The following is a 72,089-nucleotide window of genomic DNA, read 5'->3' as shown; positions in this document are numbered from 1 at the left end:
CAGAGCTGAGCTTTGAGGAGGGGGCGTGCTGTGAAAGCCTCCAGCCAGCAAGCATTCGTGGGGCCAGCGCCCACTTTCCACTCAGCAGAGCTATGCCCAAATAAACAGCTCACTTCCAACACTCCCCCCGCCCCCGCCAAGCTCACCAAAAAAAATCTGGGGTTTGAGACACAGTGGGCCAGCTTAGGAGTAAATACTCCAGAGTGCACTTTACCTGTGATCACTCTCTAACCAAGTCCGGTTAGGCCTCTAGGGTGAGCAGCCATCCGGTTTGCCCAGCACTGAGGGATTTCCCAGGTCATGTAATGTTAAAATTGAGAAAGTCCCAGACACATCAGAAAGAGAGGGTCACCCCACCTCTTTACCTCAATGCCCTCCAGCTGTGACGCCAAAACAAAGACCAGCTGCACTCTTTTCCCAAGTTGCCCTAACTCCTAGGAGTCACCAATTTATACCCAGTTGTCTTAGATACAAGTCCTTTCCCCTAGATTTCCCTGTAATATCATTAGCTACCATTTATTGAGTGCTTACCACCAGGCGCTGTGAAAAACACTCTCCAATTATTATTTCTATTAATCCTCTTATTAATCCTAAGAGAAGAGCAACTTTATTCTTATTTTGTAGATAATGAAACTTGGGTTTCAAGGGCTTCAGTAATTGCTTGAGATCACATTAGAAGCATGTGGCAGGCTGGGCATGGTGGCTCATGCCTGTAATCCCAGCACTTTGGGAGGCCGAGGCAGGCGGATCACTTGAGGTCAGGGGTTTGACACCAGCCTGGCCAATAAGGTGGAGCCCTATCTCTACTAAAAATACAAAAATTAGCTGAGCATGGTGGCCCATGCCTGTAATCCTAGCTACTCAGGAACCTGAGGTATGAGAATCGCTTGAACCCGGGAGGCGGAGGTTGCAGTGAGCCAAGATCACGCCACTGCACTCCAGCCTGGGTGACAGAGTGAGACCCTGTCTGAAAAAAATAAATAAATAAAAATAAAAATAGGCCGGGCGCAGTGGCTCAAGCCTGTAATCCCAGCACTTTGGGAGGCCGAGACGGGCGGATTACGAGGTCAGGAGATCAAGACTATCCTGGCTAACCCGGTGAAACGCCGTCTCGACTAAAAAATACAAAAAACTAGCCGGGCGAGGTGGCGGGCGCCTGTAGTCCCAGCTACTCGGGAGGCTGAGGCAGGAGAATGGCGTGAACCAGGGAGGCGGAGCTTGCAGTGAGCCGAGATCGCGCCACTGCACTCCAGCCTCGGCGACAGAGTGAGACTCCGTCTTAAATAAATAAATAAATAAATAAAAGCACGTGATAGAGCCAGGTCTCGAGTCTTTTTGACCTCAGAGTGGGCATGTGTAACTATAATGCCATTCTGCCTTCAAAATGGACTGACTCATTGGATGGATGGGAGCTTGTGTCTTGCTGCAACCACAGTTATACGTATATAAGATGGATGCCCTTTTTATGGGATTTGTGTTCCTCTGCTGCCCAACCTATTTTTCTGAGAGGAGTCTTCTTCCCTAGCCAGAAGCAAAGTTTCTGGGGATTGGAATAAATCAGAGCCAGCTCACTGAGCCCACTTCAGACCTCACGGTGCTGCAGTGCGATAATGCACAATGGGATTGGGGCTTTGCTTTTGTGATCCCGTGTCATGTGGTTTTAGGTTTGAGGCTACCCATGTCAGGCGACTGCAGATCCACAGCTGCTACAGCCCTCCTCCTCCTCAAAATCCCCCGCTAGCAGCCCCTGTGGCAGCTCGGGCACCTCTGCTTGCAGTAAACATGACCTTTGCCTTCCGCCGCCAACATGACATTGGCATGTCGCTGCTGATCTGTAAACACAATTGTGCTTTCGGTCTTCTGCCTGAATTTTGTTAGCAGGATCCTAACAGGCGGCAGGTCTCTGTTTATCTGTAAACAGCAGCCCCACTCCCCGGCAGAGAGGTTAGGATGCTGTTTGTTTTTATTACTTTACAGTAAGAGGAAAAGGTGATTTGTGACAGGTGTCCACACTTCCCCTCCCTCTCCTGTGCATCTGCAAAGATAATCTCTCCTTCTTTCCCAGTGCACACACAGACTCATACCCTAGATCAGAAGAAGGACTGGAACAGGTCTCGTACCTTTTAGCATCTCTTGGAATGACAAGAGCCTGGTGGAAATACTTCAGAGAATAAGTGTCTGGTGCCGTGTGGAATGCCAGCACAATTCCCTGCATGGAGGGAGGGACTACTGTGAACAGCTTCCCAGGAAACTCAGCCTAAGACCCCAGAAGCGCCGGGTTTTGCTCCTGATGGTCACTCATCCTGGGAAGCCCTGGACATAAGTGTGCCTTGGGAGATTTGCATATTTATGTCAGTGTGTCTGGAACCACTTAAAGTCTTTCTACAAAACTTGAGTTTTCTGTTTAAGTGGGTGGATTTCTCTTTCTCCAAAGTTTGTGCTCTAACTAAAAGTCTTTTCACAGAAAGCAGAAATAATCTGGTGAAATGAAGTTCTCTAAAAAAGTTTCCAGAGTAATGGTTAGCTTATAAAATTTACAGTTGTTATATATAAACTTCAGCTTTTATTTGTTCTGGCTATGGAAAGCAAAAAGTTAAATTGATGTCTCCTCTTCAGCAAAGCTAAGTAATCGGGGACATTGTGATTTAGGAAAATTTATAGTTTTATATGTATAATAGTGTACAGAACGTGATGGTAATTTCCCTTATCTCCTCCATCTTTGGGAAACTGGAAAAGGAACTTAAAGCATTTATTTTGATTAGATGACAAGAGCAAAAAAGAAAAACTACTAATAATTTAAAAAGTAAAATGCTGGAAGATTAGGAAAAATATATGACTAACTGAATTGCAAAGAAATATTTAAAATCAAGTCTATTCATAGGAATAATTATTCTAGTTAGCAAAATGGGAACTTGAATGGTTATTTTTCTTCCACTGTTTGTCCTAACGGAAACATCTTTTTAACATAATGTGATTAAAATAATCTGATAGGGTTATCAAAATATATTTTGCTGAGGTAGACAAATAGAATAGTTTTTTTTGTTTTTCTTTTTTTTTTTTGAGACGAAGTGTCACTCCGTTGCCCAGGCTGAAGTGATGTGATCTCGGCTAACTGCAACCTCCCCCTCCCAGGCTCAAGCAATTCTCCTGCCTCTGCTGGGATTATAGGTGTGCGCTACCACAACCAACTAATTTTTTTATTTTTAGTAGAGACTGGGTTTCACCATATTGGCCAGTCTGCTCTCGAACTCCTGACCTCAAGTGACCCACCAGCCTCAGTCCCCAAAGTGCTGCGATTACAGGCATGAGCCACTGTGCCTGGCCAAGAATAGATAATTTAAGAGTAAATTCAGTTGGAATTTACAAATCTAAACTTAGAAAGTGATAAAATATCTAGTTCAACATGACTGAGCATATGTGCTTAAGTGAAATAATGAAATGCATAATTTTAAAATAAATGTATAACAGCTTTGAAAACAAGACATGGTGCCATCAACAGTCCTGAAATTTTAAGAGATTTGGTGGAAATTAGAGAACAAGTGATTAGATTCACAGAGAAAACAGACATCTGATGATGCTGGTTTGCTGACTTTGTGTAGCAAGAATTACAGACAATGTCCTTCAACCACAACTTCAGATTTAGTCAGAGTTCCCATACAAATAGACCCTAAGTCAAAGGTTCAAGAACCAGTGGTTTACCCTCTGGGTGACGGAAACACCAGTTAGAAAGTGTGGCAGTGGGCCGGGTGCCGTGACTCACACCTATAATCCCAGCAGTTTGGGAGGCCGAGGCGGGCAGACCACTTGGGCTGAGGAGTTCAAGACCAGACTGGGCAACATGACGAAACCCATCTCTACTAAAAATGCGAAAATTAGCCAGGCATGATGGTGCATGCCTGTAATTCCAGCTATTCAGGAGGCTGAGGCATGAGAATCACTTGAACCCAGCAGGTGGAGGTTGCAGTGAGCAAGATCAAGCTGCTGCACTCCAGCCCGGGTAACAGAGCGAAATCCTGTCTCAAAAAAAAAAAAAAAAAAAAAAAAAAAAGGGAGGGGGGAAGAAAGTGAGGCAGTGAAACAGAGGCAACAAGGCAGCCAATAAAGGTGTATTATCAAGTCAGTTACCAACTGTGGCCAACTGGAACTCAAGGACCCTAGAGGAAACTCTGAGAACCAGTGCTAAGTGTGTGCCTCACAGTCATCCCTCTTAGGAGGCAAGGGTATGGGAGTACCATGCACCCAATTCCAACATTAATCTGTTAAATGTTGTTTCCTATAGAAAGGTATTAAGAATCTTAAAGCAGCTACTGTTGCTATCCCTAATGAAGTAAGGTAAATTATGCTCACAACAAATGAAAAGAACAGAGAAAAATATAACATAAAAGAACAAAATGGAAATTCTAGAACTGAAATATATAATATCTAAAATTTACATGTTCAAAATGATTAACAGCCAAGTTGAGGTAATAGAGGAAACAGTAAGTGAACTTGAAGATAGATCAAGAGACATTAGGGAGAAAACAAAAAAACAACAAAAAATTAGACGTTAAACATTATCCAATATAAGAAACACAGAGGAAAAAAAATTGCAAAAAACTGAATAGAGCCTTAGGTAACTGTTAGATAATATCAAATGGTTTCATATATATGTAATTGTAGTACCACAAGGAAACGAAGACAAAAGGACGCATAAAAAATATTTTTAAAATAATGGCTAAAAATCTCTCAAATTTTATGAAGAATGTAAATTTACAGATTCAAAATGCTCAATGAACACTAAGCAGAATAAACATGAAAAAGGCCACACCAAGGCACATCATTGTCAAACTTTTGAAAACCTCAGATAAAGAGCAAATCTGGAAAGCAGCAAGAAATGACAAATTATATACAGTGGAACAATGATGACAGTGGACTTATCATCAGGAACTATACAGGCCAGGAAAGACTAAGAAAAGCATCTTTAAAGTACTTAAAGAAAAAACTGGCAGACCAGAATTTTATGTCTGGCAAAAAATATCCTTCACAAATAAAGGTAAAAGGAAGACTTCTTCACCAGTAATTCTCAACATAAAAAAAAAAAAAAGGAATTATTTATGCTAAATGAAAATATTACCAGATGTAAACAAACATTATTAGAAAAAAGTAGAAAGCATTGGAAATGGTAAATATCTGTGCAAATAAAAATACTAAATTTTTTTGCTTCTTAATTTCTTTATAATACATATGGCTATTAAAAGCAAAAATTGAAGCATTTTCTCGTGGGATTTATAACCTATACAGATATACAACATATAACAAGCCTGGGCAACATAGCGAGACCTCATTTCTATTAAAAATAAGATTTAAAAATAAATAAATAAATAAAATAGCCGGGCACGGTGGCTCAAGCCTGTAATCCCAGCACTTTGGGAGGCCGAGACGGGCGGATCACGAGGTCAGGAGATCGAGACCATCCTGGCTAACGTGGTGAAACCTCCTCTCTACTAAAAAATACAAAAAAATAGCCGGACGAGGTGGTGGGCGCCTGTAGTCCCAGCTACTCAGGAGGCTGAGGCAGGAGAATGGCATAAACCCGGGAGGTGGAGCTTGCAGTGAGCTGAGATCCAGCCACTGCACTCCAGCCCGGGCGACAGAGCAAGACTCCGTCTCAAAAAAAAAATAAATAAAATAAAATTAAATTAAATTAAATTAAATTAAATTAAATTAAATTAAAAACTAGATGTGTTGGTGCCTGCCTATAGTCCCAGCTAATCGGGATGCTGAGGCGGGAGGATCCCTTGAGCCCAGGAGATTGAAGCTACAGTGAGCTATCATCACACCACTGCACTCCAGTCTGGGCAACAGAGCAAGACACTGTCTCAAAACAAAACAAGTCAAAAACAAAAACAAAAAAACAAGTTGGGCGAGGTGGCTCACGTCCGTAATCTCAGTATTCTGAGAGGCTGAGGCAGGCAAATTGTTTGAACTCAGGAGTTTGAGACCAGCCTAGGCAACATGGAGAAACCCTGTCTCTACAAAAAAATACAAAAACTAGCCGGGTGTGGCGGTTCATGCCTGTAAAGCCCCAGCATCTCAGGAGGCTGAGATGGGAGGACTGCTTGAGCCCGGGAGGTAGAGGGTGTAGTGTGCACTCCAGCCTGGGTGATGGAGTGAGATCCCCGTCTCAGAAAAACCAAACAAAACAAACAAAAAAACGTGACAGTCATAACATAAAGGAGATGATGGCGATAGGAACCTATATAGTTACAAGGTTTCTGTATTTTTTCATGAAGTAGAACAAGAGTAACTGTAAAAGATGAAAATGTATATTGTAATCCCCAGGCCAACCACTAAGGGCAAAAATTGTAAAAATGAATTAAAAAGCCAGACTCACTGCTATGGACTGACCTGTGTCACCCCAAATTAATATATTGAAACCCTAACTCCCAGTGTGGCTGTATTTGGAGTCAGGAAATAGGATGAAGTGAGGTCATTAGAGTGGAACCCTGATCCAATAGCACTGGTGTCCTTCAAGAGGAGACCCCAGAGAGTTTACTCTTTCTCTCCACCATGTGAGGACACAGGGACAGGCAGCCACCTGCAAGCCAGAAGGGAACCCTCACAAGAAACTGAATTGCCCAGCGCTTTGACCCTGGGCTTCCTGGCCTCCAGAACTGTGAGAATACAAATTTTCAACATTTAAGCCATCCAATTTATAGTATTTTGTTATGGCAGCCCCGGAGCTAACTAAGACAACAATTATCTTCTTTCTTTAGAAGACACATGGAGGTTCAAAGTCAATAGACAAGAAAGTGCACACTATTCAAACAGTGAGCAGAGAATAAAGCTGAAGTGACTATAGTAATATCAGACAAAATATATTTCAAGACAAAAAGCACTACTAGAGATATAGAGGAATGTTTGATAATAGTAGTCATAAATATGTATGCACCAAATAACAGAGCTTCAAAATACATGAAGTAAAACTTCCCAGAATTAAAGAAAGAAAGACACAAGTTTGCAATCATATTTTAAAATGTTAACACTTCTCTCCCTATCAGCAAGTATATAAAAATCAGACCAAAACAAAAAAACCATCAGCAAACACATAAAACGAGTAACACCATCAACCACCTTGAACAGTCCACCCATCAACTGCATTCTTTTCAAGTGCAGGAAATACGTTCACCAGAATAGAACACACACTGTGCCATACAACAAGTCTCAATAATTTTTTTTTTTTTTTTTTTTTTTGAGACGGAGTCTCGCTGTGTCTCCCAGGCTGGAGTGCAGTGGCGTGATCTCGGCTCACTGCAAGCTCCGCCTCCCAGGTTCACGCCATTCTCCCGCCTCAGCCTCCCAAGTAGCTGAGACTACAGGCGCCCGCCACCACGCCCGGCTAGTTTTTTTTTTTTTTTTTTGTATTTTTAGTAGAGATGGGGTTTCACCATGTTAGCCAGGATAGTCTCGATCTCCTGACCTCGTGATCCACCCGCCTCGGCCTCCCAAAGTGCTGGGATTACAGGCTTGAGCCACCGCGCCCGGCCTAATAATTTTTAAAAGATTAGAATAGACTGGGTGTGGTGGCTCACACCTGTAATTGCAGCACTTTGGGAGGCTGAAGGGGGAGGATTGCTTGAGGCCAGGAGTCCAAGACCAGCCTGACAACATAGCAAGACCCCGTCTCTATAAAAGAAAGAGTCTGGGCGCAGTGGCTCACGCCTGTAATCCCAACACTTTGGGAGGCTGAGGCGGGCGGATCACGAGGTCAGGAGATCGAGTCCATCCTGGTTAACACGGTGAAACCCCGTCTCTACTAAAAATACAAAAAAATTAGCCGGGCGTGGTGGTGGGCGCCTGTAGTCCCAGCTACTCGGGAGGCTGAGGTGGGAGAATGGCATGAACCCGGGAGGCGGAGCTTGCAGTGAGCCGAGATTGTGCCACTGCACTCCAGCCTGAGCAACAGAGCAAGACTCCATCTCAAAAAAAAAAGAAAGAAAAAAGATTAAAATCATATCAACTATACTCTCTGGCCACAGTGGAATTAATTAGAAATCAATGACCATACAAATAACTAGGAAAAAAACATGTATCTGGAAATTAAGCAACATAGTTTTACACAGTGTTTACCACCCTGGGCTGGATGATTTCTTGTTGTGGGGAGCTATCCTACACACTTAGGAAAGCTCAGTAGCATCCTTGTCTATTCCTGCTAGATGCCAGTTGTACCCTTCTAATTGTGACAACCAAAAATGTCTCTAGACATTGCCAAATATTCCCCGAGGGACAAATCACCGCAGGTGAGAACGATTGTTCTAAGTAATTTATAGATTGAAAAAGTAATCACATTAGAAATTAGAAAATATTTTGACTCGACATTTGTGGAATGTAGCTAAAGCTATGTTTAAAGAGAAATATATAGCATTAAACTAAATGATTATTTTAGAAAAGAAGAAAGACCTAAAATGAATGATTTAAGTTCCCATCCTAAGAGATTAGAGAAAGAAGAGCAAATTAAACCCAAAATAAATAAAAGGAAGAAACAGTAAAAATAAGATCAGAAATCAATGAAAAGCAAAACTTACAAAGAATATAGAAAAAAAAAAGCCAAAAGCTCATTCTTTGAAAGGATCAATAAAACTGGAAAAACTTTAGCAAGGCCAGTCAAGAAAAATAGAGAGAAGACACAAATTACCAAAACAAGAAATGAAAGCAGACACCACTGGCTATTTTTAAAATAATAAAAATAATTTTAAAATATTTTAGGCCAGGTACAGTGGCTCACACCTGTGATTCCAGCCCTTTGGGAGGTGAGGCAGGAGGATTGTTTGAGTCCAAGAGTTCGAGACCAGCCTGGGCAGTATGGTAAAACCTCATCTCTACAATTATTTTTTTTAATTAGATGGGTATGGTGATTCACACCTGTAGTCCCAGCTACTCAGGAGGCTGAGGTGGGAGGATTGTTTGAGCCCAGGAGGTCAAGGTTGCAGTGAGCCATGTTCATGCCTCTGCACTCCAGCCTGGGTGACAGAGCGAGATCCTAGTTCAAAAAAACAAAACAAAACAAAAACTTCTAGAACTTTATGCCAATATGATTGAAAACTTAGATAAATAGACCAACTTCTTGAAAGACACAAATTTATAAAACTTCCTCAAGAAGAAATAGAAAATTTGAATAGCCTAATATCGTATAAACATTTTGACTTCATAATTGAGAACCTTCTCACAGAAAAAATCCTAGGCCCAAATTGTTTTAGAGTAGTCCTCCCTTATCTTTGGGGGATACATTCCAAGACCCCCAGAGGTACCTAAAACCATAGATAGTACTGAACCCTATATATAGTATGTTTTCTCTATCCGATAATCAAGATGGCTTCTAAGTGACTAACAGGTAATGTATAAAGGGTGGATATGCTGAACAAAGAGCTAATGCACATCCCAGGTGGGATGGAGCAGGATGACCAGAGATTTCATCATGCTTCTTAAAATAGCATACAATTTAAAACTTATGAATTATTTACCTCTGGAATTTTCCATTTAATATTTTCAGATCACAGTTGGCCATGGGTAACTGAAACCACATAAAGTAAAACCATGGATAAGGGGAGACTACTGTGCTTATGAGTTCTGTCAACCATCAGAAGAGAATGGATATCCATTCATCCCCTTCCATATGTAATATAAAAAATATGGGCACCACAAGGGATTTGTGAACGTGATGTACAAAAAGATGTGGGCTTGAAAAAAATCCCCAAAATAAAAAGGGGCTCTGTGTATTAACCTGCGTCTTGGGTAGTTGGGTAGCATCATCCTGGATGTGGTACCCATATCTTTACGTTGGCCTCATGCCTTTAACCAATAACCTAATACTTGACCATGTCATGGACCTGAATCTTCAACCCAAGAATCTCAGCCTAAATGCTAAATGCAGTCCTCTTTATTGGTAAGAAATGTTGCAAATCTAGGGAAATATATTTATATGCACATATGTACATATTCATGCACATACATACACATATACATATGTGTGTATTGTATATGTATATATGTGTATGCAAATATATACATTTTTATTTTATGTTAATTACCTTTATAACCTTCTATTGCTTGATTTGGGTAGAATTCTGCCCTTCCCCTTCCCTGCCTGCTTCCCTCCCTGTACGCATAGCTGAGGATCTCCATGCTGCATGATTGGGGTTAATTGCACACGCTCATGCATGCACACACAGCATCCAGGTGATAACACTCCCTTCATAATTTGCTTCATTACCTGGCTTACTGGTTACTGTCTTATAGCCAATATACTGATCCATTTCATTTTTGTTTATCTCTACCTGCCAATGTTGGCCAGTCTAACAACACTCTATGTTCCTTATTTTACAGATGAGGTTCCTAGGTTAAGAGAAGCAGTGGCCTTTGCCCAAATCTACCATTCACTAGTAGGCACCCCACCTAGGCCCCTGTGGACTGCATGCTGTATCTCTCTTCCAACATTCAACCAAGGCTTGTCCTCCTCAGCTATAGTCCAAAACCATTTTCCTTCATCAAAATGTATCTGTCCTAGCTAATTCTGTCAAACACTTTTGTGCTATGAAGCAGAATTAAAACTAAGAGTATAACGAGTAATGTGCATTTTCACATGAGGAGGTAATACTAACCCCCAGAGGGAGAGACAGAAGATGATTTGCTGACCACATTACAGGTGTAGGTGTTGGGGACTGTAGTGGGAGGACAGAAGAGATCCAGTCACTCGGGGACAAGCCACTCTGCTGCATCTGAAGATCATGCCTTTAGGCTCCTGGGAGTAACTGATGTTGAAAAGTCCCAGGCTTAGCAGGTCCTCCCCACCTCCTCTCTTCCAGGAAACTCAGTCCCATAGCCAGACAGCTCTGTTACCCAACACCCAGCCTGGGAGCGGCCAGCCACCCAGTTTATGCTGTCGGTGAGCTCATTAGAATGAATGAGATGAGTCAACATTCACACAAAGACCTTCTGGCCTGCAATCTGAGAAGAGGTTTAGGAAGAACAAAGCAAGGGGGAGAAATGTAACCAAGAACTATCTCTTTATTGCTTTTGAGTTGTTTAAGGGGATTTTAAGGGATTAAGGCTAAAGAAATGTTGACTGTAGGGAGAGGAGCAGGGTATCAGTTGAACAGAATAGAAGCCTTTGTGCTGACTAAGAGGAGAAGCACATGAAAAGAATATCTCAGCAGCCTGGCTGCTCACAGTGGGAGGGGACTAGAAGTCAAAGGTGAATAAGAATGCCAGGTTTTCAGCCTATACGGAGAAGTCAAGGCATAGGGACCTGTAGGGTCCCTGTTGGTTAGGAGTAGTCGGCTGAGGACTACCAGAGTTCCCCCGGCCCCTGCCTCCAATCTCCTCCCAAGTTTTTTTTCTTAGATGGAGTCCCACTCTGTCACCCAGAATGGAGTGCAATGGCGCAATCTCAGCTCACTTCAACTTCTGCCTCCTGGGTTCAAGCAATTCTCCTGCCTCAGCCTCCTGAGTATCTGGGATTACAGATGCCTGCCACCAAGCCCAGATGATTTTTGTATTTTTAGTAGAGATAGGGTTTCACCATTTTGGCCAGGCTGGTCTCGAACTTCTGACCTCAAGTGATCCACCTGCCTTGGCCTCCCAAAGTGCTGGGATTACAGACATGAGCTACTGCGTCTGGCCTTCCTCCCAAATTCTTGACTGAAACCCTAGGAGGAAACTCACCACAAGCACTGAACACAAAGAAAGGCTAAGCCCTGGGAGACATGGAGGCAATGTGCCAGGAGACCCAGGGATCCAAAGGGTCACAAACAACTTCAGTGAGGCATATAAGATAAATCTTAGAGTATAATAGGCTCCATCCTGTTCCTTTCTTCTCTTTTCTCATTTCCTACTTCTCCGTGGGACTTTCTGTTTCTATCATTGTATCCCCCATGTCTGCCCGTCTTTATCCTCTCCCTCTTTCTCATTCACGTCTGTTGCTGTGTTATCCTCTGGATATGCTCCCCTGCCATGGACACTATGGCTGCAACCCCCACAACTCCCTCAAATGGATGCATGACCAAGAGGGGATTTCCACTGATGAGAAATTTCCTCACCAGCCCCTTCTCTCTCCCCACCTGCTGCACACCCACAGTCAAAGGCATAAAGAACAGACAAGGGCTCTGGGCAAAGGAATGATTTATGCTCTTCTTTCAAGTAAGCAGCTCAGAAAACCCAATAATACTTTCTATTTTTATCCTTCACCAGATGTTACCCTCCCATTCTTCCAGCAATCCTGCCAGGTAGAGTTTACCTTCATTGGAGAAATTTATCATAGTTGTGGAGGCGGCACACTGGGGGAGGGGATGCCTTTCTTTTTCCCTCCGTATAGACCTGACTGCCTTGGAACTATCCATATCCTTTTTTAAAGCCTGTTCAGGACTTCTCTTATTGCTGGAAGTTCTCTCTCTCTGATTGGTCCCGCCATGATCAACTCCGCCTTCTCTCTGTACCATTCATTCAAAGACATGGATTGAGGCTTTGGCCCTGCCTCTGGGAAGCTGTGTGGGCTGGGGATGAGGGCTGCTTACCTCCCTTGACTCTTTTTCTCAACTTTCCGATGATGAACTGTGAGGGAATTGTTAAGACTATAACTCTAGTTGGAGTTTCATGTGACTCCTTGGAGGGCAGGGACATTCAAATCACCTGGGAAGCTTAGTAAAGTATCATCCATTCTTATCCAGGATGTGCGTCAGAATAACTCATGAAGTTTTTTAAACTTAATTTCACATAAACATTGCTCCATTCCAGAAAATTCTGATGCCATGATTTTGAGGCAGGGCTCAGAGATTTTTCTTTCTAAACTTAGAAAGATTATTCCTAATTGATTGACAGACCAAATGACATAGATCTCCTTGCTTGTGTCTCCAATACCAAGTGAAACGGATGTATCTAGTTATTATCCACTATTAAGTTCACCTGAACAACCACAAGTACCAAAGAGGATAAATCTTGACAGAAAAAAGAAACCCACAGGCTCCCTCTTCTAGCCCCAGATCTTTTACTGGAAACTTGGGTAATGTTTCAAATTGCAACAGCCAGAGCCAAAGACAATCTCTACTCAAGCTCAGAGAGTTTAGTTTCTCCACTCTGACAAAAGCTTTAATAGCAGAAGTCAGGGAGAGCAACAGCCGGATGCATGACATAGGACGTAAGAAAGCAGCTTCTCCGTTTCCTCTGTGTTGTAATTTCTTGAGAATGGGTTGGAAGGAACTTGTCAGGTATTGAGGGTCTATAGTGAGGTGGATGGAGGTGGGTTGGAGTGAGGCTGATCTCCAGGAGTGAAATTTATCTTAAAGAATAGGCTGCAAGTCAGGGTGGGAATGGGTAGGTAGTACATACTCAGTTCATTGTGGCTGAGACTAACATTTCCCGGGCCGTGAGATGTCGATCCTTAGAGGGTTTTTTTGTTTGTTTGTTTTTGGTTTTGGTTTTGGTTTGTTTGTTTGTTTGTTGGAGACAGAGTCTCACTGTCACCAGGCTGGAGCGCAGTGGCGCTATCTTGGCTCACTGCAACCTCCGCCTCCCGGGTGCAAGGGATTCCCCTGCCTCAGCCTCACGAGTAGCTGGCATTACAGGCACGTACCACCACGCCCAGCTAATTTTTGTATTTTTAATAGAGATGGGGTTTCACTGTGCTGGCTAGGCTGGTCTCGAACTCCTGACCTCGTGATCCACCCACCTTGCCCTCCCAAAGTGCTGGGATTACAGGCGTGAGCCAACGCGCCAGGACTGATCCCTAGAATTTTGTCCATGCATCTCCGCCTATATAGGTTCATGCTCCTTTCTATGAAACTCTAGGACTTTCACAAATGCATCAGCCTCAAGAGGAAAGCTAAGGAGAGAGTGGCAGGGGGTGATTCACAGGCATGAACAGGGACCTCATTTGATAAGGCCTTTAGACTAGGATAAAGCATGTTCACCTTAAAATATTTATGTTAGTAAAGTTTCGGTAGGATTTAATGTGCTCTGATTTATGTTACTAAAAGAATATTTTGACTGCTGCATACAGGATAGAGTATAGTGGAATGGCAAGAGCAGGAGAAGGGATACCTTTTAGAAGGCATGGGCCGGGCACGGTGGCTCATGCTGGTAATCCCAGCACTTTGGGAAACCGAGGAGGGTGGATTACCTGAGGTCAGGAGTTTGAGACCAGCCTGGCAAACATGGCGAAACCCTGTCTCCACTAAAAAAACAAAAAAATTAGCTGAGTATGGTGGCTCACACCTGTAATCCCAGCTACTAGGGAGGCTGAAGCAGGAAAATAACTTGAACCCGGGAGGCAGAGGTTGCAACGAGCCAAGATCACAACACTGCACTCCAGCCTGGGCGACAGAGCAAGACCGTCTCAAAAAAATAAATGAAAGAAGGCTTTGCAGATGTCCAGGCTGGAGAGTCTGGAGTCTTCGACCAGAATGGTGAGATGTGGAAATATTTTTGAGATATTTTTATCAGACTTGCTGATGGATCGGATATGAAGAGTGAGGAAGAAAGAAATCAAGGGTGATTTCTATGTTATACTTGAGGAACTGGTGGCAGGTATAATTTACCGTAATGAAGAAAACCTAGGGAGGATAGACTTGGATGGGTGATAGGAACATAGAGAATGATGAGTCCTATTTTGACCATATTAAATTTGAGATATACTTAACTAGTCAAGGGGAGATATCAAGTAGATAGTACAATATATGTCTGTAATTCTCATGATAGGCCAGAGCAAGAGGCATGAATTTCAGGATCATTAGCATATAAATAAGGTTTAAAGGTATAAAGTACATTATCTGTAGTGAGAGTACAAGCAGCGAAGAGATGTAAACTTGGGCTGCAGCTCTGGTTCATGCCACAATTTCAAACAGACCAAAGGGTCCATATTGGCCAGGGTCCAGTTGAGAGAGCAAAACCACATGCATTATTTAAATAGATAGAATATAATATCTTTATATTGTTAATATCGTAACTGTTACCTAGACACAGTGTTGTCAATTAGCTTACAAAAAGGGTACAAACACCAACATTAAGTTATCATAGACATAGCAACTGCAGTAAGCAGCTATCATCTCTAAGACTTAGGGAACCAAAAGAAGACATTGGAGTATTGAAAACTTAGAAGCTTAGATAAGGGGCTCCACGGAGCTATAACTCAGGCCTCTGAGCTGATGTTCCTGCCCTACTAGGGCTGGTATCTCTGAGGCGGGTACAATGAGGCTTGTTCTTCAAATATTGGACAAAGTGCAAACTAGCGTCAGCTTCTGCCAACAGAAGGAATTGCTGCTGCAGGGATAAAGAAGGCTTCCTGGGATGATGCTCACAGGCATCAGAAGAAAACCAGCTCTAGTGCTTTATATTGGTAGAGGCTAAGAAGGGAGCCAGCAGGCAAAGAAAAAATGTAGTCTACAGAGTCCCAATCCTAGTATCATAAAGCTGAGTACTGAAGGAGCTGACAATAACTTACTCACGGACACTCTTCTGCATATATGTGAATATTCATACAACAAAACAATTCTGTTTCCTTACTCACAGCAACTATTCAGATACAGATCTTCTTACTACTCCAAAGAAAGAGAGGCCAAGCCCAATGTCATGATAGTCTTCTCTGACATATGTTAATTACTTCTCAAATGTATTCAAAATCTTATTTGAATATTCTGTTATCTAAGTACTAAATTGTGAAGTTATCATCTAACAAAATTTGTATATAATAGTAAGGGAGGCCGGGCATGGTGGTTCATGCTTGTAATCCCAGCACTTTGGGAGACTGAGGTAAAAGGATTGCTTGAGCCTAGGAGTTTGAGACCAGCCTGGATAGCATAATGGGATCCCATCTCGAATGAATGAATGAATGAATGAATGAATGAATGAATGAATGAATGAATGAATGAATGAATGAAAATAATAAAGGAAAGGATGAGAAAGAAGAAGAAAATAATATGTACACACACACACAAATGAGAAAGCAAATATGCACAGCTGTTACAGTCTGAATTCTGCAAACGGTTATAAGGCTGTAGCTGACATTCATGAACTTCCTTCTTCTACTACTCATCCTGTTTTCTTTGTCTTCAGCCAGAACCTCAGCTGATCAGGGTCCCTTACCTGGTAGAATAGCACAGATCTTCATTCTTGAAAGGTCTGAATCTTCAGTGTGTTTGACATTTTTGGTTGCTGAAGTTTTCTATTACCTTTTACTAATGAACATGAAAGTAAAGTCACATGCCACATAATAACATTTTGGTCAGCAATGGATTGCATATATGACAGAGGTTCCATAAAATTATAATAATGAATTTCTACTGTACCTTCTTCTATGGTTAGATAGGTCTAGACATACAAATACCCTTGTGTTACAATTGCCTATGGTATTGAGTTCAGTAACATTCTTTTTTTTTTTTTGAGACAGAGTCTCATTCTGTCGCCAGGCTGGAGTGCAGTGGCACAATCTCGGCTCATTGCAACCTCTGACTCCCTTGTCCAAGTGATTCTCCTGCCTCAGCCCCTTGAGTAGCTAGGCTTAAGGCACATGCCATCATGCCCGGCTAATTTTTGTATTTTTAGTAGAGACGGGGTTTCACCATGTTGGCCAGGATGGTCTCGATCTCCTGACCTCGTGATCCGCCCGCCTCAGCTTCCCAAAGTGCTGGGATTACAGGCGTGAGCCACTGCAGCTGGCCGAATACAGTAACATTCTTATAGGTTTGTAGCCCAGGAGCAATAGGCTATACCATATAGCCTAGGTACATAGGTGTATTAGGCTATAACATCTAGGTTGATGTAAGCACACTCTGTTACGTTCACACAAAGATGAAATTGCCTGACAAATTTCTCAGAATGTATCCCCATCTTAAGCAACACAAACCTGTACTTAGAGATACCTCAATGAATCTTTTATGTTCCAAACATTGACCTTCATGTTTCCGTTGTGTAGCCAAATTCAATTCCTTCTTGGTAACCAAGGTCAATTACTCTATCTCCACAAAGAAGAGTAATACCCTTCCTTGTCTCTTGGGTCTTTGGCATGAGAAGCTCAAAGTGGCCAAACGGTTTCATCTAGGAAGCCAATGGAACTATAAATGTGTCTCCTGTGGGAAGCATTCTTTTAGGGGGAATAAAAATTTCAAAGTCAACAGATCTCAGGCCGGGCATGGTGGCTCACGCCTGTAACCCTAGCACTTCGGGAGGTTGAGGTGGGCAGATCACCTGAGGTCAGCAGTTCGAGACCAGACTGGCAGATATGGTGAAACTCTGTCTCTACTAAAAATATAAAAATGAGCCAGGCGTGGTGGTGTGTGCCTGTAATCCCAGCTACTTGGGAGGCTGAGGCAGGAGAATTGCTTGAACCCAGGAGGCGGAGGTTGCAGTGAGCTGAAATTGTGCCACTGCACTCCAGCCTGGGAGACAAGAACAAAACTCCATCTCAAAAACAAACAAACAAACAAACAAAAAAAAAAAAAAAAACCAGATCTGAAAATTTTGGAAATGAGAAACAAATTCTACAAGTGGGCTATTAGATATAATAGTAAGAGAGGACTCACTCCCATTTCTACCTCTTGATTTTCAGACCCATGTATTCTGGCAATGGGAGAGATAGAAACATAAATTGATCTCCAATTCAAAGCATATAACTCATTCTATAATATATAATCCTAACCGTTTTATGTATTTATGTGCAGAAGATTTTTTTTTTTCTCTCCTTGGTCAACTGGTTATAAGGAGCGCATGAAACCACTGGAGTATACTGATAGAGAGAAGGCAATGCAGCAGCAACTGATGTTGGAAAGAGTCTGGGGATCAAAAGCCTCAAAAGGAAAAGCAATTTGTATAGCTGACTGGACTTCCTGCAGAGCCTTTGCTTGCTTTGATCATCATTCAAAATTTGTAGCCTTCCATATTACTTGGTAAATGTGTCTAAATAGCACATTCAAATGTGGTAGATGTTATTTGTAACACTCAGAAAAGCCCACAAAGCATTGTGTCTCTCTTTATTGTGGTAGGTGGTACACAGTATGGCAACTCATCTTTCACCTCGGGGATAGCCTGATGTGCTCCAGACCGTTAGATACCCAGAACCTTCACTGGGGTGACAATTCCTGAATTTCCGTGAGGTTTATTTCTTACTCTCTGATTTGCGTAAGTCTTATTAAGGCATCTAAATTACTGCTAATTCGAGTTCGCCAGATCAACATTATGTTAACAAGATTGCAGACCAGTGTGATATCAAGATGATCGAGATGTCTCCAGCAAGTAATATGGCGCAGAGCAGAACTGGTGAAGCCCTGAGGCAAATTTGTGAAGGTATGCTGTTGGCCCTGTGGGGTAGAAGCAAGCTGCTTCTGATGGTCCTTACAAATTGATATGGGGAGAAAAGTATTCGCTAGGTCAGTAGCTACATGCCAGGTAATAGGAGCTATATTGATTTTGTTTTTTTCTGGTAAAGTTTCTATATATAGAACCACAACTTGGAATAACTACCTGATAAAGTTTATGATAATGTACAGTCATTCTCCAATATCTATTTGCCTTCTGCATGGGCAAACAGGAAAGGTAGATGTGGCTTCATCACCTCAGCATCTTTTTTTTTTTTTTTTTTGAGTCGGAGTCTCGCTCTGTCGCCCAGGCCGGAGTGCAGTGGCCGGATCTCAGCTCACCGCAAGCTCCGCCTCCTGGGTCTACGCCATTCTCCTGCCTCAGCCTCCCGAGTAGCTGGGACTACAGGCGCCCGCCACCTTGCCCAGCTAGTTTTTTGTATTTTTTTGGTAGAGACCGGGTTTCACCGTGTTAGCCAGGCTGGTCTCGATCTCCTGACCTCGTGATCCGCCATTCTCCTGCCTCAGCCTCCCGAGTAGCTGGGACTACAGGTGCCCGCCACCTTGCCCGGCTAGTTTTTTGTATTTTTTTGGTAGAGACGGGGTTTCACCGTGTTAGCCAGGCTGGTCTCGATCTCCTGACCTCGTGATCCGCCCGTCTCGGCCTCCCAAAGTGCTGGGATTACAGGCTTGAGCCACCGCGCCCGGCCACCTCAGCATCTTTTAAGTCTTTGATAGTGGTGCTAATCTCTGTAATTCTCTCAGAAATATGGTATTGTTTTTCTGTTTACTATCTTGATAGAGTAAGTTCCAGTGGCTTCCATTTGATTCTCCCAACCATCATGGTCCTTACTCCATGGGTCAGACAACCAAGACTGGTACTCTTCTAGTTACTAAATATGTCTATCCAATTTACATTAATTAACTGGAAAAATTGGGCCATCTGTGATTTGAAATTGATTTAAGAGTCCATATGTCACCTGGCCATAATAGCCCTTATTTTATTGGTGGCACTGTGGAATTTTGAATCTCCAGGAATCAGCATCAATTTAGAGATAGTACTTAGTAATTCCTGAAAGCTCTGGGTAATTCCCTTTTCTCAGCAAGTGAGAAATTCTATTAAATGATTCTTACAATCATTCTAGGAAATGGCAGAAAGTTTTTTGGGAGAAGTCTCCAGTAAGTACTTCAGCGTAATCCAACACACATGATGCCACTGTGTGCCTGGACACTAGCATCCCATTTTCCATTGGCAAGAAATGCAAGGCTGTGACTGAACCAATCCCAAAATACCATCTTTGAGAGTCTGTTTCCTGAGGTCACTTTTGCTGCCAATTTCTGTATGTCAGTGGCCATCCAGATGACACAATCTGCACCGTTACATAAATAGAAAAAAGATAATGTTAAAAATGCTACCTAGGTGTACATTTGTTAACCAGGTAACTAGAAGGGTAAATCCTAACCTTATAGGCATCAAAAATGTAAGAATTACAGAAAGCTCCTATCATTCTCAGGGCTGAAGGAACGTGAAAAAGAGGCTGGAAGTATTAATGCTTAAAAACTTAGAAGAAGGGCACCAAAGAGCCGAAACTCAAAGCTCTAAAGAGGTACTACCTAGCTGGTGTTGATATCTCTGAGCTCAGAGGAGGGTCCCTGTGAGCATAGGAACTAGACATTTAAGGAGGGGACACCAGGTAGCTGGTGCTGGTGTTTCTGAATGAGACATTATAAAGCTGGTTCTGCAAGTATTAGAAAAACTACAAACTAGATTTAGCTGCTGCTATTGTAATAATCCCAACCTCTTCCTTTCATTATTCCTGACTTGGAGTTTTCCCTATTGCATCGATTAAGTAATTTTTGTTTTGTTTTGTTTTGTTTTGCTTTGAGACAGGGTCTAGCTCTGCCACCCAGGCTGGAGTGCTGCAGTGCAGTGGCATGACCATGGCTCACTGCAGTCTTAACCTCCCAGGCTCAAGCAATCCTTTCACCTCAGCTTCCTGAGTAGCTGGGACTACAGGTGCATGCCACCACACCCAACTATTTTTGTATTTTTTGTAGATACGGGGTTTTGCCATGTTCCCCAGGCTGGTCTCAAACCCTGGGCTCAAGTGATGCATCCACCTCTGCCTCCCAAAGTGCTAGGATTACAGGCATGAAGCACCACACCCAGCCAGATTAAGTAATTTTCTAGTAGGCTCTTTGTTTGTTTCATTCCTGGGGATACTGTGATCAATTAGCCACTACCAAAATAGGGTCAGAATACCTTGATGCTTACTCTACTACTGTTTCCCATTACTATAAATGTGCACACCTTGTCTCTGGTAGTTAAAGTCTGCCACTTGATATCTACTATACCCAAATCTCATCATCTTACTGAAATCTCAACTGTGCAAGTTCTATTGTCATACATACCACTAAGTTTTAAACACTGGTGCTCTCCTCATGCATATCTTTCTCAATTTCTTAGTGAAAATTGTGTCCCCTGACTTTCTAGGGTGATGTAGTAAAAGAGAGAGATATTCAGGTGATAAAACTATCCCAACACTCTCGTCCTCTTTGTATTCCTTTTTTTCGCATATGTCACGGATGTTGTAGCATCTCAAACTCATAAAATTATTGTTGAGTCCAAAATTCAATGAACTAAGTAAACTGTTAAAGCCACTTTCAGCTACTTAAGTAAACATATAAAATACAGAACCTCGGGTAAGGGCACTCATATCAAATTTAGCCTGATATAAATTTGCAATCTATTCCTTGGAATCATTCCCACATATATTCTTCACGTTACTGTCAATTTATATTTGCAAAATATTGCAGTTTTTTGGAATTACAAGTTTATAAATCAAACTTCATGTTTGTCCCCTAGAGCATTAAGAGATAAGACCCTTATTATAGGTAGAGGAAACAAAGGATAGTTGGGATGTGTCATGATATTGTTACAGGGTCTTCAAGCAATGAAAAGCTATTCTCCTCAGATGTTAGAGTGCAGGTTATATCAACTGGAAAACAGAAGATCAGAATGGCTTAGAGGTTCAAGATTCTCAGGTTCATCTGACTCTACCCAGATATCCCCCTTCCAAGTCTCAGGGTCCTACTACTTTCCAATCAATGCCCCGATATTCACGCAAGAGATTTGATAAGGCTGTAGTTTATAGTTACATAATTCTTCAAACTGCACTCTTCAATTTTGCATCAGTTTTCAGGGAAGTCAGTCCTGTGACTATAAGAAATGAGATTTCTTTTTAAAACTTGTTATTATTCACATGATTGTCAGTGTGCAAGAAACGAGATTCCTTAAGGCTGCCATATAAACTTTCTGGTTCTCTGACAATAACTTGATCCGGGAGTTCATAGCCCAAAACTTGTTATTTTCTTTCTATAAGCATTCCAATATACTCTGAAGCAACCATCCTACTCCATAGTCTTTGTAGCCATTATTACCATCATAAATGTCAAGTACTATAATTGTTAGTAAGCACTGACAACAAACACAGATGATAGTTGGATTATTTGCATTACCACTACATGCTGTGAATTACTATCTTCCCATTTGTCACTGGCAAGGACCTCAGCACTGCATTCAAGTTCAAGAACAGAACTCAAACAATATTGTAGCTTTGAAAGTTTGCTTCCTGGGACCATTCCTGGAAACAGAAACCATACCAGTTATTGTGGCAGGGAGAATTTAATAAAAAGAATTGCTAACCAAGTATTGGAGAACTGAAAAGGCAAAAAGGACATGCTGAGATATCATGAAAGTAATAGCTCTAGAGAACTACAAACCACTGCTCAATGAAATAAAAGAGGACACAAACAAATGGAAGAACATTCCATGCTCATGGATAGGAAGAATCAATATCGTGAAAATGGCCATACTGCCCAAGGTAATGTATAGATTCAGTGCCATCCCCATCAAGCTACCAATGACTTTCTTCACAGAATTGGAAAAAACTACTTTAAAGTTCATATGGAACCAAAAAAGAGCTCTCATTGCCAAGACAATCCTAAGCAAAAAGAACAAAGCTGGAGGCATCACGCTACCTGACTTCAAACTATACTACAAGGCTACAGTAACCAAAACAGCATGGTACTGGTACCAAAACAGAGATATAGACCAATGGAACAGAACAGAGCCCTCAGAAATAATACCATACATCTACAACCATCTGATTTTTGACAAACCTGACAAAAACAAGAAATGGGGAAAGGATTTCCTATTTAATAAATGGTGCTGGGAAAACTGGCTAGCCATATGTAGACAGCTGAAACTGGATCCCTTCCTTATACCTTATACAAAAATTAATTCAAGGTGGACTAAAGTCTTAAATGTTAGACCTAAACCATAAAAACCCTAGAAGAGGGCCGGGCGCAATGGCTCAAGCCTGTAATCCCAGCACTTTGGGAGGCCAAGATGGGCGGATCACGAGGTCAGGAGATTGAGACCATCCTGGCTAACACGGTGAAACCCCGTCTCTACTAAAAAATACAAAAAACTAGCCAGGTGAGGTGGTGGGCGCCTGTAGTCCCAGCTACTCGGGAGGCTGAGGCAGGAGAATGGCGTAAACCCGGGAGGTGGAGCTTGCAGTGAACTGAGATCCAGCCACTGCACTCCAGCCCGGCGACAGAGCAAGACTCTGTCTTAAAAAAAAAAAAAAAAACCTAGAAGAAAGCCTAGGCAATACCATTCAGGCCATAGGCATGGGCAAGGTCTTCATGACTAAAACACCAAAAGCAATGGCAACAAAAGCCAAAATTGACAAATGGGATCTAATTAAACTAAAGAACTTCTGCACAGCAAAAGAAACTACCATCAGAGTGAACAGGCAACCTATAGAATGGTAGAATATGTTTTACAATCTATCCATCTGACAAAGGGCTAATATCCAGAATCTACAAAGAACTTAAACAAATTTACAAGAAAAAATCAAACAACCCCACCAAAAAGTGGGCAAAGGATATGAACAGACACTTCTCAAAAGAAGACATTTATGCAGCCAAAAGACACATGAAAAAATGCTCATCATCACTGGCCATCAGAGAAATGCAAATCAAAACCACAATGAGATACCATCTCACACCAGTTAGAATGGCGATCATTAAAAAGTCAGGAAACAACAGGTGCTGGAGAGGATGTGGAGAAATTGGAATACTTTTACACTGTTGGCGGGACTGTAAACTAGTTCAACCATTGTGGAAGACAGTGTGGTGATTCCTCAAGCATCTAAAACTTGAAATACCATTTGATCCAGCCATCCCATTACTGGGTATATACCCGAAGGATTATAAATCATGCTGCTATAAAGACACATGCACACATATGTTTATTGTGGCACTATTCACAATAACAAAGACTTGGAACCAACCCAAATGTCCATCAATGATAGACTGGATTAAGAAAATGTGGCACATATACACCACGGAATACTATGCAGCCATAAAAAGGGATGGGTTCATGTCCTTTGTGGGGACATGGATGAAGCTGGAAACCATCATTCTGAGCAAACTATCACAAGGACAGAAAACCAAACACTGCATGTTTTCACTCATAGGTGGGAACTGAACAATGAGAACACTTGGACACAGGGTGGGGAACATCACACACTGGGGTCTGTCGTGGGGTAGGGGGAGGGGGGACGGGATAGCATTAGGAGATAAACCTATTGTAAATGACGAGTTAATGGGTGCAGCACACCAACATGGCACATGTATACATATGTAACAAACCTGCACGTTGTGCGCATATACCCTAGAACTTAAAGTATAATAATTTAAAAAATTAAAAAAGAAAGTAATAGCTCCAGAAAGCAGCAACCACCTAGGATGGGATAATTAAAGGAAGAGTATTAGTATTGGGATGTGCAAATTTGAAGAAGAGTTCTACAGAGCTGGCACCAGGATGTCTGAGAAAGAGGCATTGCTGTTTTGGTGCTGTGCCTCAAGACCTCAGAGAAGGAACCACAAGGCGCTGAGAATCAGATTTCTGAAGAGGATGCATCTGTCACCTGGGATTTGCTGGTGTCACTTCATGGGCACAATGAAGCTGATTCTGAGAATGTGGGGGAAAATGCACCCGAAAACCAGCCACTGCCACTGGAACCAACTGTGGCTTCCAGGGTGAGAAAATGCTGTCGTGATGACACTGACAGGAAAAAGGAGCAAACAGGAAGGAGCAGATCCCTTTCCTTCCCTCAACCTCCCAGCCTCCCACTGGCACCCCTCTGGGCAAAGTCTAACGGAGAGCAAGCTGGCAAAGCAGACGTGTGGTGTGCAGGGTCTCAGGCCCAGCTCTCAGAGCAGAGTATATACAGGTACACTGAAAATGAGCAACAGCAGCTAAATAAAATGGAACACGGGAGACCCAATATAGAAGACCTGGGAAGGCACTTCTGAAATGACAGTGAAAGGAAGCTCTGAGGTAACAGTGCAGTCTCTGTTTACCCATTCTTCTGATTTTGAACCCCTGAAGTTTAAGAACATAGTTTACAGGCCGGGCGCGGTGGCTCACGCCTGTAATCCCAGCACTTTGGGAGGCCGAGATGGGCGGATCACAAGGTCAGGAGATGGAGACCATCCTGACTAACACGGTGAAACCCCGTCTCTACTAAAAAAAAATACAAAAATTAGCCGGGCGCGGTGGCGGGCGCCTGTAGTCCCAGCTACTCGGGAGGCTGAGGCAGGAGAATGGCGTGAACCGGGGAGGCGGAGCTTGCAGTGAGTGGAGATCGTGCCACTGCACTCCAGCCTGGGAGACAGAGCGAGACTCCGTCTCAAAAAAAAAAAAATTAAAAAAAAAAAAAAAAAAAAGGACATAGTTTACAAAGATGAAATACCCTTTGAACAGCACGGAAGTGGGAGAAGACAAGTGGGCAAAGGCAAAAGTTTCTTCAGCTGCTGGAGGGAGATAAAAAGAGACTGTTAACACGTAAGTAGTTTTCATTCTTATGACACATGCAAAGCACTCCTTACAATGCTTGGCATGTAGCAAGCACTCAACAAACATAAAATACTGTTTATTACTATGAGTAGTAATAGAAGTTATAGAAAATACCTGGTGCCAGATGGGCTCCCAGTAAATGATGATTATTCCTACTGTTCATATTTGTATATGACAGAGCATAAAACTTTAGAAAAAAGAGCCCATCAAAAGGATTTATACAGTCATAAAAAGGATTGAAATCATGTCCTTTACAGCAACGTGGATGCAGTTGGAGGTCGTTATCCTAAGCGAACTAATGCAGAAACAGAAAACCAAATATCGACGGGTACAGTGGCTCATGGCTGTAATCTCAGCACTTTGAGAAGCTGCAGCAGGAGGATTGCTTGAGCCCAGGAGTTCAAGACCAGACTGGGCAACATAGTGAGTGAGACTTTGTATCTAAAAATAAATAAATAAAATCTAAAAAAGGAAAAACAAACAAAAAAGCCAAGTATTGCGTGTGCTCACTTAAAAGTGGGAGCTAAATCTTGGGTTCACATGGACAAAAAGATGGGAACAATAGATACTAGGGACTCCAAAGGGAGGGGGGAAAGGGCTGAAAAACTTCCTATTAGATACTGTGCTCACTATCTGGCTGATGAGATTGACAGGAGCCCAAACTTCAGCACCACAAAATATATCTTTCTTTTTTCTTTGAAACAGGGTTTCACTCTGTCACCCAAGCTGGAGTGCAGTGGCAATGAACACAGCTCACTGCAACCTCAACCTCCTAGGCTCAAACAATCCTCCCACCTCAGCCTCCCAAGTAGCTGGGATCACAGGCATGCACCATCACACCTGGCTAATTGTTTAATTTTTTGTAAAGATGGGGGGGTGTCTCACTTCATTGCCCAGGCTGGTCTTGAACTCCTGGCTTCAAGCAATCCTCCTGCCTCAGCCTCCCAAAGTGCTGGGATTACAGGAATGAACTACTGCACCTAGCCAATATATCCTTGTAACAAACCTGCACATGTACCACCTGAATCTAAAATATAAATTGAAATTTTAAAAATATATATTTAGTAGAATCTTGTCAATCTGAAGAATCCCAGATCCATCCACTTTTATCCTTCCTTTAGCCATAAACTTGCATTGTGGCAGGCAGAATAATGATCCCAAAAGATGTCCACATCCTAATCTCTGGAATCTGTAAGTCATTTTACATAGCAAAAGGGACATTGCAGATGTGATTAAGGATCCTGAGAGGGGGAAGGTATCTTGGATTATCCAGGTGGGCTGAATCTGATTACATGAGTCCTTCGAAATGGAGAGCCCTCCCAGACTGTGATCAGAGGGACATGTGATTAAAGAGCCAGAGATATGGCAGTGTGAGAAGGACTTAACTTGCCACTGTCAGCTTTGAAGACATAGGAAGGAGCCATGAACCAAGAAATGTAGAGTCTTCAGAAGCCAAAAGTCAAGGAAATGAAAATGGATTGTCCCAAAGGGCTCCAGAGAGGGATGCAGCCCTGCTGACAGCTAGACTCTGCTTGATGACACGTGTGTTGGAATTTCATCCTACAGAACGGTACGATAATAAATTTGTGTTGTTTTAAGCCACTAAGCATGTCAGAAGTTTAGCAATAGGAAACTAATGCAAGCATTGTAGTTCCCTTTGCTTGCTTCCTGGCTACATTTGGGGATGAGTCCCTAATCTCAGCACTGAGCACTCAGTGCTCTGATGTCCCTATGCCCTGGGAATCAATTTTGGATGTAAGCAAATGGTTACTTCTTTCCCACATCCCCAACAGTGGGAGACAGAGTCCCAGCTGAGCAGGCAAACAGGGACTCAAAGGGCTCATCACCAGGCCTTGTGATGACCTCAAAGGGATGAGCATGCTTTTCTTTTTTTGAAATGGAGTCTCGCTCTGTTGCCCAGGCCAGAGTGCAGCAGCATGATCTTGGCTCACTGCAACCTCCGCCTCCCAGGTTCAGGTGATCCTCCTGCCTCAGCCTCCTGAGTAGCTGGGATTACAGGCACCTGCCACCATGCTCGGCTAATTTTTATATTTTTAGTAGAGATGGGGTTTCACCATGTTAGCCAGGCTAGTCTCGAACTCGTGATCTCAAGTGATCTGCCCACCTCGGCCTCCCAAAGTGCTGGGATTACAGGCGTGAGCCACCGTGCCCAGTAAAGCATGCTTTTCAACAATAGTGTCTCCTCAGTTCACCTGAGCTCTGTTTCCCCCGCCCGGGAACATCTGGGCATTTATCCCCTTTGTTCTGCACCACAGTGACAAAATATCTACCTTTAATTTATTAAAATGAGACTCCTCCTTGCTGTGGCCTACAAGGCCTATAAAGTCTGGCCTGCCTCACCAAGTTTCATTTCAACCTCTCCTCACCTCATCGCTATGCTCGAATCTCAGCAACTCCCTCCTGTGTATTTTCCAGATGACTCTTGTGATTTCCCACTGCAGGGCCTTTGCACCTGTCATCCCTCTGCCTGGAACAATCTCCCTGTTCTTCATGGGTGGCTACTTCTCATTCTTTACATCCCGACTCAAACGTCACCGCCACAGATCCCCTTTTCCCCAAGATGTTCTCTGTTAGGTCACTGTTCATTTGCTTCACAGCACTTATTACAATTAGAAGGGAATTTGCTTTGTGTTTATTCACTTGCCTTCTGTCCCCTTTGGAATGCAAGTTCCATGAGATCAGGGACCCTGTCTGGCTTGTTGGCTGCTCTTTTCTCAATGCCTGGAAGAGCACCTGGCAGATCACTGACATGCAACAAATGCCCGTGAAAGAGAGGAAGCCAGAGAAAATAGCCTAGCTATGTGCCCGGTTCCAGGGTCCCTAACATCATCCAGGCTTTGCCCCAGGCCTGTCCTATTCTAGGTGAGAACTGGATGCCTCCCTTGCCTTCTGAAACTACTTCTTGGGGTTGTTTCTTGGCCTTGCCCTTGAGCTTTTAGTAGAGCAAGCGAATCTGGTTCTGTTGATGCTTCAGTAATGACCCTGCTGTGTGAGTCTGGACCCAGGAGTATCATTGCTTGTGAGCAGGGTCCTATTCTGACCTTCAGCGGAGTGCTGGGTAGGCTGCCAGTTTTGGAGTCAGAGAACTGTGTGATGAATCAAGGCTATGCCACTTATCTTGTGTCCTCTCAGGCTGTCATAACAGAATGCCACAGACTGGTGGCTTAAGCAACAGAAATTCATTTTCTCACAGTTCCGGAAGACAGAAGTCCAAGATCAAGGTGCCATCAGGGTTAGTTTCTAGCGGGGCCTCTCTTCCTGGCTGGTGGACAGCCACCTTCTCCCTGTGTCCTCACATGGTGTAGAAAGAACAAGTTCTGGTGTCTCTCTTCTTACAAGGACACCAGTCCCATTGGATTAGGACCCCTCCCTAATGACTTCGTTTAACTTTAATGACCTCCCTAAAGGCCCTATCTCCAAATAGTCATAGTGGGAGTTAGGGCCTCAACGGATGAATTGTGGGACACAATTCAGTCCATAAAATCTTGTGACTGATGCCCACTGCGCCTTGGTGGTCTTGCCTGTAAATTAAGGATGGTAACTCACTCTTCTTCAGAGTTACTGAAAGCATAAATAAGACCAAGAACTTTACTGTTCTGATTATTCAATACTGCACAGCAAGCTACCCAAAAACCTAGTGAATTAAAACAGCATTTTATTTTATTTTATTTTTTTAAGACAGAGTCTCACTCTGTCACCCAGGCTGGAGTGCAGTGGCACAATCTCGGCTCACTGCAACCTCTGCCTCCCGGGTTAAAGTGATTCTCCTGACTCAGCCACCCAAGTAGCTGGGATTACAGGCGTGTGCTACCATGTTTGGCGAATTTTTGTATTTTTAGTAGAGATGGGATTTTGCCGTGTTGCCCAGACTGGTCTCAAACTCTTGACCTCAAGTGATCCACCTGCCTCGGCCTCCCAAAGTATTGAGATTACAGGTGTGAGCCACCATGCCTGGCCCTAAAACAGCATTTTTGTTCATGAGTCTGTGGTCTGGGCAGGGATTGGCAGGGACAGGTCATCTCTGCTCCATTAAGCATCATCTGGAGGGGTTGGAGGCTGCAGTCCTCTGAAGCTTACTTTCTCCCATGCTTGACACCTGAGCTGGGACGATTTGAACATCTCTCTCTCACCCCATCTCTCCCCATCTCTCTTGTTTCTCTTTCTCTCTCTCTCTCTCTCTCTCTCCCTCTCTCTGTCTCTCCTCTCTCCCTCCATCTCCCTCTCTCTCTCTCTCACCCCATCTCTCTTGTTTCTGTAGAAAATGGCCTCAGGATAGCCAGATTTCTTAAACTTCAATACACACATCTCAAGAGAGAAAACCAGGTGGAAGCGATGCTTATCACCTTTAAGACCAAGCCTTGGAAGTCAGGGATCATCACGACCCTGCATTCTATCAGCTGAGGCAGTCACAAAGGCCTGCCAGGGTTCAAGGGGAGAGGAAATAGTCTCCACCTCTTTGTGGGGGAGAGACAAGGCATATGAGACTGAAAATACTGTTGGAGCCATTTCTGGAAATGACAATGTGCTACAGGAGTCAAAATGTGACTTGCTTTGGACTCAGTGTCCAGATTGTAACCCCAGCCCTCGATGAGCCTTCTGTTCCTCATGAGAGCAGTGGAGTCTCATAGCTGCCCCAACCACTTGCCCGGCTGGGCCCAAAAGACATAGGGAAAGGTTTCTAGCTCTGGAACCAGTGATCTCACATCTGTCTGCCTTCTTGGAGCTCTTGTGGTTTGTCACACTGCTATTCATTCAGAAGCCTTTGAGGGATGAGAAACGTCTAGGATTGTTTTCTAGCTACAGTTTCTCATTCATCATATTACTTCCCTTGTCTCTGGTCAACATGGACATCCCATCTGAAAGATGTGGGCCTGGCTGTGTTGGCCTAAGGGCTGTAACTGTAGCCCAGGACTTTCTATACCCTCAGTGGGAGTCCTGTGCTCAGCCATGAGCAAATCCCTCCCTCCCCTGCTTTAGCTGGGGGACCCTCCTGAGCCCCCATGCTCAACTCCATCATCATCAGCCAGCTCACCATATCTTGCACAGGCTCCTCTGCCTCAAAGAAATGCCCTTTTAATGAGAGACCTAGTGGCCCCTGTGGCCATGCTGTCTCCTCCCCTGCTTCCTTCTCTTGCTTTCTTCCCCTCCTCACTCACTTTCTCATTCTGCACCAGGCCTTATTCAAGAATGGAGCCTTACCATGCAGCCGTAAAAAGAATGAAGCCGTGTCCTTTGCAGCAACATGGATGCAGCTGGAGGCCATTGTCCTAAGCGAATTAGTGCAGGAACAGAAAATCAAATACTGCGTGTTCTCCATTATAAGTGGGAGCTAAACATTACACACGGATGCAAAGATGGGAACAATAGACACTGGGAACTACTGGTGGGGAGAGGGAGGAGGGCAAGGGTTAAAACACTGTTGGGTACTTTGCTCAGTACCTGGGTGGTGGGCTCACTCATGCCTCATACCTCAGCATCATGCAATCTATAACCAGGTAATAAACTCACACATCTACCCCCTAAATCTAAAATAAAAGTTAGAAAAGAGTGAAAAAAAAAAAAAAAGCCAGGTGTGGTGACTCACACCTATAATCCCGGAACAGGACTTCAGAAGGCTGAGGCAGGTGAATCATGAGGTCAAGCGTTTGAGACCAGCCTGGCCAACATAGTGAAACCCCATCTCTACTGAAAACACAAAAATTAACTGGGTGTGGTGGTGGTTGCCTGTAGTCCCAGCTACTCGGGAGGCTGAGGCAGGAGAATCACTTGAACCCAGGAGGTGGAGGCTGCAGTGAGCTGAGATCATGTCACTGCACTCCAACCTAGGCAACAGCGCAAGACTCCGTCTCAAAAAAAAAAAGGAAAAAACAAACAAACAAACAAAAAACGGAATGTAACCTTGACTCTCTGTTCTAGCTGCAGAGGGATCCACTGGAAGTGAGATACAACCTCCCATTCTAGGAGAAGTGGTGGCCTGGGGCCAAAGGGGCTGCCACCCCCTCTGGTTCCCTCTCTCCTGGGAACTCTGCTTGAACTGTGACAGACTCTGGGTCCCTGAGCACACTGTCTCACCTCTGCCTGCCCTGACTCAGAAGAAAACCCGCTTTGGACCAGGCGCGGTGACTCACACCTGTAATCCCAGCACTTTGGAAGGCCAAGGCCGGTGGATCACTAGGTCAGGAGTTCGGCCAACATAGTGAAACCCCTTCTCTACTAAAAACACAAAAATTAGCCGGGCGCCATGGCAGGCGTCTGTAATCCAGCTACTCGGGAGGCTGAGGCAGGAGAATCCCTTGAAACGAGCGGGGGAGGGAGGGAGTGCGGAGGTGGCAGTGAGTCAAGATACCGCCACTAGAGTGAGATTCCATCTCAAAACAACAACAACCCGCTTTGTCCTTAAACTTTTTGAAAGGATCTCTGTAGATTTAAAGGAAGGCAACTGCTGGAAGGATAGCCTGAACAACTTTATATAATTGATGTGTTTCTCTCCTACTCTGGCCACCTTCTGACTGAAGGTAGGCAGGTGCAGGTGCTGATAAGCTCAGGGTGAAGGGAAGGAGGTCCTCGCCTCCCGCCTCTCTTGAGTGACAGCTGATGGACCTCTCCTTGCAGATGGGGTGGGGCCGCCTTCTGGAGGACTAGGCCAGGTTCAAAGAACGCGGTATTTCCGATGACCACCTTAGAGTGACTTCCAGCTGGAGTTTCCCAGCTATTGATTTGTGCGCAGTTCTAACCTGATAATGTCAAGCAAGGCTAAGCTATGAAATAATTTTACAGAACAGGCTAGAAAAGGTAAATAGATACGAATGCTGCTCTGCCACTCATCGCCGGAGAATAGACTTTCCTGGGCTTTAGTTTCCTCACCTGTCAGGTGAAGCACTGGGAAGCAAGAAAAAGGACAAGCCATACTCAGGCTGGCAGGACAAAGGGCCCCGCCGCATGCGCCGGACGCCCCGTTCCCGACCTGAAATCCCTTCAGGAAACTGTCACCGAACTATTTCTTTACCGAAAGCTTTGCTTGCAGTGGATCTGGGGCGGGGGAGGGGTGGGAACTGCAGGTGGAGAGGGAGTGGGGGAGGGAAGTTCATAAACAGGCTGGCGCCACCCCTCCCCTCCCCTGGTGGCCGCCCCACTTGGAGGTCTGGGTGGGGTGCTCCTCCCGAGGGCACAGGCTGCCAAACTCCCACCCACCGCCGCCGGCGAAGCCCCCAGGAGACCACAGAGTAGAAGGAATTCAAAGGAGCCTTCTCAGGTACAGGTGTGTGCATTCCAGGCCCGCCAGCCGCCTCCCCCGCCGCCTTCCCGGGCCGTTTGTCCGAAGGCATTATGCAAAATAAAGCCGCCTTGTTTCCCGCGCCTGGTAACCCCGGGCTTCCCGGAGGCTTTCTTGGTGAGAGGGAGGATCCCAGAGCGGCGACCCGGCTGAATCACCGTGAGCCGCCAGCCTTCTTCCTGCCACTTGTTCTGGCCCACCTGGGAATTCGCAGTGGGGAGCAGAGGAAGATCAGACCCAGCTTCTACCTCAGCCAGTGTGGCCCCATAACGCCTGGGCAGCCCCTAGCCAGGGGACCGCGCCTCAAACACCTAGCATCGTGCGCGAGGAGATGGACCTGCGCCGCGGCGGCGCCGGCGGGGGGATTGGAATTCAGTCCGCTGACCCACTAGCAGGAAGAGGAGTTCTATGTCGGGCCTCTAGGTGGCGCGATTCTTCCCGAGGACGCGTGGGTGAAACCCTGGCTGGGCCTGCGGCTGTGGCCTAGAGTGAGGCGTGGGAAGGGTACAGGGCACAGAGTAGAGCCACTTTTCCAAGTGAATCAAGTCCCACAAGAGCTAACAGGCAGCCCAGAGACTAAAGGTCCCGGAACTGGATTTCAGCATCTAGAGAGGCATAACAGTGGGGCAGAAAAGCCAGGGTCCTAGATCTGGTTCCAGCATGTCCCCTACTGGTGGGCTCCCTTGTCTGCTCATTGATTTCCTAGAGCACCCCCGCCCTCTCTCTGCTCTATCGGTACCAAACTGCTGAAGAGGGAACACCTGGATGAATAAGAGAGCATCACTCCTCCCTCTTCCACAGAGAACACCTCCAGCTTGACTCATGGCCTAGAGAAGAAACGTGTGTTGTTTTGAATTTTCTTGGGGAAAGCAGTTTTATAAGCAGATAATTACAATGCAGTATGATACGGTTATAATAAAGGCATGTACCAAGTTTTTTGGAAGTTCAGGGAGAGGGACATTAACTCTTCCCGGGACGTTGAAAGAGGTTTCACAGAGAAACTGGGTCCTGCTGAAGAGTAGGCATTTGAAGGACAGGAATGATAGAAACTCAGACAATAACTTCAGAATCAAAGACCTTGAAGCAAGAAAGTGCAGACAATAGTTGAAGAATAGTATTACTATTTTCAGATGATGTGAAGATCTACACTAGGAACCCAGAAAGAATCATCTAAAAAAGTATTAGAGCTAATTAGACTTGATTACAAAATATACCTGAAAAAAATCAAGTTTGTTTTTTTAATCCTAGAAGTAAGCAATGAGCAAAAAGGTTTTCCTTTTGATAACAATAGCAACAACAAGCAAAAGAGCAAGAAATAAAGGTGCAGAATGTTGATGAACAAAATTTCAGCACTTTTTTTTTTTTTTTTGAGACGAAGTCTCACTCTGTTGCCCAGGCTGGAGTGCAGTGGCGCAATCTCAGCTCACTACAAGCTCCATCTCCCAGGTTCACGCCATTCTCCTGCCTCAGCCTCCCGAGTAGCTGGGATTACAGGGGCCCACCACCACACCCTAATTTTTTATATTATTTAGTGAGATGGGGTTTCACCATGTTAGCCAGGATGGTCTCCATCTCCTGACCTCATGATCCGCACACCTCGGCCTCCCAAAGTGCTGGGATTACAGGCGTGATCCACCGCACCCGGCCCCAGCACTTTGTATTTTTTTGGCCATCTTGCTCTGTCACCCAGGCTGGAGTGCAGTGGCATGATAGCACAATCATTGCTCATGGCAGTCTTGAACTCCTGGGCTCAAACAATCCTCCTGCCTCAACTTCCCGAGTAAACAAGAATGACAGGGGCATGCCACCACTCCTGTTAATCAAAAAAAAAAAAAAAAGTCTTTATAGAGATGGGGTCTCACTCTGTTGACTAGGCTAAAATGTCAGCACTTTCTGAAGGACACTTACAATTCTAGTTGGAAAGACACAAATATACATAAAACTTTAGTGTGTAATAAGGGAAGGCACTTTCAAATCAACCTACTATGCATATATTCCCAAAAAGAATAGAGAGAGAACTGGATAATCATTTAGAATAATTATAAAATAAGATCCCATCATACTCCAAAATCAGTTCCAAAAAGATTCTAGTGTTTCTCCTCCCTTGCTTGTGACTTTCAGTCTTCTTGCCAGAGTTCTCATGAGCCAGGCCTTGCATCTGTAGGTAAAGGCCTCATCAAGGATGGAAACCCATGGACACTGACACTGGCGAACCCAGACTCTGCCTGAGTTCATGAGTAAGGAAAATGAGGAGAATATCTTTGCCTTCTTTGAGGGGTCAGGCTGTTATATCCTGACACAGAAGCCTAGAATACCAGAGGTTAAAACCAGCAGATGACATTCTGCCAGATTGCTGAGGAGAGAACTTTGTACCACAGAGATCACAGTACTGTATGTCACGTATATCGTCTTTCTCTGTTATGGGTTGAGTTGCATTCCCCAAAAAGATATATTGAAGTTCTAACCCTCAATACTTCATTCAGAAGGTAACTTTAGCCAGGCATGGTGGCTCATACCTATAATCCTAGCACTTTGGGAGGCCGAGGCGGGCAGATTTCCTGAGGTCAGAAGTTCGAGACCAGCCTGGCCAACATAATGAAACCCCATATCTACTAAAAATACAAAAGTTAGCCAGGTGTGGTGGCAGGCACCTGTAATCCCGGCTACTTGGGAGGCTGAGGCAGGAGAATCAGTTGAACCCAGGAGGTGGAAGTTGTAGTGAACCAGGATCTCGCCACTGCACTCCAGCCTGGATGGCAGAGCCAGACTCCATCTCAAAAAAAAAAGAAAAGAAAAGAAAAAAAAAAGATGGTAACTTCATTTCGAAATAGAATCATTACAGATGTAATTAGTTAAGCTAAAATGAGGTTATACTCAATTACAGTGGGTCCTTAATTCAGTATGACTGTTGTCTATACAAGAAGCACACAAGGGGCCGGGTGCGGTGCCTCACACCTGTAATCCCAGCATTTTGGGAGGCCGAGGCAGGCGGATCACGAGGTCAGGAGATCAAGACCATCCTGGCTAACACGGTGAAACCCCGTCTCTACTAAAAAAATACAAATAAATTAGTTGGGCGTGGTGAGAAATTAGTTGGGCATGGTGGCGGGCGCCTGTAGTCCCAGCTACTCGGGAGGCTGAGGCAGGAGAATGGCATGAACCTGGGAGGTGGAGCTTGCAGTGAGCCTAGATTGCGCCCCTGAACTCCAGCCTGGGCAACAGAGCGAGACTCCATATAAAAAAAAAAAAGAAAAAAAGCACACAAGGGGCTGGGTGCGGTGCCTCACTGGCTCATGCCTATAATCCCAGCTTTTTGGGAGGCCAAGGCAGGTGGATCACCTGAGGTCAGGAGTTCGAGACCAGCCTGACCAACATGGAGAAACCACGTGTCTACTAAAAATACAACATTAGCCGAGCATGGTGGCACATGCCTGTAATCCCAGCTACTCGGGAGGCTGAGGCAGGAGAATCACTAGAACCCAGGAGGCGGAGGTTGCAGTGAGCCCAGATGGTGCCATTGCACTCCAGCCTGTGCAACAAGAGCGAAACTCCATCTAAAAAAAAAAGAAAAAAACAAAATTGCGCACAAGGAGAAGTCATGTGAAGATGGAAGCACAGATTGGAATGTCGCACCTACAAGCCAAGGAATGCCAAGGGCTGCCAGCAACACCAGTAGCTAGGAGAGGGCCATGGAACAGATTCTCCCGGGGAGCCCTCCGAAGGAACCAACCCTGCCAACACCTGGATTCTGGACTTCTAACCTCCAAAACTGGGTGAGATGAACTTTCTCCTGTTTTAAGTCCTCCGGTTTGTGGTACTTTGCTGTGGCAACCCTGGGAAACCAATGCATTCTCTAAACAAAAGAGAAATACGGTTCATGCATTATTTGAGTGAGTTCTTTTAAAATCTACTCACCACCAAGTAAATTATATTTAATGGAGTCATTCTTCTTGTATTTTTAGTAAAATGATACTGGTAACATAAGTGTGCAAGGCTACTGGCAGGCATATGAGAGGGCTGAGCCCCCCTCTCCCCAGCCCCAAGCTGTACCCTGGCTTTCCCTCCGAAGACCAAAAGGCAAGTTGGCTGCCTTGCCAGGCAGCTGCCCCCCAAGGGGAAGCCACCCAAGCTTCCTGCGTTAGTTTGGGGCTGCAGTTACCTGCTGAGGAAAATGCCTCTCAAACAGCACAAGTAAAGGAAGGTGGGACATTGAGTAAAGGAATCTGAGGGTGTGATATTTACCACCCAGACCAGCCATTTGCTTTAAGTCTTAAAATATGTACAGGGTAATCTCATCTATTAAGCATGGACCCAAGTTTGTGGGCAGTTTAGGTTTTCCAGCCACAATGTCCTAACTGATAAATGAGAATAACCACCTGCTGTTGAAGAGAGCGGGGAAGGTCCTCTGTACATCCTGGAACCTTTATAAAGATAAGAGAGGCTACCTGGGGAAATCACACCAAAGATTTCAACTGCAGTGGGAATCTCATTGCTCCAACCCAGCCTAGATGGAGTAGGTCTTTCTGGGTTGGTTCATACCGTGCCTTCTTCCTTTGTGCCTCCCCTTCCTGCCACGAAGGCTTCATATGATTGCCTCCTCTGTTTAAAACACTCTTCCCAATTTTCAAAACACTGTGTCCCTCCTGCTCCTTACCCAGCCCCCTCTTACACGCATCCTTCAGGTCTCAGATTTAACATCATTTTATGGAGGAATTCTCCATGTGACACCCCATTCTTTCTGCTCAAAATTCTAGATAAGGGATCGTTAAATGATAAATGATAAAACTACATGATTAAGTATGAGTTCAGGATTTCCAGAAATAAGGCAACCTAAATATACTGAAATCCTCCAGTATAAAACAGCTTCACCCTTTCCAATGCCTGGATGCGCTTACAAAAAGAAAGTCAAACAACAACAAAGGGAAAGCCTTGTGAGAAGAGGCAATGCTGGGTAATCACCAGCTCTGAATCCTCAGCGGCCCTGAGGGCACCATTTCACCCTGGTGCCTGAGTTTAGACCACTTGCTGGGAACCAGACAAAGAGCCAGGAGTAAGATCAGAGACCTGCTTTTAAAGCTGGACCTCCACAAAGGGCTACACCACAGGGAAAGAGTGAGACAGGAAAAAAAAAAATCTGTATAGGAAGAAGACAGCGCGGAAAAGAATTTGTCTTGGCCTTGGCTCTAGCTGGTTCAGGGAGAGTCTTCTCAGAAAACTCATAGTCAAAGGCCTGAGTTTCTTTAGGTGTAATAATGGTAATGTGGTTTGGGGCTTTTAATAAAGTACTTATCTATTAGCTGTACATAGTGAAATATTTATAGGTACAATTATAAATTATAAGATGTTGTAATTTACACGTAATGATAAGTGAGGGGGATATGGATAGAGGCTATCAGTGGAAACTAGAATGGCCATGAGTTGACAATTATTGAAGCTAGGTGATGGAGAGATGGAATGTTATACTATTCTAATTTTGCATATGTTTGGAAATCTCTATCATGAGTTCACATGGTTCAAAAATATTAAATGGAAGGCCGGGCACAGTGGCTCACGCCTGTAATCCCAGCACTTTGGGAGGCCGAGGCGGGCAGATCATTTGAGGTCAGGAGTCTGTGACCAGCCTGACCAACATGGTGAAACCCCGTCTCTACTAAAAACACAAAAAAATTAACCAGGGCCCGGCGCAGTGGCTCAGGCCTGTAATCCCAGCACTTTGGGAGGCCGAGGCGGGCGGATCACAAGGTCAGGAGATCGAGACCATCCTGGCTAACACGGTGAAACCCCGTCTCTACTAAAAATACAAAAAAAATTAGCCGGGCGTGGTGGTGGGTGCCTGTAGTCCCAGTTTCTCAGGAGGCTGAGGCAGGAGAATGGCGTGAACCCGGGAGGCGGAGCTTGCAGTGAACCGAGATCCCGCCACTGCACTCCAGCCTGGGTGACAGAGCGAGACTCCGTCTCAAAAAAAAAAAAAAAAAAAAAAATTAACCAGGAGTTGTGACACACACCTGTAATCCCAGCTACCCGGTAGGCTGAAGCAGGAGAATCACTTGAACCCAGGAGGCAGAGGCTGCAGTGAGCTAAGATCGCACCCATGCACTCCAGCCTGGGAGATAAAGCCAGACTCCGTCTCAAAATAAATAAATATAAAATAAAATATTCATTACTTGAGTATTATTAGGGACAGAAATACAAAATAATTAATAAGTGGCCTTAGCAAAATTGCTGGATACAAAATCTTCTTAGAAAATTTAATTGCATTCCTATATACTAGAAATATACAATTCAAAAATCAAATTTTAAAAATATAATTTCCAATAGCATTGAAAAACACCAAATACCTAAGAAAAAATCTAACAAAAGAAGAACAGAGCATTACAGAGAAAACTAAAATCATTACTGAGTAAAATTAAAATCTGAATAAATACAAAGACATACCTCCTTCATAAATTTGAATACTCAAGTTTATAAGGATGTTAGTTTCCCCCAACATAATCTATAGATTTGATGCAATCACAATCAAAATCTCAACTGTGTGTGTGCCTGTGTGTGTGTGTTTATAATTGCTTAGGGTCAAGAATAACTGTGACAATCTTAAGGAAAAAGACAAAGCAGGAGGACCACTTTTGCTGATATCAAAACTTATTGTAAAGTAATTGTGATAGAATTGTGGTGTTGGCAAAGGATAAGCAAGTAGACTGATGGAACGAAATAAAGAGTTCAGAAACAGACTCATATACAAATGTTATCTTAGTATGAATACACTTATTTAGTATATTTCTATAAATAAGAATTAGTATAAGTATACAGTATATCTCTATAAACAAGAATTATAGTTGATTTTTAAGATGCAATAGAAGAATTAAATAGAAGAATATACAGTGAAGTGAAAACTGATGGAAGGGAGATAAATACAAAGAAATTATGAAAAATGTGACTTGGAGAAAAAAAGGTGGAAAATATAATAAAGAGGTTAAGTAAAAGAAATGAAAGATGGCTGCATGCGATGGCTCACACCTGTAAACTCAGCACTTTGGGAAACCCAGGTGGGCAGATCACCTGAGGTCAAGAGTTCAAGACCAGCCTAACCAACATGGTGAAACCCTGTCTCTACAAAAATTAGCTGGGCATGGTGGCAGGCGCCTATAATTCCAGCTACTAGGGAGGCTGAGGCAGAAGCATTGCTTGAACCTGGGAGGCAGAAGTTGCAGTGAGCCAAGATTGTGCCATTGCACTCCAGCCTGGGTGACAGAGTGAGACTCTGTCTCACAAAAAAAAAAAAAAAAAAAAAAGATGATTGCTAGAATTTTTCAAAATTGATGATAAACATTGAAAAGATAAAAACTCTTGGCCGGGCGCGGTGGCTCAAGCCTGTAATCCCAGCACTTTGGGAGGCCGAGGCGGGCGGATCACGAAGTCAGGAGATCGAGACCATCCTGGCTAACACGGTGAAACCCCGTCTCTACTAAAAAAAATACAAAAAACTAGCCGGGCGAGGTGGCGGGCGCCTGTAGTCTCAGCTACTCGGGAGGCTGAGGCAGGAGAATGGCGTGAACTCGGGAGGCGGAGCTTGCAGTGAGCCGAGATCCGGCCACTGCACTCCAGCCTGGGCGGCAGAGCGAGACTCCGCCTCAAAAAAAAAAAAAAAAAAACTCTCATGCAGAACATATAAAAAGAACTCCATACTGAGACATATCTTAATAAATCTGAAAAACATTGAAGACAGCAAGATTATTGAAAAGTAACAGAATGGAGCAGAGATGAACATGAAATTAGAAAAAAAAAGTAACTAAGAAAAAAAAGAATCTCTATATAGTAATAAGAATTGCATTGGAAGCTAGCTTCCCAACAGAAACAAATGAATATCAAAGACAGTGGAAAATATCTTCAATGTGAAGTTATCTTCACATTGAAAAAAATGAAGACCTTTGTTAGACAAGAAAAAACTGAGTGAGTTTATAGCAATAAAACTTCACTAATGGGCCGGGCGCGGTGGCTCAAGCCTGTAATCTCAGCACTTTGGGAGGCCGAGGCGGGCGGATCACGAGGTCAGGAAATCGAGACCATCCTGGCTAACACGGTGAAACCCCGTCTCTACTAAAAAATACAAAAAACTAGCCGGGCGAGTTGGCCGGCGCCTGTAGTCCCAGCTACTTGGGAGGCTGAGGCAGGAGAATGACGTAAACCTGGGAGGCGAAGCTTGCAGTGAGCTGAGATTCGGCCACTGCACTCCAGCCTGGGTGACAGAGCGAGACCCCATCTCAAAAAAAAAAAAAAAAAAAAAAAAAAAAACTAAAACAAAAAAAAAAAACTTCACTAATGGAATTCCTAAAGTGTGTATTTCAAGAAACCAAATTTTGATGTCGAAGCAGTTTCAGCAAAGAAAATGGTAAAAAAGAAGGGAATTGTTGAGCAAACATTTCCACTACAAAACAATACTACAGACGGGGTGTGATGGCTCACACCTAAAATCACAGCACTTTGGGTGGCTGAGGCAGGTGTGTCACCTGAGGTCAGGAGTTCAAGACCAGCTTGGTCAACATGGTGAAACCCCTTCTCTACTAAAACTACAAAAATTAGCCAGGTGTGGTAGTGCACACCTGTAATCCCAACTACTCGGGAGGTTGAAGTAGGAGAATCGCCTGAACCCGGGAGGCGGAGGTTGCAGTGAGCTGAGATCACATCACTGCACTCCAGTCTGGGTGACAGAGCAAGACTCCGTCTCAAAAATAATAATAATAATAAAAATAAAAGTAAGTAGTAGTAAAACAGTGGACAACAAATAATAGCTTATAAGCTAGAAGCTTGGTGATTAGAGGTAAGGCTTTCAGATATATTTGAATTGTCCAAGAGCAGCCTGAAGATAATAACTCAACTTTAGCCTTTAAGTTAAAAATGCAAATTAGGCCAGCCACAGTGGTTCATGCTGGTAATCCCAGCACTTTGGGAGGCCAAGGTGGGAGGATCACTCTGAGGCCAGGTGGGCAACATAGCAAGACCCTATTTCATAATAAATAAATAAATAAATAAATAAATAAATAAATAAATAAAATCACAATGCAGAAAAGTTAAGAAAAACAAAATGTAGAAAATATATGATAGAAATAAATCTAAATGTGTAACAATATGTGGAAACAGATTAAGCCCTGCAGTTAAGGGGTGTAATTTGTCAGACTATATGTTATTAGAAAACACACCTAAAAATAAAACCAAAAAACCTTAGAACATTTGAAAGTAAAATGATGTAAACAGATATTATAGTAGATAAGAAAAAGACTAATCCAACTTCTCTACTTCAAGAATCATGAGTGAGTAGGAGCTCCAAGAAATTATGTTCCAGGTTGGGTGTGGTGGCTCACACCTGTAATCCCAGCACTTTGAGAGGCCGAGGCAGGTGGATCATGAGGTCAAGAAATTGAGACCATCCTGGCCAACATGGTGAAACCCTGTGTCTACTAGAAATACAAAAATTAGCTGGGCGTGGTGGCACATGCCTGTAGTCCCAGCTACTCGGGAGGCTGAGGCAGGAGAATCGTTTGCACCTGGGAGGTGGAGGTTGCAGTGAGCTGAGCTCACACCATTGCACTCCAGCCTGGTGACAGAGCGAGACTCCTCAAAAAAAAAAAAAAAAAAAAAAAGGAATTCTGTTCCAAAACAGTAAGACTCCAGATATGATGCACTTTGGTAGGAAACGCTGATCAATCTCTCAGTCTTATAGGAGGTACTAGAGATCCCCAAAGACAACTCCCTAAAATTAACTAACCAGACAAAATAATTTAAAAAGCTAAATCCTGGGTGAGGGAGGAATAGGGGGCTTGGAAAATCTGGGCCCTGGGGCCTAGGGTGTCAGAGGCCAGCTCTATATATGTAGGTAGGTGAAGCCATGCTGGCAGGAGATCAGGGCCAGAATGGCCCAGAGCAGGAGGACAGCAGTGGGAGAGTCAGGAAGTCAGACCTGACAAGCTGGCAGCAGGGACAGCACGGTGTCTGTATCAATCTGTTCAGGCTGCTATAACATAGTACCATTCATTGTGTAGCTTATAAGCAACAGAAATTTGTTTCTCACAGTTCTGAAACTGGAAGTCTAAGATCAGGGTGCCAGCATGGTCAGGTTCTGATGAGGACCCTCTTCTGGGTTGCTGATGGCCAACTTCTAGTTGTGCTCTTACGTGGCAGAGCGGGATGAGAGCTCTCTGGGATTTCCTTTTATGAGGGCGTTAATCCTATTCATGAGGGCTTCAAGCTCATGACCTAATCACTTCTCAAGGGCTCCAACTCTGAATATCATCAATTTGAGGGTTAGGAGTCCAACGTATGAATTTGGGAGAACACAAACATTCCATTCCTAATAATGCCCTTACTACCCCAGCGCTAAAATAGTATACTGATTTTTTTAAATAACAAGAAGGGTGGGGCTGTACCCGATCCCCTGCAGAAGCAAAGGCAACTCCAATCTGAAAAACATTCCCAAAGTAGGCCTATAGCACTGTCATAAATGAAAATCAGGAATAAAGTAAAAAATGAAGAACTCACGACACATAAGAAAGCAAGCCACTGTGAGGCAGTTTATAGAAACAAGACAATAGATTTAGATCCCCAACTATAAAGAGGTGGAAACGTCAGGTAGAGAGTACAGAAAGGCTGTGTGTGAGAAATAAAGAAATAAAAGATGCAATCACAAAGATGAGCATAATATAGGAAAACATCAGAAAAAAGAGGCAAACTTAAAAAAAAAGATGGAAATGGTAGACAGGAAAATTCCAATAATTGAAATTACAAATTCAGAGACTGTAATGCATAGCAAGTCAGATAGTATTCTTTTCCTAACTTTTAGTAGGATGTTTATTACATTAATTTTCATTTTTCTTAGTTCTTTCTTTCTTTTCTTTTCTTTCCTTTTTTTTCTTTCTTTTTTTTTTTTTTTTTTTTTTTTTTTTTTTGAGGAGTTTCACTCTTACTGCCCAGACTGGAGTGCAGTGGTACAATCTCAGCTCACAGCAACTTCCACCTCCCAGGTTCAAGCAATTCTCCCGAGTAGCTGGGATTACAGGCGCCTGCCACCACGCCCAGCTAATTTTTTTGTATTTTTAGTAGATACAGAGTTTCACCATGTTGGCCAAGCTGGTCTCAAACTCCTGACCTCAGGTGATCCACCCACCTCGGCCTCCTAAAGTACTGGGATTACAGGTGTTAGCCACTGTGCCTGGCCAATTTTTCTTAGTTTCTAATACAAGCATTTGAAGATCTAAATTTTTTTTTTCTTTTTTGAGACAGAGTCTCCTACTGTCGCCCAGGCTGGAGTGCAGTAGTGCAATCTCGGCTCACTGCAACCTCCACCTCCCGGGCTCAAGCGATTCTCCTGCCTCAGCAGGAGAGCTTTAGCTGATTAGAGCTGATGAGAGTTTTCGCTGCATCTCATGATTGTTTATATTTTTGCTAAAATTAAATTATAAATGATTTCTAATATTCAACAGATTTGGAAATCAACATTTCTTTCAATTTAAAGATTTCTTTCTTGACCCTTGAGATAATTAGAAGTGTGTTTTTAAGGTTCCAGGTGATTTTTTTAGTTATTTATTAATGATGTCTTTTTTTTTTTTTTTTTTTTTTTGAGACAGAGTCTGGCTCTGCCGCCCAGGCTGGAGTGCAGTGGCCGGATCTCAGCTCACTGCAAGCTCCGCCTCCCGGGTTTACGCCATTCTCCTGCCTCAGCCTCCCGAGTAACTGGGACTACAGGCGCCCGCCACCTCGCCCGGCTAGTTTTTTGTATTTTTTAGTAGAGACGGGGTTTCACCCTGTTAGCCAGCATGGTCTCGATCTTCTGACCTCATGATCCACCCGTCTCGGCCTCCCAAAGTGCTGGGATTACAGGCTTGAGCCACCGCGCCCGGCCTATTAATGATGTCTTACTGAAAATCTTCACTGACAAAGAACATAAAGTCTAGACCAGATTTTTGAAGTTTAGTTTTATATTATGATGTAGTGCCTAGTCAAGTTCATAAAGCTTTTTTTTGTTTTTGTTTTTTGTTTTGTTATTTATTTATTTATTTATTTATTTATTTTTGAGACGGAGTCTCACTCTGTCGCCCAGGCTGGAGTGCAGTAGCACCATCTCGGCTCACTGCAACCTCTGCCTCCTGGGTTCACACCATTCTCCTGCCTCAGCCTTCCGAGTAGCCGGGACTACAGGCACCTGCCACCACACCCAGCTAATTTTTTGCATTTTTAGTAGAGACGCGGTTTCACCGTGTTACCCAGGATGGTCTCAATCTCCTGACCTCGTGATCCACCCACCTTGACCTCCCAAAGTGCTGGGATTACAGGTGTGAGCCACAGCACCCGGCCCTAGTTTATAAAGCTTTCTAATGTCCCTTAAGAGATGTTATATTTCCATCCTGGCTAACACGGTGAAACCCCGTCTCTACTAAAAAATACAAAAAGCTAGCCGGGCGAGGTGGCGGGCGCCTGTAGTCCCAACTACTCGGGAGGCTGAGGCAGGAGAATGGCGTGAACCTGGGAGGCGGAGCTTGCAGTGAGCTGAGATCCGGCCACTGCACTCCAGCCCGGGTGACAGAGCGAGACTCCGTCTCAAAAAAAAAAAAAAAAAAAAAAAGAGATGTTATATTCTCCAATTGTTTTTATATGTGCCCATCAGATCAACCTTGTCAATAGGTTTTGTTCTAATGTTCTGTATTCTTAATGATGTTTAACATTACTAATTATTAAGGAAATGCAAATTGAAACCACAAAGAGATACTACTTCACACACATTAGGATGGCTATCACTAAAAACAAACAGAGGCCAGGGATAGTGGCTCACGCCTGTAATCCCAGCACTTTGGGAGGCCAAGGCAGGTAGATCCCCTGAGGTCAGGAGTTCAAGATCAGCCTGGCCAACATGGCGAAACCCCGTCTCTACTAAAAATACAAAAATCAGCTGGGCATGGTGGGAGTGCCTGTAATCCCAGCTACTCAGGAGGCTGAGGCAGGAGAATCATCTCTTGAACCTGGGAGACGGAGGTTGCAGTGAGCCGAGATCATGCCATTGCACCCCAGCCTGAGCGACAAGAGCAAAACTCCATCTCAAAACAAACAAACAGAAAATAACAAGTGTTGATTAGGATGTGGGGAAATTGAAACCCTAGGCACTGCTGGTAGGAATTTAAAATGGTGCAGCAGCTGTGGAAAACAGTCCGGTGGCTCCACAGAAAGTTAAATTAATGAGTGGATAAAGAAAATGTGGTAGATATATCTACCATGGAATACTACTCAGCCATAAAAAAGGAATGAAACAATGGCATTTGCCGCAAACTGGATGGAATTGGAGACTATTATTCTAAGTGTAGTAACTCAGAGATGGAAAACCAAACATTGTATGTTCTAACTCATCATTGAGAGCTAAGCTATGAAGACACAAAGGCATAAGAATGACACAATGGACTTTGGGGACTTGAGGAAAAGGGTGAGCGGGGGTGGTGAAGGATAAAACACTACACATTTGGGTACAGTGTACACTGCTTGGGTGATGGGTGCACCACAATCTCAGAAATCACCACTAAAGGACTTACTCATGTAACCAAACACCACCTGTTCCCAAAAAACCTATTGAAATGCAAAATAAATTAAAACAAACAAACAAGTTAAACCATGTAGAATTACCATAGAACTCAGAAATTCCACTTGGGGTGTATACCCAAAATAATTGAAAATAGGAACTCAAACAGATATTTGTACACCCAGGTTAATAGCAGTATTGTTATTATTATTATTTGAGACAAAGTCTTGCTCTTGTCCCCCATACTGGAGTGCAATGGTGTGATCTCGGCTCGCGGCAACCTCTGCCTCCCGGGTTCAAGCGATTCTCCTGCCTCAGCCTCCAGAGTAGATGAGATTACAGGCACCTGACCCTGAGCCCGGCTAACTTTTATATTTTTAATAGAGATGGGGTTTCACCATGTTGGCCAGGCTGGTCTTGAACTCCTGACCTCAGGTGATCCGCCTGCCTCTGCCTCCCAAAGAGCTGGGATTACAGGCGTGAGCCACTGCGCCTGGCCAATAGCAGTATTATTTATAATAGCCAAAAGGTAGTTACAACCTAAATGTCCATCAACAAATGAATGGATAAACAAATATGGTCTATACATAAAATGGAATATAATTCAACCTTAAAAAGGAAGAAATTTTGATACATGCTACAACAGGGATGAAACTTAAAAATGTCATGCTAAGTGAAATAAGTCAGACACAAAAGGACAAACATTGTATGATTCCACTATATGGAAAACCTAGAATAGTCCAATTCATAGAAACAGGAAGTAGAATAGTGGTTATCAAGGGGGAAATGAGGAGTTACTGCTTAATGAGTACAGGCTTCCAGTTTAGGATAATGAAAAAGTTCTGGAAATAGATGGTGGTGAAGGTAACCCAACAATGTGAATATACTCAATGCCACTGAATTGTACATTAAAAATGGTTAAATTGGGCCGGCCGTGGTGACTCACACCTGTAATCCCAACACTTTGGAAGGCTGAGGTGGGTGGATCACCTGAGTTCAGGAGTTCGAGACTAGCCTGGTCAAAATGGTGAAACCCCCGTCTCTACTAAAAATACAAAAATTAGCTGGATGTGGTGACGCACGTCTATCATCCCAGCTACTTGGGAGGCTGAAGCACGAGAATTGCTTGAACCCAGGAGGCAGAGGTTGCGGTGAGCTAAGATCATGCCACTGCACTTCAGCCTGGACAACACAGCAAGACTCCATCTCAAAAAAAAAAATTATGAATTCTATGTTCTGTTCCCCGCCCCCCGACCCCCACACACTCTGACAGTGTTTTATTTCAAACTCATCCCTGCCCTGTGATTACAAAGAGAATACTGCTGGTTATCTCCCACAGTCCCTGCTGTGGGAAAAACTGGTATCCTGTGTTCTCTGAAACATATTGTCTTTCATCTATACTCAGAAGCTAGACATACAATTTTAAAAAGAAGAAGAGGATCCATGGCTGTGTTATACCTGCCACCTGCCTGGGGCCAGCCATCAGCCATAGTTGTTGATGGTGAGACTGCTGAAAAGACCCAAGCAGGATGGGAGAGAGCAAAGGTAGTTCTTTCTATAGCATGATGGAGATGGAAGACTTCAAAGCTTCCAGCAGCCTCATCACCCAGGCTTCACCCCAGAAGTTATTCTTGCCATCAGGCTAGCTGAGGTTTCTGGTCCTCTCCTTGTGCCTCTTCATATTCTTCCCCTGGTTTCAGCTGAGGGCCAGGGATCATAACCATCTTAAGGATGGTGCTTAGTGGGTGCCCATGGGAGAATGATCTTGCCATGCATTCTCCAGCTTCTATAGGGATTTGTCCGATGCTTTTCAAATACGGCATACTCCAGGCCATTCTTGGGTACATCTTCCCATCCATACATCAGCCAGCCAAACCAGTCACAGATGGTCAGAGTCTGCTGGGTGTGCATGCCTACGGTGACCTGGCCATATATGTTGTCCTGGTTCATCAGACTTGAACAGTGAACTTGAACCACAAGGTAGGGCTCTAAAGATTCTACGAAGCTCCAGCAGATGGTCTTATATTTGAGGTCTCAGATCATGTCTGGAAAACAGTGTTCAGGTACCAAGGTATGCAGTCAGTCATGTGTGAGTTGTTTAGACAAAGGTGAGCTTCAGTAAATATATCCTTAGCTTTTTCAGGGAAGTCCTTTGTTCTAAAATTGTCATCATACTCTTTTATCTTCTGGATTGACGATTGTGATGCCACATTCTTCTTCATTCGTTCAGTTCTCTGTTTCAGTCCTTCCTTTGAAAGAGATGGCATATGAGCATCACCTTCAGGAGGAACATAGGCATCAAAGATAGCAGCTGTACAGGCCAGATGTATGGGACGATCCAAAAGTTATGGAGGAATAACCAGTCCTGCTTTCCAGGCATGTTCCATAAACTCCTTTTCTGTTTTGTATTTAGGTTGGTAAATAGGAGGAGTGAAATGTTTTTTAGTTCTTACTGGAACTGAGTCACCAGAACTGGCTGACGAGACCACTAGCCCAAAACCCTTGATAAAAGAGACAACCCCTGAGATATGGGGGCTGCCGTTTTGTTCACACAAAGGCTGCTGGGAAGGTTTTTTTTGTTTTTGTTTTCGTTTTTCTTTTTTGTTTTGTTTTTTATAGACAGAGTCTCGCTCTGTCGCCCAGGCTGCAGTGCAGTGGCGCAATCTCGGCTCACTGCAAGCTCCGCCTCCCAGGTTTACACCATTTTCCTGCCTCAGCCTCCAGAGGAGCTGGGACTACGGGAGCCTGTCACCACACCCAGATAATATTTTTTGTATATTTAATAGAGATGGAGTTTCGCCATGTTGGCCAGGCTGGGCCTCGAACTCATAATCTCAGATAATCCACCCACCTTGGCGTCCAAAAGTGTTGGGATGACAGGCATGAGCCACCGTGCCTAGCCAATGTTCTTTATATTTTATCACAATTTTTAAAAACGAATGAAAGGCCAGGCATGGTGGTTCACACTTGTAATCCTAACACTTTGGGAGGCTGAGGCAGAAGGATCACTTGAACTCAGGAGTTTGCAACCAACCTGGGCAACATAGGGAGACCCTGTTTCTAAAAAAAAAAAAAAAAATTAATTAGCTGGGTGTGGTGGCACATGCTCCTGGTTCCAGCTACTTGGGAAGCTGAGGTGGGAGGATCACTTGATCACAGGAGATGGAGGCCGCAATGAGCTGTGATCATGCCACTGCACTCCAGCCTGGGCTACAAAGTGAGACTCTGTCTCAAAAAAGAAAAAAAAAAAAAAGGAAGAACTGATACATGCTACAATGCAGATGAACCTCTAAAACATGCTAAATGAAGGAAGCCAGACACAAAAGGTCACATATTACATGATTCCATTTATATGAAATATCCACAATAGGCGAACCCATGAAGTCAGACAGCAGATGAGTGGTTTACCAGGGCCTGAGCAGAAGGGAAGATAGTGACTGCTAATGGGAATGAAATCTCCTTTGCGGGTAATTCAAATATTTTGGAACTAGATAGAGGTGGTGGTTGTACAACATTATAAATATACTAAATGCCACTGAATCATACACTTTAAAATGGTTAATTTTACATGATGTGAATTTTATCTCAAGTTTAAAAAAAAAAACTTACTTGATACTACACATTAGTTGGGATTGAAAAAGAAAAATAAATAAATACTTGAGAATAAAGACAAAACATGGAGACTCGGTAACGACTAAAGAAATTGAATGACGGGCCAGGCGCGGTGGCTCACGCCTGCAATCCCAGAACTTTGGGAGGCCGAGGCGGGCGGATCACGAGGTCAGGAGATCAAGACCGTCCTGGCTAACACGGTGAAACCCCGTCTCTACTAAAAATACAAAAAAATTAGCCAGGCGTGGTGGCGGGTGCCTGTAGTCCCAGCTACTCGGGAGACTGAGGCAGGAGAATGGCGTGAACCCGGGGGGCGGAGCTTGCAGTGAGCCGAGATCTCGCCATTGCACTCCAGCCTGGGCGACAGAGCGAGAGTCCGTCTCAAAAATAAAAAAGAAAGAAAGAAAGAAAAAAAAAAAAAAACAAATTGAATGACTATTTGAGAATCTTCCCGCAAAGAATACACTAAACCCAAGTGGATTTACAAGTGAATTCTTCCAAATTTTCCAACACCCAAATGTGTAGTTGAGTGAAATGTCAGAAAAACATGTAATGGCTGGAGAGCAGAGTGTGGGATGGGGTGGTGCTTGGTGAAAGGCGGGCTGGAGAAAATGGGCAAGAACTAGTCATAAGAGTCTATCAGGGGGTTTGGACTATCTTGAGCGACTTTGGGAAGATTTTGATAGGTCTGAGCAGGAGAGTGAACCTTTGAACCTCTCTGCCTTATGTGGTGGGTTTGACTATAAATAATACTCTCAATAACCATTATGGGTATAACTTTTAATTTTTAAAAATTTATTTAAAGAATATCTTTGGCCGGGCGCAGTGGCTCACGCCTATAATCCCAGCACTTTGGGAGGCTGAGGCGGGCAGATCACTTGAGGTTGGGAGTTCGAGACCAGCCTGACCAACATGGAGAAACCCCATCTCTACTAAAAATACAAAATCAGCCGGGCGTGGTGGCGCATGCCTGTAATCCCAGCTCCTTGGGAGGCTGAGGCAGGAGAATTGCTTGAATCTGGGAGGCAGAGGTTGCAGTGAGCCAAGATCGCACCATTGCACTCCAGTCTGGGCAACAAGAGTGAAACTCTGTCTCAAAAAACAAAACAAAAAAAATCCTTGCACAGGGGCCATGTTAATATTCTTGGCATCATTCTCATTTTACTATATGTGCTGCTGAAGCGGATACCATATAACTTTTATAAGCTTTATTTGCCAATGCCTTTTCTTTGTTTGCTCTTTTCATTTTTTCTTCTATTCTTTTATTTATTTATTTTTTTAATATTCTTTCTAGAGACAGGGTCTTGCTTTATTGCCCAGGCTGAAGTGCAGTGGTGTGGTCTTAGCTCAGCGCAACCTCTGCTCCCAGTTCAAGTGATTCTTGGCTCACTACAGCCTTAAACTTTTAGGTTCAAGTGATCTTACCACCTTAGCCTCCCAAGTAGCTGGGACTGCAGGCACGCACCACCATGCCTGGCTAATTCTTTTGTATATTTTGTAGAGAGGGGGATTCCACCATGTTGCCCAGGCTGGTCTCAAACTCCTGGGCTCAAACAATCTGCCCACCTTGGCCTCCCAAAGTGCTGGGATTATAGGCATGAGCCATCACACCTGGCCTCTTCCATTCCTTTAAATGCAATCTAAGACATAATGACCAGAAGTTTTAAAAATGAGTTTTAGTTTATTAAGATTAATTCATCCTGTTAAACTGTTCATATGCCTATTAATTCTGTCCCAATCATGATTTTATTTTATTATTTTTTTTGAGACAGAGTCTCACTCTGTTGCCCAGGCTGGAGTGCAGTGGCGCAATATTGGCTCACTGCAACCTCTGCCTCCCAAGGTTCAAGCTCCTGCCTCAGCCTTCTGAGTAGCTGGGACTCCAGGCATGTGCCACCACTCCTGGCTAATGTTTGTATTTTTAGCAGAGACAGGATTTTACCATGTTAGTCTTGAACTCCTGACCTCAAGTGATCCACCTGCCTTGGTCTCCCAAAGTGCTGTAATTACAGGTGTAAGCCACTGCACACAGCTTTTACCTGTAATTTTTTTTTTTTTTTTTGAGACAGAGTTTCACTGTTGTTGCCCAGGCTGGAGTGCAATTGCACGATCTCTGCTCACCGCAACCTCCGCCTCCCAAGTTCAAGCAATTCTCCTGCCTCAACCTCTCAAGTAGCTGAGATTACAGGGATGCACCACCATGCCCAGCTAATTTTGTGTTTTTAGTAGAGACGGGGTTTCTCCATGTTGGTCAGGCTGGTCTCGAACTCCCGACCTCAGGTGATCTGCCCGCCTCAGCCTCCCAAAATGCTAGGATTACAGGCATGAGCCACCGCACCCGGCTTACCCATGATTTTAAACATAACTTGTTTTTTGTCTCTTTTTTCTAACTTTTATTTTTGTATTTTTAATATTTATTTATTTATTTATTTATTTATTTATTTATTTATTATTTAGAGACAGGGTCTCACTTTGTAACCCAAGCTGGTGTGATCATAGCTCACTGCAGCCCTGAACTCCCCGGGCTGAAGTGATCCTCCTGCCTCAGCCTCTGGAGTAGCTAGGACCACAGGCACAGACTGTCACAGCTGGCTAATTTTTTTTTTTTTTTTTTTTTTTACTTTTTAGTAGAGATAAAGGCTCACTATATTGCCCAGGTTAGCCTCAAACTCCTGAGCTCAAGTGATCCTCTCGCCTTGGCCTCCCAAAGTATTGGGATTACATGTGTAAGCCACCAAACCTGGCCTTTTTATTTTGGAAAATTATAAATATGCTCAGTTAGAAGGAATGGTGTAATGAAATCTCATGTAACAACATCCAGCTTCAACAAATTTCAAGTAATGGACAATATTTTCATCTATACTGTCACCTACTTCTTTACTTCCATTATTTTGAAATAAAACCTAGACATTATATATGTAAATATTTTATTATTAAACATAATCATGTTCCATTATAAAATGAAGTTACTAAACTTCAATTCTCAGGTGTCCGTTATGCATGTTTGTATATCATGCTCATTGAAGATATTCCAAAATTATCTTTTTTTTTTTTTTTTTTTTGAGACAGAGTCTCGTTCTGTCGCCCAGGCTGGAGTGCAGTGGCGCCATCTCGGCTCACCACAAGCTCCGCCTCCTGGGTTCACGCCATTCTCATGCCTCAGCCTCCCGAGTAGCTGGGACTACAGGTGCCCGCCACCTCGCCCGGCTAGTTTTTTTGTATTTTTTTAGTAGAGACGGGGTTTCACCGTGTTAGCCAGGATGGTCTCGATCTCCTGACCTCGTGATCCGCCCGTCTCAGCCTCCCAAAGTCCTGGGATTACAGGCTTGAGCCACCGCGCCCGGCCCCAAAATTATCTTTAAAACTAAAATATGGGCTGAGCACAGAGGCTCACACTTTTAATCCCAGCACTTTAGGAGGCCTAGGTGGGAGGGTCACTTGAAGTCAGGAGTTCAAGACTAGCCTGGACAACATAGCAATATTTTCTTTTTAAGGTAATTAATTAATTAAAATAAAATAAAATGTGGCATTTATATTTGGAACTTTGTTCACAGATGTCAGGAAAAATTATAAAATGCACCATTACCCATTTGAAAATAGCTTTTAACCTGGTTTCATCAAAAAGGTGTCTCTAAGAGAAAGAGTAACAGATATAATTAAAAATTATTTGTTAACTTTGTAAAAGCCTTTTTGATATATGTCTTAGGAACTGAAAGAGGGAATAACACTAATAAATTGGTAACACTTTATTTTCTTCATTGAATGATTTCTATTTCTTTGATTTTTTTTTTTTTTTTTTTGACATGGAGTCTCACTCTGTCGCCCAGGCAGGAGTGCAGTGATGGGATCTCGGCTCACTGCAAGCTCCGCCTCCCGGGTTCATGCCATTCTCCTGCCTCAGCCTCCCAAGTAGCTGGGACTGTAGGTGCCCGCCACCACACCTGGCTAATTTTTTGTATTTTTTAGTAGAGACAGGGTTTCACCATGTTAGCCAGGATAGTCTCAGTCTCCTGACCTCGTGATCTGCCCATCTCGGTCTCTGTCTCCCAAAATGCTGGGATTACAGGCATGAGCCACCGTGCCCAGTCCTTTTTTTGCTTTTCATATGTTGACTTGCTTTAATCCTCACAAACTACCCACAGGCTACCGAGAATCCTACTCCACCATGTTTCAGCATTGTGTAATTGGTATGGTTATCTCCCTGAGTTCTATCCCCGCCAACAAAGAGGTAGGATCCAAAATTGCCACCTATCTGGTCCAAGCCATGATGATCTCAAGCCTTCATTATTATAATAAATTTCTTTCTTTTTTTTTTTTTTTTTGACACAGGGTCTCACTCTCTCACACAGGCTGGAGTACAGTGGCATGGTCATAGCTCACGACAACCTTGACCTCTGGGGCTCAAGTGATCCTCCCACCTCATCCCTCAGAGTAGTTGGGACTACAGGGGCATGCACCACCACATCCAGCTAATTTTTAAACTTCTTCATAGAGACAGGGTCTCCTCATGGTGCTCAGGCTAGTCTGGAACTCCTGGGCTCAAGCGATCCTCCCCTCTTGGCCACCCAAAGTCCTGGGATGACAGGAATGAGCCATATGGCTGGTCAATAAAAGACTTTCAAGCAAAAATGAATTAGGATAAGATTCTGGGAGAAAAAAAGAAATATAAAATTTCCAACTTTACAAAGGTTGTTTATGTATTTTTCAGTGGCTGATTATAGTCATTGTGGAATTTAGATTACACTGGGTAAGTATAAATTAGCCAATCATATTTTAAAATTATGTATGTATGTATATGTGTTTACATATTCAAAAATCATATTTTTCAAACTAAACAAATTTAAAAATTGTAATGTCTATTATATACAATAGTATATAGGTTTAAAAAATTCTATCACAGGGTACATGAGCCAAAAATGTTGGAAGCCATTCCTCTAGATGGCCTATCTTCAGGAAAGTATAGAATCTTGGGAACTCCTCTCCCCTAACATCTGCCTTGAAATATTTACTGATTTAAAAAATTCTTTTTTTCAAGATTTCCTACCACAATGAGCCACTTGATCCACCCCATCAACCTTAGGCCCTCTTCCCTTTCTGGTTCAACAGTGCACCTGTCCCTGCCTCCATCTCTCTTACCCTTCCCCAAACTCCCTTCCCATCATCCTAAAGTCCAAGTCCCTCTCAGCCTGGTTGGAGCTCTGAGCTGCATGTAAACTTGAAAGGATTTATACCTTCATGACTAAAATGAACTTTTACTGCCATCATCTAAGTCACTTAATTGAAAAGTACATTTGTCCCTTGGTATCCAAGAGAGACTGGCTCCAGGACCTCCCTCAAATACCAAAATCTGTGGATGCTCAAGTCCCTTATATAAAATGGCATAGTATTTTGCATATAACCTACACACATCCTCCTGTATACTCTAAATCATCTTTAGATTTATTATTGTACCTAATACAATGTAAATGCTATGTACACTGTTGTTGTACTGTATTGTTTAGGGAATAATGACAGGAAAAAAGTCTGTGTGTTCAGTACAGACTTTTTTTCTTTTTTGAGACAAGATCTGTCTCTATCACCCAGGCTGGAGTGCAGTGGTGCAATCTCGGCTCACTGCAACCTCCACCTCCCAGGCTCAAGCCATCCTCCCACTTCAGCCTCCCGAGTAGCTGGTAGCTGGGACTACAGGTGCACACTACCGTGCCCAGCTAATTTTTGTATTTTTTTGTAGAGATGGGTTTTGTCATGTTACCCAGGCTGGTCTTGAACCTTTGTGAGTTCAAGTGGCCCGTCTCCGTCTCCCAAAGTGCTGCAATTACATGCGTGAGCCACCACACACGGACAGAAGCAATTTTTTTTCTCCAATTTTTTTTTTCTTTTTTCTTTCTCCAGTGTCAGTGTTGATCCACATATTTCCAATCTGCAGTTGGTTGATTCCACCAATGCAGAACCCACGGAAACAGAGATCTGACTGTATTGGACCTTGAATCATTCAGGTTATATCCAGAACAATCCAGGCAGCCTCCTGTATCTTTGTCTATGAGTGACCTAAGGCTGAAGGCTGACTTTGACCTCAAGGTGAGTGCCTGAAGGCATCAGGTAAACACAGCCCTTCAGGGCCACTCTTGTTTAATACCTCTCAGTGGTGCCAAATACTGCGGAGGACAAAACGCAGTCTCGCAATTTCCCTCCTTGACTGAGCCAACCTTACCTTACTAAACTCAGTGAAGGTCACTTTCCTCTTCTCCTTTCTCACTAAAGTCAATCACCCCACTGTCCTTCAGCCTCTGGTACAGGTCTAGCTCTCTTGTGCCCCTCTCCTCTGCCTTCACCTTCCAGGTCCTTTAGCCTGAAGTGTTTTCCAGACTCCTTCAGTGATTGACTGCCTGTTTCTCTTCCGGTTTGTTGCAGTTAGACAGTAACTGTCAAGATGTAAGATATCAGCCGGGCGTGGTGGCTCACGCCTGTAATCCCAGCACTTTGGGAGGCTGAGGCGGGCGGATCACAAGGTCAGGAGATCGAGACCATCCTGGCTAACACGGTGAAACCTCATCTCTACTAAAAATACAAAAAATTAGCCGGGTGTGGTGGCGGGCACCTGTGGTCCCAGCTACTCGGGGAGGCTGAGGCAGGAGAATGGCGTGGGCCCAGGAGGCAGAGCTTGCAGTGAGCCAAGATCGTGCCACTGCACTCCAGCCTGGGCGACAGAGCGAGACTCCGTCTCAAAAAAAAAAAAAAAAAAAAAAAAAAAGATGTAAGATATCTACCTATGAGCCCGTATAAATATTCATATAGTACCCCACAACATTAAAAGGATGCTTATTGCAACATTTTTTATTTTTATTTTTTTACACAGAGTCTCGCTGTGTCACCCAGGCTGGCGTGGAGTGGTGCAATCATAGCTTACTGCAGCCTTGAACTCTTGAACTCAAGTGATCCTTCCACCTTAGCCTCCCTGGTAGCTGGAACTATAGGCACGCCACCACTCGTCACTAATTTTTTATTTATTTTTACTTTTTATAGAGATGGGTCTAAGTTTGTTGCCCAGGCTGATCTTGAACACCTGGCCTCAACAAATCCTCCCACCTTGGCTTGCCAAAGCACTGGGATCACAGACATGAGTCACCACACCCAGCTCAGCATTTTTTTCTTTGTTTGTTTGAGACAGGGTCTTGCTCTGTTGCACAGGCTGAAATGCAGTGACACAATCATGGCTCGTTGCAGCCTTGATTTCCCCAGGCTCAAGCAATCCTCCTGCCTCAGCCTCCTGTGTAGCTGGGACTACAGGCATGTGCCACCATGCCGAGCTAATTTTTAGATTATTTTGTAGAGATGGGGGGGTCTCACCATGTTGCTCAGGCTGATCTTGAACTCCTGGGCTTAAGCAATTCTCCTGCCTTGGCCTCCCAAAGCGCTGGGATTACAGGTGAAAGCCGCCACACCAGTCTTTTTTTTTTTTTTTTTTTCCTTTTTTAATAGATAAGGGCTTTCGCTATGTTGCCCAGGCTTGTCTCAAATTCCTAGGCTCAAGCAGTTCTCTTACCTCCACCTCCCAAAGTGCTGAGATTATAGGCATGAGCCACCATGCCCAGCCTGGCCATTTTTTAAGAGAAAAAAAATTGTTAAGAATTTAAATGCCCTTCAAGAAAGGAATGATAAAATGGTTGTACATATGCAGCCATTAAAAAGAGTGAAGTAGATCAGTAAGTCCCGGCATGGGTAGAGGTCCCTGGTACTGAATATTGCATGTCAAAGAAAAAAATCACAGCACATATAGAGTGTGTTTTCCCATTCATGTAAAAACAGCAAAGCCACCAGTCTGTGTGGATATAGAAAAAGGTCCAGAGAGCCTCACACCAAGCAGGAGTGGAAGAATAGGAAAAAGAACATTTTTCTTTTCCTCTACTTATTCCTATTTTGTGTGAGCACTTTACAGTAAACTGTGTGTTTATGTAATAATAGAAATTTGAGGTAAATTTGAAGGCAAAGAGCTGTCTGCAAATTGGTGTCATGCTAGGGAAATATAACCTTCCAAAGAGATACCAAAAGTTTAAAGCAACCTCCCTGGCACCTCCTTGAGCTGAACAGGTAAGATGTGACCCATTGCCTTGGTGTTTGAATTGTCAGTTAGATGCTTACTGTCCATGGCCAGGCCCGGTGGCTCATGCCTGTAAACTCAGCACCTTTGAAGGCCGAGGCGGGTGGATCACTTGAGGCCAGCAGTTTGAGACCTGTCAACATGATGAAGCCCCATCTCTACTAAAAACACAAAAAATTAGCTGGGCATGGTGGTGGGCACCTGTAATCCCAGCTACTTGGGAGGCTGAAGGAGGCTAAGGCAGGGGAATTGCTTGAGCCCGGGAGGCGGGAGTTGCAGTGAGCTGGGATCGTGCCACTGCACTCCAGCCTGGGCGACAGAGAAGACTGGCTCAAAATACATAAATAAATAAATAACGCTTATCTTCCGGAACAGGATCACATCTTTTGACATAAAGCTGTTGGATGGCACATGAGAAATTGTCCCCATGGCCCAATCACCTCCCACCAGACCCCACCTCCAACTTTGGGGATTACAATTCAACATGAGGTTTAGCAAGGACCACATCCAAACCCTACAGTTAGAAATGGTTCATTTCTTCTTGCTGGGGTTCCCAGCCAAGGCAAAGCTTGTTTTTCTTCCCTGGGGCAAGAAAGGGAAATGGGGAGAGTGGCAGGGGCCGGGAGATGAGAAAGTAGAAGTAGAAGAATAAATGAATCAGGAGAATAAAGAAGAGAGGAGAAGAACAAAGGGGAGCAGATGGGAGAAGAGAGAAGGGAACAGGATGGGACAGGCAAGGGCAGAGGAGAGGAGAAGAAGGTGGAGAGGAAATGTGAAGGGAATGGAAGGAAAAGGAAAGGAGGAAATATGAGGGGAGAGGAGGAAAAGAGAGGAATTCTTATCACTCAAATTTTAGGTCAAAGAGGGGCACTTGAGAAAGGATGGAAAGAAAGAAGGGAAGACAAAACAGAAGAGAGAACAGAGAACAGGAATAAAAACTCAACCTGATGGTGACTACCATTTTAATTTCTAAGCCAAGTAGGAGGACAAGATGAATATACACTATAGGTTGTTTCTGAACAGCTGATATTTGGGAATGCTTTGCTTTCTGACCTCAGCCAGTCTAAATAAACCAAGGTGTCTATTGCTGCATAACAAATTATCCCAAAACTTAGTAGCTTAAACAACAAACATGTATTATCTCACACAGTTTGTAAGAGTCAGGAATGCAAGAGTTGCTTAGCTGGATAATTCTGGCTCAGAGTTTGTCATGAGGTTAAAGTCAAGATACAGCCAGGGCTGCAGTCATCTGAAGGCTTGACTGGGGCTGGAGAATCAGATGCTTCATCTACACTGACTACAGGCCTCAGTTCCTTGCCAGATGGGCCTCTCCATAAGACTGCTTGAGGATCCTCATGACATGGCAGCAAGTTTCCCCCAGAAGGAGTGATCCAAGAGAGCAAGGTAGAAGTCACAATGTCTTTTACGACTTAGCCTTAGAAGTCACAGACCATCACTTCTACCCTATTCAGTTGACTACACCCACCTTTTATACAGTGTGGAAGGGAACTGCAGAACAACAGGAATATCAGAATGTGGGGATCATTCAAGGCCATCTTGGAGGCTGGTAATCACACAAGGCAGAAGAAAAGTTTCTTTTTTTTGAGATGGAGTCCCACTGCTCACTGTCACTTAGGCTGGAGTACAGTGGCACAATCATGGCTGACTGCAGCCTCAACCTCCTGGGCTCAAGTGATCTCCCCACCTTAGCGTCCCAGATAATTTGGACTATAGACACTCAACACCATGCCTAGCTAATTTTATTTTATTTTAGTAGAAACGAAATCTTGCTATGTTGCCCAGGCTGATCTCGAACTGGGCTCAAGCAATTCTCCCACCTCAGCCTCCCAAAGTACTGGGATTACAAACATTAGCCACCTCACCTGGTCTAACAGATAAATTTCCGATGAGTGGTCTCTTCTCTAGCTCTTTACAGTGACTCAAGAATTAGTCTTGTCAAATCTCTCTGGGATGCTTATCACTCAGCAGTTTCTCTTCTAGCTGTATTCTCTGGAGATGTGTGTACTAATGGACAAGAATATCCCTAAAAGCATTATTCTTGGACAAAAAATATTTGATAGCCCAAGCACCATTCAGCAATTAACCACATAAGTTGTGCTATAGTTATATGACATAATACTCCAACTATAAACCCACTCTCATGATTAACCAACTATGGCCATATGCAGCAACCTAGATGAATCTCACAATGTTGAACAAAAGAAGCCAGACCAATATACACTGTGTTAGTTCCCATTTAGATAAAGCTTAAAACACTCAAATCTAAACTAAAATGTTCAGGGCTGCCTACTGAGGTGATAAAACTATAAAGAAAACAATGAACTTATCAGCATAAGACTCAGGGGAGTGACTTCTTTTTTGGGGTGATGGAAGGTGTTACAATCAGGAAGGGGCAGGATGCAGCTTCTGACAAAGTTTTATTTCTGTGTCTGAGTGCTGGTTACAACTGTTTCCTTTTACATAATACCTTAAGCCATAGATTTACGTGTTGGGCACTTTTCTGTATATGTATCATTTCACAATAAAAGGACTTTTAAAAAAATCTTAATGCTACGAGATCCTGTCTTAGAAAACAATCAACAATGATGATAATACTAATCAGCCTATCATGTGCACGTAGGCTCCATCCCTCTGCAGTATGGGTGATGGGGATTTGCAGCGAGTAGGGAAAAGCTTGTACCCTCAAATCAGTGACACGCAGTGAACCCTGACCCCTGGTGCCCACGACTGCAGAGCCTCACGTTTGGACGCTGGGAACTGAATCCCTATTGTGGTGACCTCTGAGCTTCTCCTTCCAGAAACCTTGATCCTGGAAGAATTTCAGTCTGGTTCTGCCATCATGGGTCTCCCCCATCACCCGTCCTTCTTTGCCTGCTCCCTCCCACCTCTTCCAATCCTAGCTTTTCTGAATTTCTTTTGTTAAGCTGACAGAAGCCATAATTGAGCCTCCTGACAAGAGCTGGACTGTGCTTTTCTCTCTCTTTTCCTTTTTTGCAATCTACAATGAGCCTTCCAAGTTCATTACCGCAGATGGTCCTGGTCAGGACCCAGGGCCCGATGGCAGAAGCTTATTATCCAGCCTCGGGGACAGTGAGAACTGGCTGGCAGCCGCAGTCATTCTGAAGCAGTCATGTCCAATTAGAAGAAACATTAGACACTTTCCTTCTGGAGCCCCATTAACAAATTAGTCGTACCACAAACTGAGAGAGACTGGATGGGACCAAATACCTTTTGACCACTGGATAATTTGATAATTTGGAGAAGAAACAGTGCAGAACACTGCTGTGTGTGTGTGTGTGTGTGCGTGTGTGTGCGTGTGTGTGTGTTATGTGTTGGAGGTAGGAGATAGCAGGTGGTTTGGGAGGAGGATTTGACCCCATATGCCTGTGCCACCCAGGAATGAAATGTTTCTAATATTAAGCTATGTCTGTTACTGGGTTAAAATGGTCAGGGATTTGGCAAGAATGGCCGTCTTTTTGTGGTCAGCATTTCATCCATGCTGGACTTGCTGGGTTGTAGAAGCTGGCACTGTGTTCTTATGAATTTTTGTTAAGTTTTAGTTCCAGGAAGTTTGTGGGAAGAGGGTTGGGGAATCCAAAACCCCACGTACCTGCTGTGATAAAATAATCTAAATTCACTATTTTAAAATTATATTGGGTTTTTAAAATATTGGCTGTAAATGACTTGCTCAGGAAAAGTACTAATTAGACCTCTGAGATTTTTTAAATTCCAAAATCTGAACCACAAATAAGTTTTTGTTGCTAAGGAAACCACTGCATTCAAATTACCATTGCAAATTTCAATTGCCATTTTAAGTTCATTTGCAATAGAGCAAAAGATTGGAGCAACTCCTCTGAAAGGGAGAGAGAGAAAGGAAGATGAAGTAAAAAGGAAAGGATGTTACTGGTGAGAACACAATTCCTGTTTTTGATCGATAGCTGAAGAACTAAGAAAATCTAGAAGCAGAGGACTGCAGACAAAGGCCATATGGTCTCTCATTCCATGACAGATTATCAATCCTGAAGTCTCCCATTAGAAAGATTCTTAGAGATTTTCTGCCAACTCCCATTCAGCACAGGAGTGTTCTTTTTATTTACTATAGATCTTACATATATAAACAAATAATAAGAGAATCATAACAACTTCATGCCAATATTTCAACAACCTAGATAAAATGGACAGTTTCCTTCAAAAACATAATTTATCTTATCTGTCATCAGATTAGAATTAAAAGAAGAAAAATTATTAAAAATTAAAAGAAAAAAGTAACATCAAAATTAACCCAAGGAGAAATTTTAAAATCCAAATAGTTTCATATCTATTAAATATGCTGAATTGTTGTTATTGTTTTTTGAGACCGAGTCTTGCTTTGTCATCCAGACTGGAGTGAGTGCAGTGGCATGATCTTGGCTAACTGCAGCCTCCGCCTCCTGGGTTCAAGTGATTCTCCTGCCTCAGCGTCCTGAGTAGCTGGGATTACAGGCGCCTGCCATCATGCCCAGTTAATTTTTGTATGTTTAGTAGGGATGGGGTTTCACCATGTTCGCTAGGCTGGTTTTGAACTCCTGACCTCAGAAGATCCACCCACCTCAGCCTCCTAAAGTGCTGGGATTACAGGCATGAGCCACTGGGCCTGGCCAAGAAAGTTATTTTTAAAAAGCAGTGCTGCAACTGTGTATCTTTTAAGGAAAAAAATTTAATCCCAACCCAATCTCATTCTACATGTAAAATTAATTTGAAATTAATCACAGACAAAACATGAAAACCAAAACCAGAAAGCTTCTAGAAACAAAACACAACAAAAAGCAATCTTGAAGTTATCAAAGATTTCTTGAACAGGGCACAAAAAATGTTAAAGAAAAAATAAATACATTTGACTTTATAGACACTTCTATTCTCCAAAGATAATAAAAGGGCAAGCCAGGGACTGGGAGAAAATATTCACAATGTGCATATGTAGAAAATGTCTTGAATCCCAATAAGAAATAATTCAGGCCCGGTGTGTGGCCCACATCTGTAATCCCAGCACTTTGGGAGGCTGAGGCGGGAGGATCACCTGAGGTCAGGATTTTGAGACCAGCCTGACCAACATGGTGAAACTCTGTCTCTACTTAAAATACAAAAATTACCCAGGTGTGGTGGTGGGCATCTGTAATCCCAGGTACTTGGGAGGCTGAGGCAGGTAAGTTGCTTAAACCTAGGAGGCAGAGGTTGTAGTGAGCAAAGACTGCACCATTGCACTCCAGACTGGGTGACAAGAACAAAACTCTGTCTCAAAAATAAATAAGTAAATTAATTAATAACAATAATTCATACAAATTAATAATAAGAAAACCAACTCTTTTTTTTTTTTTTAAGATGAGGTCTTGCTATGTCGCCCAGGCTGTTTTTGAACTCCTGAGCTCAAGTGATCTTCTCGCCTTGCAAGTGATCAGCTCAGGCTGCAGTGCAGTAGCTGTAGCCTCAACCTCCAGGGCTCAAGGGATCCTCCCACCTCAGCCTCCCAAGTAGCTGTGGAGGCCACAGGATCACTTCAGCTTGTATGGAAATTATATGTGTGATTTCCACGCGTATAATCCCTTTAATATTCCCAACGATTCCGTGAGGTTTCTGCTTGTATCCTCATCTTGGAGACAAAGAAAGTGAGATTCAAAAAGGTTCGGAGAATGTCTCAAGAATCCCTCCCAAAGTGCTGGGATTACAGGTGTGTGCCAACATGCCCAGCCCCCAACACAGTTTTTTAAATGTTTAAAATTCTGAACAGAAACTACCAAAAAAGATATGCAAATGGCTCATAAGCACATGAAGTTATGTTCAACATCATGAGTCATCAAGGAAATCCATATGAAAACGACAATAATAGCTAAGTGTTAAAAGACTGATAATTGCAATAGTTGACAAGGATGTGGAACAATGAGAACTTCATACACAGATCATGGGAGGGTAAAATGGTACAACCACCTTTGAACACCGATTTTAAGTTTCATACAAAAATGACACGGCTGGGCGCTGTGGCTCATGCCTGGAATCCCAGGACTTTGGGAGGCCAAGGTGGGTGGATCATGAGGTCAGGAGTTCAAGAACAGCCTGGCCAAAATGGTGAAACCCCTTCTCTACTAAAAATGCAAAAATTAGCAGGGCATGGTAGCAGGTGCCTGTCATCCCAGCTAGTCTGGAGGCTGAGGCAGAGAATTGCTCGTAGAGAATTGCTCGAATCCAGGAGGCAGAGGTTGCAGTGGGCCGATATCGTGCCGCTGCACTCCAGCCTGGGCGACAGAGCGAGATTCTGTCTCAAAAAAAAAAAAAAAAAAAAGGCAAAAACACCTATATTACGATCCAGCAAATTCCACTTCCAGGTAGCAGCAGATGTCTACAAAATCGCTTCCATATAAATGTTTATATAATAGTAGCTGCCATGTTCTGAATGTGTCCCTCTAAAATTCATGTATTGGAAACTTATTTTATTATTATTTTTTAAAGACAGGGTCTTGCTCTGTTGCCCAGGCTGGAGTGCAGTGGTGTGATCATGGTTCAGTGTAGCCTTCACCTCCGGAGCTCAAGCAACCTTCCTGCCTCAGGCTCCTGAGTAGCTGAGACCACAAGTGCACACCACGATGCCTGGCTGGTTGTTTATTTTTTGTAAAGATAGGTTCTCACTGTATTGCCCGGGCTGGTCTTGAGTTCCTGGGCTCAAGCCATCCTCCTGCCTAGGCCCCCCAAAGTGCTAGGATTACAGGCGCAAGCCACCATGCCTGGCCGTGTTTTGGAAACTTAATCCCTAATGCAACAGTGCTGAGAGGTAGGGCCTTTGGGGAGGTATTTAGACCAGGAGAGCTCTGGTTTCATGAATGGATTAATGCTGTTATAAATGGGCTTGATGGAGGAAATTAGACCCTTTTTTTCCCTTCCACTCGCTACCATGTGAGGACACATTGTTCCTCCCCTCTGGAAGATGCAGTGTTCAAAGCTCCATCTTGGAAGCAGAGAGCAGCCCTCACCAGATGCTGATGCCTTGATCATGGACTTCCTAGCCTCCAGAACCCTGAGAAATAAACTTCTGCTCTTTACAAGTTACCCAGTCTAGAATTCTAATATTATAGAAGCAAAAACAGACTAGAACAGTAGCTTTATTCATAATAGCCGAAAACTGGAAATCAACCAAAGGTCCATCAATGGGGGACTAGATAAATAATCTGAAGTACATCTACACGGTAGAATATTACTCAACAAGAAAAAAAAATGAATTATTGATAACATGCGATAACACAGATTAATCTCACAATTATCATGCTGAGTGAAAGAAGCCAGACAAAAAGACTACACTGTGTATTTCATTTATATAAAGTTCTATAGCAAGCAAAACTGATCTATGGTGACACAAATAAGGTCTGCCATGAGCTGGGTGAGCAGTCACCACAAAAGGGCAGGAGGGAGCTCTGTGAGGTGAAGGAAGTGTTCTACGTCTTGACTGGGTGGTGGGTAAATGGCTTTATAAGTACCAAAACAAAGCCAACTGACTACCAAAACAGGTCCCTCTCCTGTACATAACTATACCTCAATCAAGGTTTTATTGTTTGGTTGGTTGGTTGTTTGTTTGTTTGTTTGTTTGTTGAGACGGAGTCTTGCTGTGTTGCCCAGGCTGGAGTGCAATGGCGTGATCTCGGCTCCCTGCAACCTCTGCCTCCCGGGTTCAAGCAATTCTCCTGCCTCAGCCTCCAAAGTAGCTGGGATTACAGGCGTGTGCCATCACACCTGACTGATTTTTATATTTTTAGTAGAGACAGAATTTCACCATGTTGATCAGGCTGGTCTCAGGTGATCCACGCACCTCGGCCTCCCAAAGTGCTGGGATTATAGGCGTGAGCCACTGCACCTGGCCTTCAAATTTTATTTATTTATTTTTACATGGGTGGGACCAAATTAGAAAGAGGTATGAAGGTTGAAGAGGAGCTTGTGTTGCATCCTGCAGCCAATAAGAAACCACCATAGTTGCTTACCAGAGAGTGATAGGATGAAATTGATCAGAATCTTTTTTGTTTGTTTGTTTGTTTGTTTGTTTGTTTGAGACGGAGTCTCGCTCTGTCGCCCAGGCTGGAGTGCAGTGGCGCGATCTCGGCTCACTGCAAGCTCCGCCTCCTGGGTTTACGCCATTCTCCTGCCTCAGCCTCCTGAGTAGCTGGGACTACAGGCGCCCGCCACCGCGCCCGGCTAATTTTTTGTATTTTTAGTAGAGACGGGGTTTCACCGTGGTCTCGATCTCCTGACCTTGTGATCCGCCCGTCTCGGCCTCCCAAAGTGCTGGGATTACAGGCGTGAGCCACCGCGCCCGGCCGATCAGAATCATTTTAATTCACCAAATAGCTGTTGGGGCAAGGCATTGTGCTAGATAGTGCAGCAATTCTGATAGAAATAATACAAATAAAAGTCATTTATTCTTGTTACATTTTACCTGTTCCACAACCAATGCACTCCCAAGTACACTGAGTAGACTGGACATCACCCCCAAACAACCTGCTAAGGTAGAGGAGGAAGGTTTCTAAATCCCTTTTTTATAGGAGATAACTGATGCTTAGATTGGCAAGTGAGGAAGTGAGGACTAGACATTCAGATGACAAATTCAGCTCTTTTGTAATGTACACTTACACAGAGTTTAACAACCTACAGATGATTTTCACACATATAATCCCTTTAATATTCCCAACCACCCTGCGAGGTATCTGCCTGGATCCTCATCCTGGGGACAAAGAAGGTGAGATTCAAACAAGTTCGGAGGATTTCTGAAGAACCCAGAGCTAGTCAAGTTCAGAGGATGGTACTGGGACCTGGTTTTTGTGATTCCACATCTAACCTGGCACCACCTCACGGCCTCTCTGAGTCCTTGTTCTACGGATCAGAACTTTGCCAGGCCCAGAGCCACAGCTTCTGTGTGAGCCATCCCTGTTGAAGCTCCTCACAGCCTTCTCAGACCTAGGGATAGCCATTGTGGGCAGACTCGGGTCCCGTGACTCCTTCTACTATTTATTTATTTATTTATTTATTTATTTTTTAATTAAGAGACAGAGTCTTGCTCTGTTACCCAGGCTGGTGGAACCTCAGACTCCTGGGTTCAAGCGATTCTCCTGCCTCAGCCTCCAGAGTAGCTGGAACTATAGGCACCCGCCACCACGCCCAACTAATTGTTTTGTATTTTTGGTAGAGACAGGGTTTCACCATGTTGGCCAGGATGGTCTTGATCTCTTGACCTATTGATCTGCCCGCCTCGGCCTCCCAAAGTGCTGGCATTACAGGTGTGAACCACCACACCCAGCGAACTCCTTCCACTGTTTTCTTTTCTTTTTTTTTTTTTTTTTGAGATAGGGTCTCACGCTGTTGTTCAGGCTGGAATGCAGTAGCTGCAGCCTCGACCTCCAGGGCTCAAGGGATTCTCCCACTTCAGCTTCCCAAGTAACCGGGACCACACACACATACCACAATGCCCAGCTAATTTTGTTTTTGTTTTTGTTTTTTTTGTAGAGAGGGACACTCAATATGTTGGCCAGGCTGGTCTTGACTCCTAAGCTCCAGTGATCCATCCACCTTGGCCTCTCAAAGTGCTGGGATTACAGACAGGAGACAGCACCTCACTCACTCCTTTCACTCTTAAAACTGTCACAAAAGACTTGGTGTGTTCTTACCACCAAAAACAACAAAAAAGTAAATATGAGTGGTGATGGATATGCTCATTAGCTTGATTATGGTGATCATTTCACAATGTATACATATATAAAAACATCACATCGTACACCTAAAATATACACAATATTTATTTTTCAATTATGCCTCAATAAAGTTGAAAAAAATCATTTAATATGAAAGGACTTTTCTGGCCGGGCATGGTGACTCATGCCTATAATTCCAGAACTTTGGGAGGCCAAGGCAGATGGATTTCCTGAGCCCAGGAGTTTGAGATCAGTCTGGGCAACATGGTAAAACGATGTCTCTACAAAAAGTACAAAAATTCCCTGGACATTGCGGCTTGAGTCTGTAGTCCCAGCTACTCAAGAGGCTGAGGTGGGAGTATCTCCTAAGCCCAGGGAGTCAAGGCTGCAGTGAGCCGAGATGGTGCCACTGCACTCCAGCCTGGGTGACAGAGTGAGACCCTGTCTCAAAAAAAAAAAAAGAAACAAACAGAGAAACAGAGAGAGAGGGAGGGAGGGAGGGAGGGAGGGAGGGAGGGAAAGAAAAGAAAAAAAAGAAAAGAAAAAGGACTTTTCCTTTCTGGCTTAAACTAGGCTTTATTCATCTCAATTTCCCCTTCTCTCTCTCTCATTACCCCAAATCTTTATTTATTTGTTTTTTAATGGAATGATCCAGGAATTTGCATGCCATCCTGGTGCAGAGGCCATGCTAAGTTTCTCTGTATTGTTCTAATTTTTAGCATATGTGCTGTGGAAGCAAGCCTAAATCTTCATTGGTTTTTAAAAAATTATTATAAAAGTATGCATTCTTATTGTAGAAACAAAACCAAACCAAAGAAATATAAACATTTCTGACTTAGATTTGGGGGGAGTGGTAAATGCCTCTAATTTCAATAGGGAGTCATTTACAGTGGCAACAAATTACATAACACTGCTGTAAAAAGTATTGTGGTTGTTGAAAAAGTGACACCCTGGCCAGATCTGGTGGCTCACTCCTGTAATCCCAGCACTTTGGGAGGCAGAGGCAGGCGGATCGTGAGGTCAAGAGATTGAGACCATCCTGGCCAACATGGTGAAACCCCGTCTCTACTAAAAATACAAAAATTAACTGGGTGTGGTGGTGCATGCGTGTAGTCCCAGCTACTCTGGAGGCTGAGGCAGAAGAATCGCTTGAACCCGGGAGGCAAAGTTGGCAGTGAGCCGAGATCGCACCACTGCACTCCAGCCTGGGGGACAGAGCGAGAGTCCGTCTCAAAAAAAAAAAAAAAAAGAAAGATAAAGTGACATCCTGCCTGCTTAACTAGTCTCCATCATCATCACTCACTGGGCCCCTGAAGCCATGTGAGTTTGCAACCCCTTCTGTACGCTCAGTCCTCATCGATGGACTGGTTACTCCCCTCATTGGGGTGGGGGAAAATTCCAGCTAACATGTACAGGTCCCTGCTATGAACTAAGTGCCTTTCCATGTATTACGTCATCAGATCCCAGGGACTAGCCTTAGAGGAAAGGCACTGCTCTGCTTATTTTTCAGATAAGGGCATGGGTCACGTAGCCTGTGCAAGGTCAACACTAGTGAATACAGGACTCTAGTCAAATGTAGAAATTTAATTCTGAACCCTGTGCGTTTAACTCTAGACTGTACCGCCTCCCTAAAGAGACCCAAACCATGCCTTACAGTGACCTTGAAGGATAAACGCAGGTCCAGCAGAGGGTCTAACATCCAGGGAAACCTCCCTGGAGAGCTTGGGCTTCACTAGGGATTCTTGGCTCCAAATGGAATAAGTCCTGAATGGGTGCCTTTCGGGTTGGGTGACAAGCCAAGGGAAAGATATTCTGGGGGAAAGGGACGGGACAATAGGAAAGCAAAGTCTATTTAGCACACTCCATGTTGATTTCTGTTTTTCGAATCATCAAGTTTCCTTTCCTCCCTCCCTCCCTCCCTCCCTTCCTTCCTTTCCTTCTTTTTTCTCAATCTCTCCTTTTTCATCCAACTGAAACCTGTGGGAAATGCTGGTATCTTCCTGAGCTGAAACCTTTTAAAAAATTTTTTAATCTGATTTCAGAGAGGCATGTGTTGATCCCTCCATTGTCTATGATGGAACAAAATCTCAGACCCGTAATTATCTCTTCTCCTGGCAGGCCTTAAGATGAAACAGACAGGAAGACCTGAGCGGATTCTTCTCAGATGCCACCTCTTAGCACTGGGCTTTGCGAGCCTGTTATTTGGGGCGCTGCAGAAGGCAAGGCCCTATCCCGCCAAGGATCAATGGGAAAATAAGCAGTTGCTTGTGAATAGACTGCGGTCTCCTGCAGTTGTCAGGCCTCCTTGGTAATGGCTATTTATCCCCACTTAATTGCTACCTGGGTTCCCCTCATTCTGTGCTGGCTGGCACTTCCCACCACTGCCACCCTGGGCAAACTCAGGGCAGCCTGCAGAGGTGCAGCATGCCTGCCCGCCAGCCCCTTCACAGAAGCTGAAGATGCTGGTGACCTCAGCAAGCCTGCATCAGTGACACCACCCTTTACTGCCTCTCTACTGGGTGGTGTTACCCTGATCATCAATGCCTCGTGCCAGCTGTACTGGCTCAGCCCTGGGATCTACTTGCCAGCCATGCTTAGTGTCCAGGTGGTTCATGGGTAGACCTGAGTGATAGTACTTCTATTTGACAACAAACAGTCTGAAGCTGGAAAAAAAAAAAAAAAAAAAAAGGAAAGAAAAAAAAAGTGTGTTCCTGGAAAGTGGAAGAGCCCAGAGAACTTCAGAGAAAGGGCATCTAAGCCCATCCATGTCTGGATCTCATTATGTGATATGATAAATGGATACCTTTAAAATAAGAGAGAAAAACACATTAGTACCTAAGTAAAAATCCAACACAAAATATGATAAACCAAACCACACATTATAGCATGAGTAAATTTGACAAATATAAACTAGCTTGAACTTGGAAAATCAAATCCTGTAATTTATAATCATCAAGAAGATGATTCCCATCACGGAATGGGAGAAAATATTTGTACATTATCTACTAGACAGTGGCCTAGTATCGAAAATATATAAAGAACAATGACGGCTTAATGATAGAAAAAAACAATGCTAGCCTGACAAAGGCAAGGCAAAAAAAAAAAAGATAATCCAATTGAAAAAGATTTGAACAGACATTTCTACAAAGAAAATATACAAATTGGGCGGGGCATAGTGGCTCATATCTGTAATCCCATTACTTTGGGAGGCTGAGGGAGGAACCCTTGAGGCCAGGAGTTTGAGATCAGCCTGAGCAACATAGCGAGACCTCATCTTTACTAAAAGAAAAAAAATTAGCTGGGCATGGTGGCTTGTGCCAGTAGTTCCCACTACTTGGGAGGCTGAGGTAGAATGATGAATTGGGCTCAGGAATTTGAGGCTGCAGTGGGCTGAGACTGAGCCACTGTACTCCAATCTAGGCAACAGAACAAGTCCCTATCTCAAAAAATAAATTAAATCAATAAATAATGCACATGGCCAATAAGCACATGAAACAATGTTCAACACAATCATTGGGAAAATGCAAACCAAAATTACAATGGGCTACCATTTCACATCCACCAGGATGGCTATAATCAGACATATAGACAATAATAAGTATAGACAAGGAAAAATCAGAACCTCATACATTGCTACTGATAATGTAAAATGGTGCAGCCACTTACATGCTGGAAAAAGTATGGCAGTGCCTCAAAAGTCAAACATGGAATTACTATACAATCCTATGAATAAAATTGACCAGCACTTCTACTCTTAGTTCACAAGAACTGAAAACGTTATGTCCATGCAAAAGCTTGAACATGAATATTCATAGCAGCATTATTTACAATATCCAGCAAGTAGAAACAACCCAAATGTCTATCATCAGATAAATGGATAAATAAAATGTAGTACAGGTTGAGTATTCCAAATCTGATAATCTGAAATATAAAATCTGAAGCTTTTTGAGCACTGACATGATGCTCAAAGGAAATGTTGATTGGAACATTTAGAATTTTGGACTTTTGGATTTGGGATGCTCAACCAGTAAGTATAATGCAAATATTCCCAAATTTTTTAAAAATCCAAAATTTGAAACATTTCTGGTCCCAAACATTTTGAATAAAGGCTATTCAACCTGTGTATTCATACAATGGAATATTACAGAGTAATGAAAACAAATTTGGTATGATACATACTACAATGTGGATGAGCCTGAAAAACATTATGCTACAGGTGGACGTGGTAGCTCAAGCCTGTCATACCAGTACTTTGGGAGGCCAAAGCAGGAGTTTGAGACCAGCCTGGCCAACATAGTGAAACCCCATCTCTACTGAAAATGCAAAAATTAGCCAGGCATGGTGGTGCATGCCTGTAATCCCAGCTACTTGGGAGGCTGGAGCACCAGAATCTCTTGAACCTGGGAGGTGAAGGTTACAATGAGCCAAGATTGCCTGAGCACTCTGTCTCAACAAAACAAAAAACAAAACAAATTAATGCTGAGTGAAAGAAGCCAGTTGCGAAAGGCCAACCGTGTATGACTCTATTTACATTCATGTGAAATGAACAGAATAGGCAAATCC

The 72,089-nt window shown here is 43.6% G+C and overlaps 1 non-coding gene and 1 pseudogene across 1 annotated transcript; both read right to left on the bottom strand.

Moving 5' to 3' along the window:
- Positions 1–47,734: 47,734 nt before the first annotated feature.
- On the bottom strand, positions 47,735–70,140 carry LOC100423268 (large ribosomal subunit protein mL45-like; annotated as a pseudogene).
- LOC114671992 (U6 spliceosomal RNA) lies at positions 68,162–68,265 on the bottom strand. Its single transcript, XR_003722194.1, has one exon. It is a non-coding gene; the product is annotated as a U6 spliceosomal RNA (small nuclear RNA).
- Positions 70,141–72,089: the final 1,949 nt, after the last annotated feature.

This window comes from Macaca mulatta, chromosome 13 (assembly GCF_049350105.2).
Source record: "Macaca mulatta isolate MMU2019108-1 chromosome 13, T2T-MMU8v2.0, whole genome shotgun sequence".
Lineage (NCBI taxonomy): Eukaryota > Metazoa > Chordata > Mammalia > Primates > Cercopithecidae > Macaca > Macaca mulatta.
The sequence above is the reverse complement of the archived record's forward strand: the minus strand, read 5'-3'. Positions and strand labels throughout refer to the sequence as shown.